At 40.8% G+C, this 61,264-nt stretch overlaps 2 protein-coding genes and 1 pseudogene across 2 annotated transcripts in view; 2 read left to right on the forward strand and 1 right to left on the reverse strand.

Moving 5' to 3' along the window:
* Positions 1-10,111, reverse strand: part of LOC133652475 (epigen-like) — a 25,441-nt gene extending 15,330 nt beyond the window's left edge. Inside the window, exons 1-2 of the mRNA XM_062051263.1 lie at positions 9,851-10,111; positions 9,057-9,188 (exon numbers count right to left, since the gene is read on the reverse strand). Coding sequence (XP_061907247.1) covers positions 9,057-9,188; positions 9,851-9,890 — 172 coding nt within the window. The 5' untranslated portion in view covers positions 9,891-10,111. The remainder of the gene's footprint in view (positions 1-9,056; positions 9,189-9,850) is intronic.
* A 5,141-nt stretch (positions 10,112-15,252) lies between these two features.
* On the forward strand, positions 15,253-18,189 carry LOC133665331 (uncharacterized; annotated as a pseudogene).
* A 4,240-nt stretch (positions 18,190-22,429) lies between these two features.
* LOC133652510 (solute carrier family 2, facilitated glucose transporter member 11-like) lies at positions 22,430-59,263 on the forward strand. Its single transcript, XM_062051337.1, has 13 exons — positions 22,430-22,559; positions 38,679-38,832; positions 39,115-39,213; positions 46,289-46,449; positions 46,667-46,791; positions 50,297-50,426; positions 50,492-50,640; positions 53,887-54,074; positions 55,567-55,677; positions 56,587-56,688; positions 56,778-56,853; positions 56,958-57,085; positions 58,943-59,263. The coding sequence occupies exons 2-13, from the start codon at positions 38,809-38,811 to the stop codon at positions 59,153-59,155; spliced, it is 1,506 nt and encodes a 501-aa protein (XP_061907321.1). The 5' UTR covers positions 22,430-22,559; positions 38,679-38,808; the 3' UTR covers positions 59,156-59,263.
* The last annotated feature ends 2,001 nt before the right edge of the window (positions 59,264-61,264 follow it).

Genomic DNA, 61,264 nt, shown 5'->3' on the forward strand with positions numbered 1-61,264 from the left:
TCTGGAGACGTCGTGGGCTTCAATCAACGAAACGTCGATGAAGCAGGGTGCCCACCCGAAGACCCCAATGACATACTTACCCTCCCTTTCACCACTCCACACCGACTGCTACCGTCAGGATTGTTCCTACTTACCAAGGGATTGAAACATCTAGTTCTATTTGCTTTACTTAATTGCGTTACATCCTTAGCGTTTATCTTACAGGCTAGAACATGGAGATGCTTATTTCCCTTGACATTTAAGGCATCATGTGGTCCAACCTGTGGTGCTTCGTCATGTTGTCATGTCTTTTTTTTTGTCCTGTCCAGCCACTCAGACAAATCATATTGTTAATGTAAATACCCATATTTGCTGTACAGATTTATTTTACAAAAGAGAAGTGTGGGATACTTCTCTTGTTGCCTTATTTTTATTTGACTTTATTAAATTGATTTATATTAATGTTTGGCGCAACCGGACTGGAGCAGGAGGGGCTAAAAAGAGAAAAAAAGAAGACAGGGGGAAATTGCGAGGACTGGAGGGGGATAAGACAGAGAAACAACAACAGAACAGCATCAGCAAATATGGTATGTACAATTATTATATGAAAAGTGATAGCAAAGAAACAGTTAGTGAACTAAATATTAATAACACAGAAATGGCAATGAACATTATTGCACTACAAATGGAGCAATAAAAATACCAATAGAAATAGCACTATTGATAATGAATAATAACAATAATTACCTCTATTATCAACAATACTACTGTTTCAAATGTAACAATACATAGAAAGTTGTGGTCAAAATTGACATACTGTAAGCTTGTAAAGAACATAATGTCATGGCTGTCTTGAGTTTCCAATAAATTCTACAACTCTTATTTTTTTGTGATAGAGTGATTGGAGCACATACTTGTTGGTCACAAAAAACATTCATGAAGTTTGGTTCTTTTATGAATTTATTATGGGTCTACTGAAAATGTGACCAAATCTGCTGGGTCAAAAGTATACATACAGCAATGTTAATATTTGGTTACATGTCCCTTGGCAAGTTTCACTGCAATAAGGCACTTTTGGTAGCCATCCACAAGCTTCTGGCAAGCTTCTGGTTTAATTTTTGACCACTCCTCTTGACAAAATTGGTGCAGTTCAGCTAAATGTGTTGGTTTTCTGACATGGACTTGTTTCTTCAGCATTGTCCACATGTTTAAGTCAGGACTTTGGGAAGGCCATTCTAAAACCTTAATTCTAGCCTGATTTAGCCATTCCTTTACCACTTTTGACATGTGTTTGGGGTCATTGTTCTGTTGAAACACCCAACTGCGCCCAAGACCTAACCTCCGGGCTGATGATTTTAGGTTGTCCTGATGAATTTGGAGGTAATCCTCCTTTTTCATTGTCCCATTTACTCTCTGTAAAGCATCAGTTCCATAGGCAGCAAAACAGGCCCAGAGCATAATCCTACCACCATCATGCTTGACGGTAGGATTAGTGTTCCTGGGATTAAAGGCCTCACCTTTTCTCCTCCAAACATATTACTGGGTATTTTGGCCAAACAGCTCAATTTATTGTTTCATCTGACCGCAGAACTTTCCTCCAGAAGGTCTTATCTTTGTCCATGTGATGTCAGATCAAACAAAACATTTCTATTTTGTTCACATCTGCTTTGCGTGTGTTATCAAGTTTGCACATGTTTTATTACACGCAAACTTTTAATAGATCTTAGTCTGTTAGATGTTCTAGATGATGACTTTCAATGACATGCACTAAGGATGTAACAGTATCAAAATCTCATGGTACGATGTTATCATGGTATTAGGGCTACGCTACGATATTATTGTTGTAAATGTTTAAAAAAAGAAGACTTCAAAATAATACAGTGTGTAAAATGAAGTTGCAGGAATGTTTAGGGTAAACACACTTACTGTAATTGAACACAAACATAGTGCTAAAAATGTTCAAATCATATTGATTACTACAAATATTTATTTTTGAGTGCAAATAATTGTGCAGGAACATTACTGTGTCAAGCACATATGTAAACATCCAGTGTAAAACAATAATGTTCACTTTAGTGCCTTTCAACTTTTACTTTCTGAGAAGCAGTGTCCTCCCCAGTGGACATGTTTATATCATTTTGGAATATGCTGTTTCTCAGAAAATGTACCGAACAATTTATCGTTTTAATAATGTAAATACCTTACAAACTGATGTTTAGCTTTGCTGGCTTCAAATATATTTTCTGGGTGACAGTTTATGAGGTGGCAACTTGTCCAGGGTGTATCCTGCCTTCCGCCCGAGTGCAGCTGGACAGGCTCAAGCCCCCCCCCCGTGACATCGAGAGAGACAGGCAGTGGAAAAATGAATGGATGGATTGAGGATTCATTAAATAGTTTTTCAGTTTACTCCTATTTCCCGCGTTGAACATTTTTTTTGGTGACTTCCCTTTGTGCAGTAATACGGGACCGGCCGGCTTTGTGTCACCTTTAAAACGCTCGAGATGAAAGTGGTGCCCTGTGCTTAGCAGAACGCAGACTTTCTTACCTCTACCAAAGAGGTAATATTTTTGCAAGGGTTCGTGTGTTTGTTAGCAACATATCTCAAACCTTTATGGATAGATTTTGATGACATTTTTTAGGAAATGTCCCAAAAAACTAATCGACTACGAACACTTCTCTACCTGCTTATAGCGTTTCACGCCCCCACCTTGTCGCCCTTCACTGCGCAAAGGATTCTGGGAGATGCAGTTTATTTTCAGACCCGGCCAACGCTAAAGCGCCAGAAAAACACTAGACACCAAGTTTGTCTGATACCGTCCGTCACGCGTCACGGAATTATTATGAGGACTTTAAAACCGAAATACCACATTATCTACAATCATACTTGCCAACCTTGAGACCTCCAATATCGGGAGGTGGGGGGGAGGGGGGCTTGGTCGGGGGTGGGGGGCGTGGTTGGGGCGGGGGGCGTGGTTAAGAGGAGAGTATATTTACAGCTAGAATTCACCAACTCAAGTATTTCATATATATATATATATATATATATATATATATATATATATATATATATATATATATATATATATATATATATATATATATATATGTGTGTGTGTGTGGGAAAAAATCACAAGACTATTTCATCTCTACAGGCCTGTTTCATGAGGGTTTTCTCAATCATCAGGAGATTTCCTGATGATTGAGGAAACCCTCATGAAACAGGCCTGTAGAGATGAAATAGTCTTGTGATTTTTTCCCCAAACACACATATTACGCTCTACCACGGTATCGAGCACTATTTTTTTTTTTGGATAATCTAATTAAGACATTTATATATATATATATATATATATATATATATATATATATATATATATATATATATATATATATATATATATATATATATATATATATATATATATATATTTTTTTTTTTTTTATTTTATTATATATATAAATAAAAGAAATACTTGAATTTTAGTGTTCATTTATTTACACATATACACACACACAACACTCATCTACTCATTGTTGTACTTGAAAGTACAATGCTTTGTTAAGGGTTGAATTGTCCATCCTCTTTCTATTCTCTGTCACTATTTTTCTAACCATGCTGAACACCCTCTCTGAAGATGCATTGCTGTGTGGCACGCACAAAAGTGCTTTCATCAAATGCACGAGAGTGTGGAATCTTCCATCTCTCCCTAGCATGGCCCAAAACCGGTCAATCCTTGCTTCCTGGGGAAGATCTTCCCTGGCAAGCAATTGGTACTCCAGTACTTGTACCCGGAGGCTGGTCAGGGCCAATCGCAGCTGCGGCAGACTTTTTTTTTTTTGGGCGTGGCCTCCAGCTCCGGCTGAATACCGGGAGTTTGTCGGGAGAAAATCTCTGTCGGGAGGTTGTCGGGAGAGGCGCTGAATATCGGGATTCTCTCGCTAAAAACGGGAGGGTTGGCAAGTATGTCTACAATCCAGTTACACCTCTAAAATCCACACATTGGCTGACATTGTAGTTATTCATTAGAACATTTAGTCTTCTAATGTATCCGGTTATGCAAAAGGTAAATTTTCCTTGATTTTCCCTTAATAATCCGTTCCAAAAGGTCCCTACGAAAACCAAAGCCATTTTTCCCATAACAAATAATAAAAATCCAATTAATCCAATCCAGACACCCGAAGACATTCACATTTTGTAGAGAATAATTACAGTTTGACATGCATAAAACAATGTGCAATACATAAATATTGTGAATAATATGTATAAACAAGCGGTAGGAAATGGATGGACGGATGGATGGAATTAACATTTAATACCACTTCTACTTAGCAGGGTGCTAAGTACTTTGCTACGAGTTTGTTATTGAATTCAATAGTCATTCTCACCTTCTTCTTATTTTGCACTACTTCATAAAAAATACAGAGACTAAAGGCTGGAATGTACTCTTGCGTCACGTAGCTCAGTGGTCCCCAACCACCGGGCCGCGGCCCGGTACCGGTCCGTGGACCGATTGGTACCGGGCGGCGGCCGCACAAGAAATTTTTTTTTTTTTTTTTTAAATTAAATCAACATAAAAAAACACAATATATACATTATATATCAATATAAACCAATACAGTCTGCAGGGATACAGTCCGTAAGCACACATGATTGTATTTCTTTATGACAAAAAAAAAAAAAAAAAAAAAAAAATTTTTTTTTTTACTACAAAGCGCACCAAGATGTATAACACAATATCCATTTTCACACAAAAGTTTAATCACTGTTGCTTTATTGCATACAATAATGTGTGTGTTTCAAACAAAGTAAGCTCTCCTGTGCTCGGGGACCTTCCTCTTCAAAAGCTGACCAATCACAATTCTGCAGTCTGCGTTGCAACTGACGCAAAGCTAAGATTTTTGGGAGGTGCACACAAGGCTTGCGGGAAGGTACGGAGGGGGAGGGGGCAAGACGGCGTTGCTTAGCGCAAGTTACATGACTGGAGAGTATACACCAGGCTTCAGTCACCAACGCATGGATTCTTTGTTTGGGCATTTCATTCCACGAAATGATACGCTAGCAAACAGACTAATTTTTTATGTGCAATGTTTGGCCGCACCATAACCAAGAAGATGTAGGAAAACTAGTGCATATTTTGGCGAAAGTTTTTGGTTAAAAACCAAATCATATGAAAACTAAGCCTGTTTATGAGCACCAAAAATGAGAAAAATGTATCATCTACCTCACGTTTGTTCCACTTTGAGTGAAGAAAACTTCCCTCCTCTAACCCTTTGCTAGATTAACTTGCCCCATTAATTAAAAAAAAAGAAGCAGGCTTCGCTACACGTCTTGAAATAAAGCTCTCCATCAGTCGTCTGCAGATGTGGGAGATCGTGTTGTTTCGCTTCAACGAATATGCTAACCCAGCATGATGTTAAAACGTAATGACTTGACTTGACTTTATTTATTCATGCTTGCAGTGGAGCCAAGGCCCCACTGAAAAAACAGCTGAACTTTACAATGAATATTAAACAAACAAAGATTAAAAAAAATTAAAAGAACAGACAGTATTTTATATAAAAAAAACATTTTCATTTTCAGGGCAACAGCAGCATGGAAACTATTAGCATTCTGGTAATTGACTGTATTACTTATTTAATTAGATAGTATTATTATACAGTTTAATTGCAGTATGCAGGGTAGAGTTTTTAAGTCTCTTTGTCTTGGCTTTGGGCTCGGGTTCAGCCAGCTTATGTTGGTTCCTCAATGTCCTGGCAGTGCGGCTGCCTCGTGTTGGAGGTAGCAGGTCATGCAGAGGGTGTTGCTCATCATGCATATCCCTGACCAGCTTCACTGCAGCCTCCTCTCTCCTGGTCTGGAGTGATGGTAGGGGTTGTGAGATGTTTCCAGCTCTCCTCGTAATGATTTTACAGGCACGTTTCTGGACTCGCTCTAGCTCTGCCTGTTGTTTTTTGGAGCAGCCCACTAAGAGCACTGAGCTATATTCCAGACACGGCCTGATGAGAGTGGTGTAGATGGTAACAAGGTCGTCTGCAGGTAGTCCATGTCTCGCCATGACTGTGAGGTAGTGCAGCCGCTTGGAGGCGGTTTTTATTGCCTTCTCCATGTGCACATCTCCAGTCAGGTTTTGATCGAGGTGGTAACCCAGGTACTTTGTTGTTTCCACGACAGGGACCTCCTGTCCCCCCAACATCAGTGCAGGAGGTTGTGATGGATTTCGGGCAAAACATATCCGGAGTTCTACCGACTTCTTCCCGTTGAGTATCATTTTCTTATTTGCTGCCCATTCATCCAGCCTTTGTGCCTCCTGGCACATCGTTGTGTCTGACATGATGTTGGATATGGGGATCGCTCTCGATAGCCCGATGTCATCTGCATATCCGACATCAAGGGTGTCCTCAAAAACAGCATCCCGGGTGGCCATGTAAAGGAGGAAGACATATGGGGAGACAACACCCCCTTGTGGCACCCCAGATGTAACTTCAATCCAGGGGCTGTGAGCTCCATTTGCCACCACTCTCTGTCTCCTTCCTGAGATGTAACTATGTAGCCAGGCTGTCAGATATGGGCACAGTCCTAGGTCCAGTATGTTTTGCATCAGGATCCCATGGTCAATTACATCAAAAGCTCTCGACATATCTGCCAACAGTACTCTCACCATCGTTGGTTTGGAATCGGTTTCGGTAAGCCAGGTGTGCATTGCCCTGACTAGAGCCATTGTAGTACTGTGCTTAGGCAGATATGCATATTGATTTTTACATATGTCAAGCACTGTTGGCATAAGCTTTTTCAACACAAAACGTTCTATTGTTTTCCCCACACAAGAAGTTAGTGAGATAGGACGCCAGTTTGAGATTGAGCCAGGGTCTTGGCCTTTGGGTATGGGACAGACATTGGACTCCTTCCATACATCGGGGACACACCCCTGTTGGAAAGAGCAGTTGGCCAGATGTGTGATGACCGGTGCCAGGTCCTCTGCATGTTCTTTCAGCAGCCAGGTGGGAATGCCATCCGGCCCACTTGCCTTCTGGGGGTCCAGCCGAGTGAGGGCTAGCTTCATCTCACCTATGCTACAGATGTCACTTGGTGTAGCTCTTGGTAGGGGATAGACACAATAGGGCGTTGCTTTAGTCCACGACTCCGCAAAGAAGTTGTTCAGGGCTTCTGCAGTTTTGTCCTCTTCAACTTCTTGTATTTTGATTATTCCATCAGTTGATGATTTAGCGCGTCCTAGTCCTTTATTTATATAGTCCCACCACTCTTTGGGGTTCTTTTTCTTTAGGTTTTGCATTTCATTTTTATAATATCTAGTTTTTGCCTTGCGTATAAGTCTTTGGACGAAGTTTCTGATTTCTCTCCATTTTCCCACTTTACCCCATTTATTGTGGTCTTTTTGTCTTTTCTTTATAGCCTGTTTTATTTTCTCTGTCATCCATGGTTTGTCCGCATTTGTAATTTTTTTCAGTCGCACAGGCATGCATATGTCCATTGCTGTCTGGATATAGTTGTTAAAACTTGCTGCTTTGGCAGTGACGTCCACAGCCTCATAGACAGCAGACCAGTCAGTCATAGCAATGCATGTTGACAGAGCCTCTTTTCTTTCTGTGGTCACTAATCGAGCCCTCCTCCTCTTCACCTGTTGTTTCTGCCCTGTTGTATTCACTGGGCTCAGCACCAAGCACTTGTGGTCGCTTGCACCTAGGGGGGCAAGGGTGGTTGGGGGGCTGTAGAAGTTAGCCATGTTTGTAAAAATCAGATCTAGGGTGGCTTGCCCACGTGTATGACGTTTAACTATCTGCCGAATATCGGGGTGGGAGGAGGTCAGCATTTTTGTGGGCAATTTATTGAAATCCCCACATAAATATAGCCCCATATGGGGGGAAGACACTTTAATTGTGTCTATGGTGGTTATTAAATACTCCAGGACTTGGTCCTGGCACGATTTTTTATCTGCCCATGGTGGGTGATATAGGTTTCCCACAAATATGGTTGAGACACTGCTGGGGGTCCGGCGCGGTTGTATTTGAACCCATGCGCATTCAAAGTCATCACTCTCCAGGTCCCCTCTTCTTTTTGCCTGCAGTCTCTCATGACAGTACACAGCCACGCCCCCTCCACTTTTTCCATTTCTATCTCTCCTAAATAGTTGGTAGTCCTTGATTGACAACGATTCATCCGGAATATTATTGTGCGCCCACGTCTCAGTAACGCACCCAATGTCTGCATCTAAAGTTTTCAACAACAGTTCATATTCATCAGTTTTGTTTATCAATGACCTGGCGTTGCAGAGAGTTAACTTCGGCATGCGCGGCTTCTCTCGGTCAGGTTTAACACAGCGTATTTCAGCCAGGACACTCACCCTTTTCCTTTTTTGCATGGGGCTCGGTCTGTGTCCTTCTGTAACTGTTATTTTCTGCCGCCGGTTTTTTCCGGCTTTAGATCCTCGCGCGCGGCTTCTTTTGCGGGCTATTCCAGTGCTTCTCAGCGTCTGTTTTATGTTTCCAATCAGCTGGGCTGCGTGTCTTTTCAAGCTCATTAGGAAGTGTGGAGGGTATTTACGATTATTTAGTCCTTCCATCTCGTTTGAATCCTACCGATGGCCACACACTGATGCATGAAACCGTTCCCAGCGCGTTGCCCTGAAATTGTTATGATTAAAAAAATACAGGGACAGCTTAAAAACACATTTAAAAATCGAGGGCACATGCCGACGACAAACACTGCGGCTGCCTTGAAGCGCCACCTGCTGAATGTACGCATGTAGCTCGCACGGCTATGCTAGTGTTGCTAACGTTTGTGTCCTCCTGACCCGCTCTTCATGTTATATGTGTTATATTGCCTGGAGAAGTCTACAATTACTGTAAACAATGTAATTTGTACAAAGGACAAACACAGCTCATTAGCATTAAAGCTAAAGACACACAAAAATGACATGTTCCCAGTAGGACTTAACTAAAAGTCTAAATTCTAGCACCAAGACTAAGACACTTCCATTACACTATAGTGGGGCCTCTGAGACTTTTGATGTTAATGCAGAGGTTTTTTTCTTAACTCTCCAGGTTGTTGCCAGACTTACTTGCAATGGAGGAGGCGGCCGCACGACGGCTCGCCGAGGCGTTAAAAGCTGCGCCAGCGTCATCATGGACGGTGATATTGCCTTCGAAACTTGTCAAGTTGCTTTGTCCTGCTCCGATTGTAAACAGCGAACCTTTAGGGAAGAAAAGCCCCAATGTGAAACACTATACTGTTATCACAACAAAAAGTGCAATCAAAACTTACCATTAAGGATCACTGATAGAATATAAAAAGGCTGTATTACTGTATTGTGCTGTTTATGAACCTGTGAGCTGGTATTTGTGTGTGATATTATGCTTTATTTAGGATCCTAACAATATGACAAACAAGGTCAAGAATCCACTAAAAGGATGAGAGCAAAGTACTAAAAATACTTGAGTGCCTGACACGCCATCACAGTTAAACCATCACATGGGGACAACAATTTGACCCATAACAAAAAATACATTGTTATTATTTCTAAGCTTTAATACAGTTCTATTTTGATTGGCACTTTCAGAGAGGTATTATTTAATTATTTGTATAATTTATGAGAGGTGTTTGTTAATATTTTTATTACATTAAATGACAAATAAAACATTTTCAGTGTGATTGACAAAGGTCAACAACCACAGTGATAGATATACATTTTTAATACAAAAGCTCAAATGTGTATGGCAAAAGTTGACAGGGGATGTTTAATTAATAATCAAAGTCCAAAGCGTTTCACATTACTTTTTAAAGTACGTGGTAAAATTTTGGACCTCAAAAAAACGACATTAAAACCAAAGCCACAAAGCAAAATAGCACACTCACCGCTAATGAGGAAAATGGCATCCCATAATATCCGAATCATTGTGACCACTTAGTGGCGTCAACTGAAGCAATTGGTCGGCCACTTTGAAAGGCAAAGGTGTTTAGAAGGTGCACGTAGTCGTAAGCTGCCGCGAGTCAACATTTAAACCTGCTGGCGACATACACTTCATATAGTAAGTTTGTCCAGCGGGACGTTTCTTTAAGAGTGTGGGCAACACTGGACAGCAAGGAAATGCTCTCAGAGGATGACCAATTAGAGGAGAGGATATTGGGAGGGGCGGGACTTCACTGGGACTTCTTTAAGTCACCTTGTTGTACAGGCGGAGTTATCCAAGCCCCGCCCATCTTAACCAGCAATAAAAGATCATTACTCTTTGTTCCTATTGTCTAATATATACTGTCAAGCCTATTTACATTATTCATACAACTTTCTTTTTTTTACTCAAAGTTACTTTTATTCAACCTGCAAATTGTGTCTTGATTGGAATCAACAGAGGCATCTCCAAAGATTAGATAAGATAATAAGACGTTAAAGACATCATTTTGGGAAAAGATGCTCAACTTTTTTACCACTATTCAAAGATCCTCTATATGAGAGGAACGCACTGCTGTTTTTAAGGACCTACTATGAACACGCTTGTCAAAGATCGTCTATTAAACAGGACTGTGCTGTTTTTTTAAGGACCAACAGCAAAAAATGATTGTTAAAGATCCTCTATATCAGTGGTTCTCAACCTTTTTTCAGTGATGTACCCCCTGTGAACATTTTTTTAATTCAAGTACCCCCTAATCAGAGCAAAGCATTTTTGGTTGAAAAAAAAGAGACAAAAAAGTAAAATACAGCACTATGTCATCAGTTTCTGATTTATTAAATTGTATAACAGTGCAAAATATTGCTCATTTGTTGTGGTCTTTCTTGAACTATTTGGAAAAAAAGATATAAAAATAACTAAAAACTTGTTAAAAAAAATAAACAAGTGATTCAATTATAAATAAAGATTTCTACACAGAAGTAATCATAAACTTAAAGTGCCTCTTTGGGGATTGTAATAGAGATCCATCTGGATTCATGAACTTAATTCTAAACAGTGTTTCCCACACATTCATTTATTTGTGGCGGCCCGCCACGAAAGAATTAAGGCCGCCACAAAAAAAAAAAAAATTTAAAATTTTTTTTTTTTTTTTTTTTGAATTTTTTTTTTTTTTTTTGAATTTTTTTTGTGTGTGTCCTGTCAAGCTTCTCAGGCAAATCATATAGTTGATGTAGATGCCCATATCGGCTGTTCAGATTTACTTTACAAAAGAGAAATGTAGGATCAAGATTTTTGGAGCTCTTTGTTCAGTGGATCAGATGTTTGATGAAGCTTTGTGTCTATCTACCACCACTACTGTTTTCTGTTTATTTGTTACTGACTGTGGCAGGACACCTCTGCCTCTGTTTCACTTTATGTTGCTGGTAAATAATATGGTTGTAGTAGTAGGCTAATGTTAAATTATTTAGTATGCACTAATTAAAGGGGCAGAGCTTTAAGAGACATTTTAGCTTTTATATTTTTATAAGATATATTTTTGTAAGAACCACAATTAATAAATATATTTCAGTGAATAACTTATTGTTCAAATCTGTATATAAATATGTACATAGTGTTGTAATTATATTGTAAAATGGATGGATGGATGGATGGATGGATGGATGGATGGATGGACGTTTAAAACAAAACTGTTATTATTAATTAGTAAGTATACATTTTTTGAGCCTTTTTAGAGAAAATCATATCATTGTAGTATATTATGCAAATTACTCGATGATGTCATGGTGACCACGCCCATAGCCACGCCCCCACCGCCACAGGTATCTTGGCAATTTATGGGAAACACTGCTAAACATTTCTTCACAAAAAAAGAAATCTTTAACATCAATATTTATGGAACATGTCCACAAAAAAACTAGCTGTCAACACTGAATATTGCATTGTTGCATTTCTTTTCACAGTTCTTTTTGACAGACATTTAAAAAAAATCTCACGTACCCCTTGGCATACCTTCAAGTACCCCCAGGGGTACGCGTACCCCCATTTGAGAACCACTGCTCTATATGACAGGAGCGTTCTGCTGTTTTTAAAAACCTAGAGATTTTTTTATTTTTTATTTATTTATTTATTTTTGTCATAAAGAAATACAATCATGTGTGCTTACGGACTGTATCCCTGCAGACTGTATTGATCTATATTGATGTATAATGTATATATTGTGTTTTTTATGTTGATTTAAAAAAAAAAAAAAGTTTTTTTTTTTTTTTATTTCTTGTGCGGCCCGGTACCAATCGGTCCACGGCCCGGTGGTTGGGGACCACTGCTCTAGGGGACCTCTGCTGTTTTTAAGAACTTACTTCCGCCCCAATGCAGCTGGGATAGGCTCCAGCCACCCCTGCGACACCGAGAGGGACAAGCGGTAGAAGATGGATGGAGGGATGGATGGACTGTAAACACTTGTCAAAGATCCTCTATATCAGTGGTTCTTAACAAGAGGGCCATTGTTGGACCACACGCCCCACTTTAGCCGAAAAATATTTTTTACTCACCTGTGGTCTGGATGGTCCGCAGTGGTACTCACTAATACACTTTTCCACCCTGGTGGCAGTAATGACAATATCAAACTGGAGCTTAAGTCATAAAGAGGTTAAAGTGCAAAAATTATGATTAAAGTGGTAAAACTGTATTTTCATTTGCACTTACATTTTATTGACAGTTTAGTTCAGAAACATTGATTATTAATTTAGTTTATTCATTTTAGCACAGAATAATTGTATGTAAATGTTTATCTTTTTGTCACTCATTTATAAGTCCCTTCTTATGCAGTATATTTGTTTAGTACTAAGCCTAAAGTTTAGGTGTTATAGAAAGAAAGAAAAAATATGTTATTAACAGATGCTTTCATATCCTTTGAGAAAGTTGTAAATTGTACGTAGGCTAGATATACAAATAGATTTTATTTTAAGTGTAGTAATTCAGTATTAATATTTGAGTGGGCCCCGGGCCCCTGTATAGTACAAAAGTTGGGCCCCGAGGTCAAAAATGTTAAGAACCCCTAATCTATATGACAAGAGCGTTCTTCAGTTTATAAAAACCTACTGTAAAAACGCTTGTCAAAGATCCTCAAGGAGAGCTGTGCTGTTTTGAAGAACTTACAGTCAAAAATGAGTCAAATATTCTCTATATGACAGTAGTGTTATGTTGTTTTAAGAACCTACTGTAAAAACGCTATTCAAATATGTTGTGTAAAGGAAATTTCCTATCTCTATGAAGCTCATCTTGTATTTGAGATTGTTTATAGGGTTAGGCCAGGGGTCGGCAACCCGCGGCTCCGGAGCCGCATGCGGCTCTTTGACCACTCTGATGCGGCTCAGCTGCATACTTGCCGACCCTCCCGATTTTCCCAGGAGACTTACGGATCTCAGTGCCTCTCTTGGAAATCTCCCGGGGAAATATTCTCCAGTTTTCACCCTTACAACTAAATTAAAATATCCCGAGGCAAATATTCTCCAATTTACACCCTAACAATTTAATCAAGGGCATGCCATGATAGTACTGCATTTTCTGATCCTCTATAGCCTGTACAAACACTGTGCCAGCCCGTCCACATGGTGTATGTAGCTTTTACTTGCGCACTAGGGATGTGCGTATCGATCCTGTGGTATCGATATATCGATACTCACACGCTACTCATTTGGCATCACTTTTCTGAAAAAAGTATCGATATAAACCAAAAAACGGCGTGTGGGGGGTGCAAGCATCACTTTCAGATGTTTTTGATTACTTACTTAACTTACTATGTGCTGGGACACCCCTGTACCTGGCAGAGTATAGAGCTGGCCCAGTCACGTGACAGGAGACAGCGAATGAGCGTCGTCAACGTGCAACACACACACAGCCAGCCGACAGCGATGCAGCCAGGCATATCCAGTGTTGTCCAATTGTTGACTTAAAACAGGCATTGTTTTTTTTTTTTTTAGTAATGTTTACTGAATGTTTTTGTTTAAATGATTATCCTAAATTCAAATAATTTCCACACAGGGGAATTTACTGTTAGTTGAAAATTGCTTGAGTATTTAAAACAAGAGAGAGACAGAGATACAATTTGGAGATTCTTCATCTTTGCATTACAGTTTTATTTTTTTCCAAGAAAATCTTGAATATATGATTGAATGTGATTTTGGTTTTAATCTGTAACATGATTTCTTACATTTCGAAAACATTAGCCTATTTCATATTTCATTAATTGCTAATTATATCACAAACTTTAAAAAATAACTGCAGCTTCTTGCAATTCGGATTTGACTGTTAATTGGAAAGCCCTAATATTTAATTATTATTATATATAATATATAGTTATTATTATATATAATATTTAATTTATTTTTCATATTTATGTTATTTATTTTAATTTTACTTTTATTATATATTGACCATAATAAATGTGGTATAAATGGTCTGTATTTGTCTTGTGATTTGTCTTAAATAATAACAATAGTAATAATATTTTTGACTGACCAAAAATTGCCAATAAGAAATTATTGGTATCGGTATCGATGAAAATGCAAGAAAAAGTATCGGTATCGTATCGAATCCTAAAAGTGTGGTATCGCCCATCCCTAGTATCGGTATCGGTATCGATGAAAATGCAAGAAAAAGTATCGGTATCGTATTGAATCGAATCCTAAAAGTGTGGTATCGCCCATCCCTATTGCACACATAGAAGACAGCAATGCATACTTAGTCAACAGCCACACAGCTTACACTGACGGTGGCTGTATAAAACAACTTTAACACAATTTTAACACTGTTACGTTACAAATATGCGCCACACTGTGAACCCACACCAAAAAAGAATGACAAACACATTTCTTGAGAACATCCGCACCGTTAAACAACATAAATACAACAGAACGAATACCCAGAATCCCATGAAGATACCTTCAGGGGTGCCCGAGAGGGGGGGAGGATGAGCACCCCAAACTGACGGATCTTTTGGTACCAGACATACGCGACGGATTATCGACAACGACAGCAACTTGTTTTTGTGGCAAGGTCTGTAAGAACCTGAGAGGCCTGAGGATCCACCAGACCAGGATGGGCTGCATAAGGAGAAAGCAAGCTGAGCAACGCACAGAGGCAGTGCCTAGTACTGACCCTGGTGAGACGGAGGAGGAGCAAGAACCGGAGTCACCCCACAGTGTCCAGAACCTCCAAGCTCAGCATGCTGTACCCGGCAAACCATCTGAACAGCGCCGGGTCTTATGGCCTGCTGCAAACAAGGAATCTGAATGGCGACAGTTTGACGAGGATGTTGATGCTACCCTTGATGCAGCATGCAGAGGGGAAGTTGATCGGCGACTGCAGCTGATGAGCACACTGATCATTAGCATGGGTGCTGAGAGATTTGGCATCAAACAACCCAAGGCTCAGAACATCGCCAGACCAAACCGACGGGAGACCAAGATCGCCCAGCTGAGGAAAGAACTGAAGGCCTTAAAACATCAGTATAAGAGGGCAAGTGAGGAGGAAAGACCAGCCCTGTCAGAGCTCAGGGACATCCTGAAGCAGAAGCTCATCTCTCTCCGACGTGCTGAGGGACATAGGAGAAGGGGCAGAGAGAGGGCGCGCAAGCGCACTGCCTTCATAGCAAACCCTTTTGGATTTACGAAACAGCTGCTGGGGTAGAAGCGGAGCGGGACCCTTGTCTGCTCTGAAGAGGAGATCAATCAGCACCTCAGTAACACATACAGCGACAGTAGGAGAGAAGAAGATCTTCCCCCCTGCAGAGGGCTACCCACACCATCAGAACCCTCCTTCCAGTTTAACATCAAGGAGCCCACCTTGGCAGAAGTCAGGGACACCGTCCGAGCCGCAAGGACCAGCGCAGCCCCAGGCCCGAGTGGAGTGCCATACAAAGTCTACAAGCATTGCCCGAGACTCCTGGAGAGGCTGTGGAGACTCATCAGGGTAGTATGGCGGAGGGGGAAGGCAGCCAAGCAGTGGCGCCATGCAGAGGGTGTCTGGATACCAAAGGAGGAGAATGCAAGTGACATCACGCAGTTCCGCACCATCTCCCTGCTCAGTGTGGAAGGCAAGATCTTCTTCAAGATTCTTGACAACAGGTTGACAGAGTACCTCCTGAGGAATTCCTATATCGACACCACAGTGCAGAAGGGAGGAGTCCCAGGCATGCCAGGCTGCTTGGAACACACAGGAGTGGTTACCCAGCTGATCCTGGAGGCAAGGGGAAATCAAGGAGACCTGGCTGTCCTTTGGCTTGACCTTGCCAATGCCTATGGATCCATTCCACACAAGCTCGTGACAACAGCCTTGACGACACATCATGTTCCAGAGAAGATCACTGAACTCATACGGGACTACTACAGTAGTTTCAGTCTGAGATTCACCTCTGGAGCAATAACATCTGCATGGCACCGCCTGGAGAAGGGCATCATCACGGGGTGCACCATATCAGTGGCACTGTTCGCCCTAGCGATGAACATGCTGGTCAAGGCAGCAGAAGTGGAATGCAGGGGTCCGAAGTCCAGTTCCGGCATTCGCCAACCTCCGATCCGAGCCTTCATGGATGATCTGACTGTCACAACAACATCAGTGACAGGGTGTCGGTGGCTCCTCCGCGGACTGGAAAGGATCATCACATGGGCGAGAATTATGTTCAAGCCAGCCAAGTCCAGGTCCCTGGTTTTGAGGAAGGGGAGAGTGGAGGACAAACACCGCTTCAGCCTGGATGGAGTCCCCATACCATCAGTGTCAGAGAAGCCTGTGAAGAGTCTGGGGAAGATTTTTGACAGCACCCTGAAGGACAAGGCAGCAGTGCAGTCAGCCCATGTGGAGCTGAAGACCTGGCTATCAGCAGTGGACAAGTCGGGCCTCCCCGGGAAGTTCAAGGCTTGGATATACCAGCATGGCATCCTGCCGAGAATCCTTTGGCCGCTGCTCATCTACGAAGTCCCAGTAACCATTGTGGAGGGCTTCGAACGCAACATCAGCCAGCACCTGCGTAGGTGGCTGGGCTTGCCGAAGAGCCTAAGCAGCATCGCCCTTTATGGGAACACCAACAAGCTGCAACTTCCCTTCACCGGATTGACTGAGGAGTTTAAAGTCACCAGAGCCAGGGAGGTGTTACTTTACAGAGACTCATCTGACACCAGAGTCTCCTCTGCTGGCATCAAGGTCAGAACTGGGAGGAAGTGGAAGGCACAGGAGGCCGTTGAACAGGCAGAAGCAAGGCTGAGACATGGCGTCTTAGTGGGTGCTGTGGCAGTCGGACGAGCTGGGCTGGGTAGCCATACAAGACCACGCTACGACAAAGCCCAGGGTCGAGAGAGACGGCTGATGGTGCAGGGAGAGATCCGTGCAGAGGTTGAGGAGGAACGCCGGAGCAAGACAGTGGCCATGCGCCAGCAAGGAGCCTGGACAAATTGGGACCACGCATCTACCCGGAAGATCACCTGGACAGAACTTTGGAAGTCAGAACCAGCAAGACTCAAGTTCCTGATCCAGTCAGTGTATGATGTCCTCCCAAGTCCATCTAATCTTCATTGCTGGGGGCTAGTAGAAACACCTGAATGTCCACTGTGCAAGGCACGGGGTTCCCTGGAGCACATCCTGAGCTGCTGCCCTAAAGCCCTGGGAGAGGGGAGATACACATGGCGCCACGACCAGGTACTGAAGGCAGTAGCAGACACCATTGGCACTGGAATCCAGCAGAGCAAACACCAGCTCCCAGTCAGGCATAACATCTCCTTCGTAAAGGCAGGGGACAAACCACATGCTGGACGTAAGGCCCCAACCGGACTGCTAGCCACAGCCCGTGACTGGCAGCTTCAGGTGGATCTCGGCAGACAGCTGAAGTTTCCAGAGCGCATAGCAAGGACATCGCTGAGGCCAGACCTTGTCGCAACTTCTGACTCAACGAAGCAGGTTGTGCTGCTGGAACTTACAGTCCCCTGGGAAGATCGGATGGAGGAGGCCCATGAGCGAAAGAAGGCCAAATACCTTGAGCTGGTCGAGACATGCAGAGAGAGCGGCTGGAGGACCCGCTGTGAGCCTATAGAAGTGGGCTGCAGGGGCTTTCTAGGGCAATCTGTGCATCAAGCATTCAGACTTCTTGGAATCAGAGGGTTGCTGGAGAGAAAAGCCACCAGAAATATCAGTGAGGCTGCTGAGAAAGCCTCAAGGTGGTTGTGGATCAAGAGGGGAGACGGATGGAGTAGTTCGCTGCTTGGACACAAGCCGGGGCCTGATCATCCCCGGTTGGGTCGCCCAGGCGAGGGTGTATAGAGATCAAAGACCCGAAACACCCAATGAACCTCGGTTCTTTACTGATGATGTGTTCAAGCTGCACCGCAAGGTGTTTCTCAAATCTATTTAATTTATTTTTCATATTTATGTTATTTATTTTAATTTTACTTTTATTATATATTGACCATAATAAATGTGGTATAAATGGTCTGTATTTGTCTTGTGATTTGTCTTAAATAATAACAATAGTAATAATATTTTTTGACTGACAAAAAATTGCCAATAAGAAATTATTGGTATCGGTTAGGGATGTGCGTATCGATCCTGGGAATTACAGTTTGTTATTTATGTAGATTGATCATTTCCCCGACTGATGTACTAACATCATGTGGTTTATTTTGTACATATGTAGGATCATCTACAACAGTGTTTCTTAACCTTGTAGGAGGTACCGAACCCCACCAGTTCCATATGCACATTCATCGAACCCTTCTTTAGTGAAAAATATATATATATTTTTTTCAAATTCAAGACAGTTTTTGGTAACACTTTAGTATGGGGAACATATTCTAAGTAACAAAGACTTAAATTACAGTTTTTTGGACACTAGGGGAACATATTCTAAGTAACAACGACTTAATTTAGAGTTATTTGGTTAGGGTTAGGGCCAGGGTTAGAGGGTTAGGGTTATAATAAGGCCATGCCAAATAAGGCATTAATAAGTACTTAATAATGACTAGTTAAGAGCCAATATGTTATTAATTTGAATGTTAATAAGCAACTAATTAATGGTGAATATGTTCCCCATACTAAAGTGTTAACATGTTTTTTTACTGGTGCACAAAATGAACCGTGCATGAACATCACCTTGTTCAAAGAACAAAACCAACACACTGCATAAACTCACAACAAATTACACACCTGCAAATCAGTGTGACTTCTGCTGTTGCTGTATCCGTAATACACCGATAGGGAGAAGTTTTTATTTACACGATGAGTCGGGTGTGTCTTGACCTCCGCTGAACCCCTGAGCATGACTCACCGAACCCTTAGGGTTCGATCGAACCCGAGTTAAGAACCACTGATCTACAAAGATACAAAGAATTGCTATTGCGACATCCAGTGGACACATTTAGAACAGCTGTTTCTTTCATTCAAAAATGGCAAATTGACACCCCTGATGTAAAGTCAGTAATAAAGGTAGAATGCACAGTTTGTACTATTTATAAAATTGTAAATAAAGTGGAAATCATTCTAGTATTTTAGTCTATATTTTTTAATGTCAACACGTGTATGTCATTTATTAGCTGAGATTGCATATAGAATGCATTATTGTCGTCAACCATGAGATATCCTTAATGCAAGGAACCGAATGGAATAACTTTATTGTCATTGTTTTAAACACAACAAAATTATTAGTACAACTTCACAAGGTGCTTAAAATGTTAACAAAACAGGACATACATCATTTAAAAAGTAAACATAAGCACAGGACATAAAAACACAAAAGTGTAAAAAAAATAAAATAAAAGTACGCCCCCAGTAGCAGAAAACTATCATCATTGCTTTTAAAGATCAGACAGAAGTCCCAGTTTGTTAAAGTTAAAGTCCAACGATTGTCACACGCACACACTAAGTGTGGTGAAATTTGTCCTCTGCATCTGACCCATCCCCATATTCACCCCCTGGGAGGTGAGGGGAGCAGTGAGCAGCAGCGTGCGCTGTGCTCAGGAATCATTTGGTGATTTAACCCCCAATTCCAACCCTTGATGCTGAGTGCCAAGCAGGGAGGCAATGGGTTCCATTTTTTGTAGTCTTTGGTATGATTTGGCCGGGGTTTGAACTCACGACATCCCAGTCCCAGGGCGGACACTCTATCCACAAGGCCACTGAGCTGGTTAAACAGGTGAATACCAAGCACACATATTATTTCATGCAAAATAGGATCTCACAGTCTTTTGACCTTTTTGGGCTCCAACGGTAGATTATTTGGTGTATACACACACAATCAGCATACACGTTACAATGTGTATAGCAGTCACCTAGGCCTTCAGTGATGTCCTACTTTGTCCGACTTCACCTTTCAAAATACCGTAATTGATGTCACCCCATGGACACAGCTGGAGATACTATACTGAAACACACTTGCACGCTACTGTGCATTAAATCCCCTCAACAGTATACAAAACAGTCTATTTTTCGGCGCATTAAAAATTCTATAAACCCGCTTCAGCAATTAAAACATATCTTCCGTGGTACTGTCACAGTTAAAATGATAAATGAGTTATACTTGTATAGTGCTTTTCTACCTTCAAGGTACTCAAAGCGCTTTGACAGTATTTCCACATTCACCCATTCACACACTGATGGCGGGAGCTGCCATGCAAGGCGCTAACCAGCACCCATCAGGAGCAAGGGTGAAGTGTCTTGCCCAAGGACACAACGGACGTGACTAGGATGGTAGAAGGTGGGGATTGAACCCCAGTAACCAGCAACCCTCCAATTGCTGGCACGGCCACTCTACCAACTTCGCCACGTCGCCCCAAGAATTGTATAAAACAAATGAAACATGAAAAAATTAAGAAATAAAATATTTGAACTCACAATTTGTAGCACCCATCCGACGCCGTATAAGCCTGTGGTACCGCTCGTAGTCGGTTGATTCCTGTGAAAGTGGCGGGCAAACCATTTCACCGCCGGGATAGCTTCCGGTGTCGGACGACCTCGTCTCACAAGATGTAGTTTCTCTTAAGTATCGTTCTTGAAAATGGCCTTGCAAATAAGTATCTGCCACCTAATCAACATTTTGCTCTACTTCTTTGTGAGTACCGGTGAGTTTTCTGTGGCTCGTATGACTCCGGTGCCGCTTCCTGTTTTCGCAACTTGTGATTGGATACTCACTTGTGACTCCCAAGTGAGTATCCAATCACAGGACGCGTGAATGTCACATTGAACGTGAGGCCAGCTAGAAGGCCTTACTGACAACAACTTGTGATCTGATTAGCTATCGCAATTGTCTATCAACTGTTTGTGTCCGTTCACTTACAGTGCACAGACGCCTGCATTGTTGATTCTGAAGGCCCCGGGCAGATTTGGTACAGCATGGCAACATAAGCTAGCTGAATTCTGATTGGATAAAAACTCTAACCTAAAAACAACAGCACTGGAAGGAGCGTAATATGACATGAGGAGAATGTGAATACTTTTAGATATTTAAGGAAAGTAAATTAAAAATTACTTTTATCTTTAATTATGATCATGATTTCTGGTTATGTTAGGCCAGCAGAGAAGGCCTTGCTGGTAAACCTCCTATTGATGATCCTTCAACTCGTTTTTCATACCATTGTCTTCTCTTCCTTTTGTCTTTCTTTGCTGCGCCCAGGTGAACGATGAGAAGATCTCCAGAATGTAATTTTGAAGAGTCATCGTATTGGGATGAGACAATAAAGTGACAGAGCAAGTAGGAAAATAACTAACAAAGTCATCCACTCTGATTGCCACACTGACATCGCTGTGTTGCTTGTGGCCACCAGGGGGCACATTTTCACGCTTCATATACCACGTTTTCCTCCATGTGGATCTGAAGCATTGTTATTACACAACACCTGGCAAAAATGATGTAATCAACAAACTTGCAGGTTGTTTATTCAGTTGTTTAATTTTGTACGAAAAAGCAGCGAGGAGACATGACACAAAATTGTAGTAGTTTTAAATGACAACTTTGGGGCTTTAAGAAACACTATAATAAATCAGGGATATAAATTGTGGCAGTCAATAAAGGTTTCTATTTTAAGACGGTTCTATAGGCAGGCATATATGAGGGGGCAGTCAGAAATGAGAAGGGGACATCATGTGTACACCAGAGGTGTGGACTCGAGTCACATGACTTGGACTCGAGTCAGACTCGAGTCATGAATTTGATGACTTTAGACTCGACTTGACAAAATGTAAAGAGACTTGCAACTCGACTTAGACTTTAACATCAATGACTTGTGACTTCACTTGGACTTGAGCCTTTTGACTTGACATGACTTGCTACTTTCCCCAAAACCCAAAGCTTAAAAAGTTATTTGGGAGCGCTCCGTAGCTTTCATTTTGTACGTGTCTGTCTATGAGCGTGTGTGCTGCGTGTCAGCGTGTGTGCTCTCAGTACAACAGCCAATCAAATTAGATCTACATTGTTTTCATCACACAGCATTGATCCAATCAAATTGCAGGACAACCAATGAACAAGAGTTGTCAAACAACGCGCCAGTGAGAAAGATTTATACCAAAGTTGGTTTCGTTCGGATATAAAAACTACGACTTGGTCAACGAATTGCCGTATGCAAATCACGCAGTTGGAATATTACAGACGGAGACGCAACAACTTCCAACTTCGTTCGACATTTGAAGTTGCACAAAGAAGGGTAAGTTTTGAATGTAAGATAACGTTTATTGGCTAAGTAACATGACTTTTATTTGATGTGTAGTTAAATCAGTGAGGCTGTAAACTCACTGCTAACGTCATAACCATAGACATCTTATAAGGGTACACAGCATCGAGCGCTACTGCCTACTGGCGCAGACGAGACGCGGGGCCGCCATCTTGGAGTGGTGATCCGCTCCACTCAGTGCAATTCATTTGGCAGGAGCAATGAACTGTCAGCGCATTTAATTCATTTTACCTCACTGAATACCACTCATTTTCACACGCTTTTTTGTCATACGTGTAGCTATGATAACGGACACATGTTTTATTATTCATAGTTTGCTTAACAGTAATAAAATATTCTTATACGCTATAAGTGACCAGACGTCCGAGATTAAAACTGGGAATATAATCCCAGAGAAGGGGGGGAAAAAACGGTCAGCTATTTTTAAATTGAAGAAACAATATGATTACGTTATATATACATGCTACATAAACAATGTATGAATACATTAGATATCTATATATCTTATAGACCGTATCTCTGTTGCTGCAGCAGCAGAGAGTTTATTCTGTCGTGACACTTTGTATTGATATTTTGTATTACATTCTTCCCTTAAATGATCATGTTTACAGTGATTGTTATATATGTATTTTTTATGTATGTCGCTTTGGATAAAAGCGTCTGCCAAATACTTAAACATATATAAACACCTGAAAGTCTTTATATCAGCTAAAACCACCAATCTGTTTCACTGGATTCAGAATAAAACCAAATTCTGTTTTACCCAACAATGTTAGTATTTGAATATTGTTACTTGAAGACTTATTCCTGGTTACAATTATACTGTTAAGAAAGTATTGTCTTATATTTTGCCTAAAATGAGAATGCATCATAATCAGTGGCGGCTGGTGAATTTTGTTTTAGGTGGGGCAGAAAGTTTGTAAACCAAACCCCTGTAGGGGCGTCATCCTCCCCCAGAAGATTTATTTGTGATTTTCACATACAAATATTGAAGATCTTTGCTCCTTCTCAACTCTGTGGTAATGTTATTTTCATAAAATACAACCAATAGTACATTAATGTTAAATCTTACTTGTGAAAAGTAATCCCCCGATTCCTATTTTCAACAGTCCGCTCATTTGAGCAGGAAAACGCTGAACACCAGCCCGGCATCTTTGTTTTCTACCTGTCAACTGTCAGTTTAGGCTGCTCGCCGGCTCCTCATCACCACTTCAAGATGCAAATTGCTCGCGTCACAGCAACCAATACTGCGTCTACTTATAAGATGTTTATGGTTATAATGTCATTTCAAACACGGCAATATGTTGCGTCCACTGCAGTTTGCTACCTTATTCATACTTTTTGTCAAGTGATTTTTTAAGCAGGGTTGCATGAGGTACCTATACTTAACGTTACGTTAGTCAATGTATCACACACAGTAACATAACGTTAGACGGCGGTCAGCAGCACCGCATATTTTAGCCACCTACAAAAAGACAAACATAGTCAAATAAAGGTCAGTTAAAATATATACTATATTAAGAATATGTGTACATATTGCATAGGGCCCTGACATCTAAAAAGTACAACTCTGTTCATTGTTATGTTCATGTATTTGTTATGTTTTTCAACACACATACAGTATGAGATGAGATCAATGAGATAAGGTAAGAACAGAATAGAAACTGCTGTGGAACTAGTTACAATGCAATATGCCATGGAAATACAATGTTACACTTTTGTACAAATAAGTACAGTTGCACTTGTTTTTGCAAATGTGTTTATTCTGTAAAGGAATGAGTTAAATGTTTAAAATTGTTTAAACTATTAAAATGACTGGTTAATAGTGCTATTATGAATTGCAATGTCAGTACTATTTTCTTTCCTGCTATTTCAAATGCACTTGTTTTAATAAATAAACACAGCGGTTTAAAAGCATACACAATCTGTGTAAAAATATTAGTCTGTGGTCAAAAGGACTTGAAAGGACTCGAAACTCAAAATGCAGGACTTGTGACTTGACTTGAGACTTTCCAGTCTTGACTTTGGACTTGACTCGGGACTTGCCTGTCTTGACTCGGGACTTGACTCGAGACTTGAGGGCAAAGACTTGAGACTTACTTGTGACTTGCAAAGCAATGACTTGGTCCCACCTCTGGTGTACACGCTGCTCCATCATGCTACAGCACTTTTTTTCTGTGCTCATACAGTAGTAACATTGTCTTCTTCATAGAATTTGGTCATTATCTCCAATATGGGCCTGATTTACTAAGACCCAAATACCACGCACTAAACGGAGTGAGCAATCTATAAAATAGCGTGTACTATTAGTGGGCGTGTTGCGTGTGATTTACTAAGACTGGGTGTACAATTGTAAAGTGTTGCAGACCGCCTTATTTAACCCTTGTGTGGTGTTCATATTGTTGTTACTCAGCCAGTGTTCGTGGGTCTGATGGACCCGTTGCATTTTGTGGCTTTTAATGCCTCACAATCAAACACTTTTATGTTAAAATACTGACTTATCCCAAAAAACATCTGTAATGAAGTGCTTTGAGAGGCTGGTAAAGGAATACATTGTCTCCAGACTTCCCCCCACATTCGACCCATACCAGTTTGCTTATCGCCCTAACCGCTCCACAGAGGACGCCATCTCCTCTGCACTCCACCTGAGCTTAGCACATCTGGAAGGAAAGGACACACACGTGCGGATGTTGTTTCTGGACTTCAACTCGGCATTCAACACCATCATCCCGCAGCACTTGGTGAGCAAACTGGCCCCCCTTGGATTCAGTACCCCCCTATGCAACTGGCTGCTTGACTTCCTCACAGACAGACCCCAAGTCTGTGAGAGTGGGCAACGACACCTCCAGTGCCATCTCCCTGAGCACCGGCTCCCCACAAGGCTGCGTCCTGAGTCCGCTGCTGTTCACGTTGATGACCCATGACTGCTGCGCCAGGTCCACTACTAACCACATTGTGAAGTATGCGAACGACACGACAGTAGTGGGCCTCATCCGTGACAACAACGACATGGACTACAGAGAGGAGGTGAAACATCTGGTTGACTGGTGCAGAATCAACAACCTGGTCCTGAACGTCGACAAGACCAAGGAGATCATTGTCGACTTCAGGAAGCACCAGTCCAGCCACGCTCCACTCTTCAGCAACGGCACAGCGGTGGAGATGGTAAGCAGCACCAAGTTCCTGGGGGTGCAGATAACTGACAATATGACCTGGTCCCTACACACGCTCTTGTAAAAAGAGCTCAGCAGCGCATGCACTTTTTGCGTGGGATGAAAAGAGCACTGCTCCCTCCCCCCATTCTCAGCACATTCTACAGAGGCACCATAGAGAGCCTGCTGATCAACAGCATCTCTGTCTGGACTGGAGCCTGCAGTGCCTCAGACTGGAAGTCTCTCCAGAGAGTGGTGAGGACGGCGGAAAAGATCATCAGGACTCCTCTTCCTCCTATCCAGGAGATCGCAAAAAGCTGCTGCCTGACCAGGGCTCAGAAAATCTGCAGAGACTCCTCCCACCCCACCAAGGACTGTTTTCACTGCTGGACTCTAGAAAGAGGTCCGCAGCCTCCGTAGCAGAACCTCCAGGTTCTGTAACAGCTTCTTCCCTCAGGCCGTAAGACTCTTGAACGCATCATAATAATCCCCTCAATTCCCTCCAAAAATGGATGAACTCGCTGGAATATAAAGACAATATAACATACATCCATAAACGTAGATGCATATGCAAAAGTGCAATATATTTATCTTTACATTAATCTATTTATTTATATCTGCACCTTATTGCTTTTTTATCCTGCACTGTCAACCAGCTAATGCAACAAAATTTCGTTCCTATCTGTACTGTAAAGTTCAAATTTGAACGACAATAAAAAGTAAGTCTAAGTCTAAGACCCACAAACACTGGCTGAGTAAAAACAACACGAACATTGCATTGAAATTTCTCTGCCGGTTTCTGCATCCCACAGGGATTCTTCTTTTGTGTTTCTGCACCTGCGGTTCCCACACAAGGTTGCAACATTGTTTGTTAACACTGTCTGCGCTCATTTTGTCGCACATTTGATCCTCTGATGTTCTGTGTACCTGTTAGAATAATTATGTATATATTATCACAGTAACTTTAGTATGCTTAAAGTCCGTTGCTTTAGTTATTTAGCTATTGTGCTCAAGTTGGACTTTTTCTAATGTGAGCAAGGACAAATACTTCTTGTCTGAGGGGTGGCCTCAGCCGTAGATGTTATCTTTGTTTGAGCCCGCTAACAGCCAAGGACTTCAACCGACCTCAGCGAAGATGGGATGACGGCACGCGGACGAGGCAGAGACTTCAAGGACCTCAACAAGATAAGATTCCAACACGCAGACGAAGCGGTGACGGGGCGAAATCACAAGGCCCCCAGAACATTCCGTCACGTATCGCGCGTCCTGGACCTGCTTTGCATAAAATATGTGACCACTCCTTTTAGAGCGGCCTTAGTATTGTTGACTGTGGAACTCCTGAATAAAAAGAGGGACGCAAGAGCTGGACCTTAGAGCGTAGGGCGAGACTGTGACTAAGGGTCCAGCTCCATGCGTTCTCCTCATGAGCTAGATTGAACTCTGTCTCTGATTGATTCCTTGCTTCTTGTCTGATTAATAGATGTCATCAGTGTTTGAACCTGACAGTACCTACACTCTGTCCTCCTCCTGTCTAGGCCTGCTGTGTGTGTGTGTGTGTGTGTGTGTGTGTGTGTGTGTGTGTGTGTGTGTGTGTGTGTGTGTGTGTGTGTGTGTGTGTGTGTGTGTGTGTGTGTGTGTGTGTGTGTGTGTGTGTGTGTGTGTGTGTGTGTGTGTGTGTGTGTGTGTGTGTGTGTGTGTGTGTGTGTGTGTGTGTGTGTGTGTGGTACACAGAACATACATTTCCACACTTCTATTAGCCCTAGGTCCAGTGGACCCCGGACATCTTGTATGTAATACAAATGTGTAGGGGGGGTGTATGGTGTGTCTTCATTAAATATGTATTCTGATATATGTTCTTCACAGAAAATGAGCCAAAGCCAGTGAGTCTCAGTTTGAAAAATTAATTAATTGTATCATTTTTCTTTTAATAAAAATCGAAAACGGGTCCCACAGACCCGAACACCACACAAGGGTTAAATGAGGATTTTGCATGTACTAAACGGTGCATCACTACGGAGACGCTCTCATTTAATGCACAATTACCTGTGGTGTTTTGCGATGTTGTCAAACATGCAGGAGATATTGACCACTTTTTATGGGCATTTTAGAAGCAGTTGTGCAGTGCATCTACATTGACACCATTCTTGTTTTCTTTCTTTCTTTTTTTTACTGCTTAAGGTGTATGGGAGGGAGGCTGCACATACTCCACTCAATACACAAAAATGCATACTTCAAGAATATTTTTTTCATATAAGAAAGTATTTTAATAATATATATTCTATGTGGAAAAAAAATTAGCATCATTTAAAAAAAATACTAAAGGACACCAAAACATATCAATTGAATTTGTTTTAATCAGTCCTCTAACGGCTATAAAATACGTTGCTGAATAAACGAAATTTCTGAACATCCAAAAACGATGATACACACACAAGTATGACAGAGGATTCTCGTCTGTCCATCGTGTGTCTGTGCAGTGCGAGCACTGAACCTGAAGCGTGTGCTTAACTGTCACTTTGCACAATTAACTAAATAAAACACACGATTGTGCTCACAAATGTCGATAAATCACATTGCATATAAATAATTATATTTACATGTTCTCCTCCCAGTGTTGTGGGCGTTTTGATGATCAGCGTATGTTTTGCATTTTAGGAAAGACAGAGACGCAAAGAGGATTGCACACCTTATCTGCTCACCTAAGAGACATGATCCACTTGGCACACGTTTAAAATATCAGCTTTGTGTGTGCTATCAAGTTTGCATGTGTTTTAGTAAATGGTAAATGGGTTATACTTGTATAGCACTTTTCTACCGTCAAGGTACTCAAAGCGCTTTGACACTATTTTCACATTCACCCATTCATACACACGTTCACACACTGATGGCAAGAGCTACCATGCAAGATTAACCACGACTCCTCAGGAGCAAGGGTGAAGTGCCTTGCCCAAGGACACAACAGACGTGACTAGGATGGCAGAAGCTAGCATCAAACCTGGAACCCTCAAGTTGCTGGCACAGCCTCTCCACCACCAGAACTGCGCCGTCCCACGCAGACCTTTAGTAAATCAGGACCTACGTGTTCAACTCCAACCTGGAGAAGAGGATTAAACTTTGTCAGGCCTCTACCTTCACATCTGTTCAACTTGGGTGTCCCACCTGAAGACTAAGCTCCTGCTGGTACCTCTTAACCACAATAAGGTGGCAACCTTATTGTGAAACTAAAAAAACTATGAGAAAAATAAATAAAATAAAGTATACCTTATCCACATTTTATCCACCATCACAACATTTATCTTAACTTGATGGCCGAATTCTTAAACTGAATTTAACCTTAAGTAGGACTTGTCAATATTTACAAAACTAAAAAGTACAGTAGTCTTATGAATAACACAAAAACATTCTTCTTAAACTAGTTTATCATCAAGTCAGCTGCATCATGCCTCAGAGTTTCTGCATTCTCCACTCATTTACACAGAGGAACTTAACAGCACTGCCTACACTCTATACATAGTAATGTTTTTTCCAAGTTGTGTTTTATTGTACCAACTAATCAGGAGTCATCAATCAATCAATAAATCAAAGTTTATTTATATAGCCCTTAATCACAAATGTCTCAAAGGGCTGAACAAACCTCAAAGACATCCTCGGCTCAGATCCCACATCGGGTCAAGAAAAACTCAACCCAGTGGGAACAACGAGAAACCCTGGAAGGGACCGCAGATGTGGGGATCCCTCCTTGGGTGACCGGTGCAATGGATGCTGAGTGGATACAGTTAATAATGTGAGAGTTCAGTCCACAGTGAGGCCAGCAGGGGATCCTCTTGCATGTAGACAAGTCAGAAGCGCAGAGACGTCACCAACTGATGCACTGATCCGTGTCTACCTGATAACCTCTTCCCGAAGGAGAGGGGGGAGCGCAGAAAAGAGACAGCAGATCAACTGGTCTAAAAGGGGGTCTATTTAAAGGCTAGAGTATACAAATGAGTTTTAAATTGGAACTAAAATGCTTCTACTGAGGTAGCATCTCTAACTGTTACCGGTAGGGCATTCCATAGTACTTGAGCCCGAATAGAAAACGCCCTTTAGCCCGCAGACTTTTTTTGGGCCCTGGGAATCACTAATAAGCCGGAGTTCTTCGAACACAGATTTCTTGCCGGGACATATGGTACAATACAATCAGCAAAACAGGATGGAGGTAGACCGCGTAGTATTTTATATGTAAATAGTAAAACCTTAAAGTCACATCTTAAGTGCACAGGAAGCCAGTGCAGGTGAGCCAGTATAGGCGTAATATGATCAAACTTTCTTGTTCTTGTCAAAAGTCTAGCAGCCGCGTTTTGTACCAACTGTAATCTTTTAATGCTAGACATAGGGAGACCCGAAAATAATACGTTACAGTAAATGAGACGAGATGTAACGAATGCATGAATATTGATCTCAGTGTCTGTGGTGGACAAAATGACATTTTAGCGATATTGCGGAGATGAAAGAAGGCTGTTTTAGTAATACTCTTAATGTGTGACTCAAATGACAGAGTTGGTTCGAAGATAATATTCCGATTCTTTACTGAGTCGCTTTGTGTAATTTTTTGTTTGTCAAATGTTAAGGTGGTATTATTAAATAGGTGCCGGTGTCTAGCAGGACCGACAATCAACATTTTCGTTTTCTTAACGTTAAGTTGCAAAAAGTGGCTGGACATCCATTGTTTAATTTCATTAAGACACGCCTCCAGCTGACTACAATCTGGCGTGTTGATCAGCTTTAGGGGCATGTAGAGTTGAGTGTCATTATTATAACAGTGAAAGCTAACACAGTATTTGTGTATGATGTCACCTACCGGCAGCATGTAGATGCTGAAGAGTGCAGGGCCAAGAACCGAACCCTGTGGAACTCTGCACGTTACCTTAACATACTCCAAGGTCACATTGTTATGGGAGACGCACTGCATCCTGTCAGTAAGATAGGAATTAAACAAAAGAAAAGGCTAAGTCTGACATACCAATACGTGTTATGATACGTTCTAATAAAATGTTATGATTGACGGTATCGAAAGCAGCGCTAAGATCAAGTAGCAGCAACATGGATGACGCATCAGCATCCATAGTAGCAATAGATCATTAGTCGCTATTGCGAGGGCTGTTTCAGTAGAGTTATATGCCCTAAAACCGGACTGAAAGGGTTCAGAGAGATTGTTGGACTCTAAGTGTTCATTTAGCTGCTGTGCAGCAGTTTTATCGAGGATTTTCGAGGTAGGAGGAAGGTGGAACACCAGCCGGTAGTTTAACATGAGGTCAGGATCGAGGTTAGGTCTTTTGAGCGGAGGATGAATAACCACTTTTTTGAATGGTAGGGGAACAGTACCAGAGGAAAATGATAAGTTAATAATATTTAGCACTGAAGGTCCTAATATTACTAACAGCTCCTTGATAAGTTTCCCAGTAATTAGTTAAAGTAAACTTTGTTTGTTTTGTCCCATTAACAAGTCGCAGGAGTTCCTCTAATGTTGTTTCTTCAAAAAGAGAGACATTATTTGTTTGCAAACGCGGACCTGTGATGAGGTGGCGACTTGTCCAGGGTGTACCCCGGTACCCCGCCTTCCGCCTGAATGCTGCTGAGATAGGCTCATTTTTGTTATTCACCAAATGAAGGGTTTGTAACACGGTTAGTGAATGAAGCGTACTTTTGTAATTATTTCCCCATATTTCTACATAATAACTCAGACATGGTAACACAAGCAAGCACAATAAAACATGGAGAGATTTTTGGTCAACAACATAATATTTAGCTTTATTAATTGTAAAAAAAATGGTTGTTCACTACTTCCCCAGCATTAATACTGCTTGTAAGTACATATCACAAATGGATGTTGAGTTGCTAACGTTAGCATGGGCTTAGTTTCCAGCTTTGCCAGACCACTTAAATACATCAGAAACATTGCATGCTGTCACAAAAAAATCTTTAATTTTGAACATTTGTCATACGATGATTTTGGCGTTTTCCCAGTCCATGATGTGGTTTTCATTTTGCAATGATCGGTTTCGACTTATTTTAAGATTTCCTGTTCGGATTTTTGTTTTCTTGTAAACCTTCCAGTTGTCTCTTTTTCACATTCTTTCTGATGTTCTTTCTTCCTTGTGTTGAATGTCCTCCTTGTCTCTCCGATGTATGATCTTTTTGCATGATTGGATTTCGTAAATTACATTGCATTTCTTGTCTTGTTATATTTTGTCATTTGGATGTACAAGTAACTGTTGTGTTTATTTTGTGTTATTTCACGACACGCTGTGTTGGTTCTGTAATTCCCCTAATGTATAGTAAGGTTATGACCTCTTCATTCTTAATTTCAGGTTTTTCTTTGGGTTTCTTTTTTGTATGGGTGCTGTGTTTTAGCGTTAGTCTCCAGGTCTTCCATGAAGAAACTGCTCATTATTGCTGATGAGGGGTCTCCCATTGCAAAGCCCTATTTTTGTTTGTATTTTAATCCTTCGTATTGCAAGTATGTGGATTTTGCAACAAAATTGAGTAATATGTGTATGTCTTCAGGTGTGAGATTTGTTTTTGCTTTTAGAGTCCTGTCTTTTGAGATGCGTTGTTGTTTATTGACAATGTCCTGGGTGACACATATTGGGGTTTTCGTGAACAATGAAATGAGGTCATGTGAGATAGACATTTCATCTAGTTTATTATTGTGTTGAGATCTTGTGTGAGTTGTTTTGCAGTGGTATTCTGTGAGGTCAAAGAGGGATTTTGATAAATTATATGCAAAGGAACCTATGCTGTCTACTATTGGGCATAGTGGGGTACTGTATAGTCTTGGGGTGATATTTGCCGTGGGTATTAAAAATTCATGTTTTTTTGCTTTCGACTAATGATTTGAGGAGAGTCTTGAGCATTTATTTATCTGCTGTCCTTTGGTCATGGCGAATTCTTGTTTGTAGATGAGTTTAAGATGTTTTTCTATTAACTTATTTGTATCGGTATCATGTTCAATCTGGAAGTTTTGCTTGAAGTTGTCAATTTCCGCGTCCGTTAGCTCTGTGATACTGTCAATCTTGTTCACTTTGAGCCATATCCTTTCCTTCATTAGTTATTTTCGTGCTTTGGTAATTTTTTTTTTTGCTTTGTTGGTTCTCATTAAGTTTTTTATGTTTAGGCCTGTAGGCGTAATCTCCTCGTCTCTACATCGGAGGTTGAATCGTAGATGTTTTTTGTAGCGTGCTCGTTTTTTCTCAAGTCTCTCCAAGCAGCGAAGGTGTTTAAAACATTCGTATCCAAGTCTTTCTTTAAGTGGCTCAAAAAGGTTCATTATGTCTTGTTATTCATATACTTTTCGAATTGTCTTGTAATCAGACAATATTTTCGGTGTATTAGATGGAATTTTTACCTAACATATTTCGACTGTCATCTGCAGTCTTCTACAGAAGGGTCACCTGACAAAAATCCGAACAGGAAATCTTAAAATCAGCCATATCCAGTGTTGGGACTATTATAAATGGGTTATACTTGTATAGCGCTTTTCTACCTTCAAGGTACTCAAAGCGCTTTGACAGTATTTCCACATTCACCCATTCACACACACATTCACACACTGATGGCGGGAGCTGCCATGCAAGGCGCTAACCGGCAGCCATCAGGAGCAAGGGTGAAGTGTCTTGCCCAAGGACACAACAGACGTGACTAGGATGGTAGAAGGTGGGGATTGAACCCCAGTAACCAGCAACTCTCCGATTGCTGGCACGGCCACTCTACCAACTTCGCTACGCCGCCCTAGAACAACATTACTATTAAACCATGAACATGTAAATACACGGTTAATGCTTTCCAGCTTGGCGAAGCTTAAGAATGCTGTTGCTAACGACGCCATTGAGGCTAACTTGGTAACGGGACCTCACAGAGCTATGATAAAAACATTAGCGCTCCACCTACGCCAGCCAGCCCTCATCTGCTCATCAACACCCGTGCTCACCTGCGTTCCAGCGATCGACGGAAGGATGAAGGACTTCACCATGATCATCCGTGCGGTCGGTGGCTAGCATCGGCTAGCGCGTCTGCTATCCGAGTCAAAGTCTTCCTGGTTGTGTTGCTGTAGTCCGCCGCTAATACACCGATCCCACCTACAACTTTCTTCTTTGCAGTCTTCATTGTTCATTAAACAAATTGCAAAAGATTCACCAACACAGATGTCCAGAATACTGTGGAATTATGAGATGAAAACAGAGCTATTTTGTATTGTATTCAATGGGGTACCGATACTTCTGTTTCACTGGTTACGTCACGCGCATACGTCATCATCCAAAGACGTTTTCAACCGGAAGTTTAGCGGGAAATTTAAAATTGCACTTTATAAGTTAACCCGGCCGTATTGGCCTGTATTGCAATGTTAAGATTCCATCATTGATATATAAACTATCAGACTGCGTGGTCGGTAGTAGTGGGTTTCAGTAGGCCTTTAAATGTGTCTATGTTGATTTGAAGGAGTTGGATTTCCTTTTACCTACTCCTCTTGTAATACAAGTGGCAGGAGGAGAGAGAGCGATAGAATGTGGAGAGACGGGACAGTGGATGGAGGAACGGAAAGAGAACAGGGTGAAGGCAGAATGTTGACCCGTCAAATCCCGTTTAAGGCCCTGTTTGCAGGTCGTGATATTGACCTCATGTATCTTTCTTCAAAGGAACATTGTTTTTACAGTTTTTGCTCTCTATGGCAAGATGCATTATCATCTTGAAAAATTATGTCATCATCCCCAAACATATTTTCCATTGATGGAATAGGAGATGTGTCCAAAATGTCAATATAAACTTGTGCATTCATTGAAGATGTAATGACAGCCATCTTTCCAGTACCATTACCTGACATGCAGCCCCATATCATCTTCAGGCAGTCGTCTTCATAAGTCTCACTGGAACTGCACCAAACAAAAGTTCCAGCATCATCACCTTTCCCAATGCAGATTCACAATTAATCATTCATTCATATGACTTTAATCCAGTTATCCATAGTGTACGATTGCTTTTTTTCCCCTGCGCCCATCGGAACCTTGTTTTTTTTATGTTTAGATGTTGATGACGGTTTTCGTTTGGCGTTTCGGTATTTAAATCCAATTTCCTTTTGGCACTTTCTTGCAGTTCCCCCCTTTTGTTCTTCATTTGTTTTGCAGTACATTCCAAATTTTCCTCAGATTTAAGTGTTTCCATATTTTTAACTCTGTTTGATCTAAAAATTAAACTGTTACTGATTACCACAATCTTTTTTATTCATTGTAGTGTTTCTTGAAGCCAGAAAGTTGCCATTTGAAATGACTATTGTTTTGTGTCCTGTCTTTTAGCTGCTTTTGTTCTGCAAAATGAAATAGAATTGAATGAACATCCTCCAAGTCTGGTGATTGCATATTTTTTCAGGGGTTGTGCCAGTGAAGGTCCTCACTGCTAGTTAGTTATTCACCATGTTGTTGTAAACGTGTGAAGGCCGAAAGGGTCAACCATTCACACCAACAGCAACAAAACGGTCACATTTTAACAGAACAAAACGGATGTGACTCTTTTATTTATTGCATAAATACATATCATAATCATAATATTTAATCTGATGAATGTACTTTCATTTACAAATTAATTTACCAATGAAAATATTACAAAAATAACAACGCATGTGCGTTTAATATATTTGATGGTTAAAATATCCAGAGTCAAAGCTAAGCAAGGGAAGGGACTCATAATGCTGATTAAAAATGAATTTGCATCCAATTTTCAAAATAAAGGAATTCTAACTAAATTAATGAATAATAATAGTAATAATATATATGTTTCTGTTCATTCTGTCTTGACGCCTTTATGTTTTCCTTGGTCTACCAGTATGATTGATTACTGTATATACATAGAGAGAGAGAGAGAGAGAGAGAGAGAGAGAGAGAGAGAGAGACAGAGAGAGAGAGAGAGACAGAGAGAGAGAAAGAGAGAGAGGAGAGAGAGAGAAGAGAGAGAGAGAGAGAGAGAGAGAGAGAGAGAGAGAGAGAGAGAGAGAGAGAGAGAGAGAGAGCAGAGAGAGAGAGAGATATTTGTTGTTTAAACACACAAGCTCATTTACCTTCCCAGACATATACAGTATATGTACATGTGTATATATCATCCATCCATTTTCTACCGCTTGTCCCTTTCAGATATATATGTATATATCTTTTCACTATTATGGCCCCCGTCTATAGAACAGCTTGCCCGAGGACCTCAGGGCTGAGGAGAACGTTCATGTTTTTAAGAGCAGCTTTTTGATTTGGCTTTTACCTAATATTTATAAAATGTATTGCAGTCCTTCGTACTTTACTTTTTATCTTATTAGTTATGCAAGATTTTATTTAGTTGTATTTATTTATTATATATTTACTGTAATTAATTTTATCTTCATATGTCTTGCTTGTATTTTATCCTTTATTTGTAATCATGGTTCTTAATATTTTACAGGTTTTATTATTTTTACTTTTCAGCGTTCCTCAGAGGGAGCCATCTGCAACAGGGGTTATCGGCCGTGGTGTGGGGCGCTTTGTGGCAGCGTCCTGGTGGCCATGGTCTGATGACCTCCTGGTGCAATTGGCTCCTGTGATAGTGTTTAATCACATGTCTCCTCTGTACTCAGCCATGCAATCATTTGTTCATATACTGTATGTACATGTGCGTGTTTGGTATTTCGTGTGTGTGCAATAATAGGGAATCTGGGTCATCGGTGTATTGTTTTCAAGTATATAAAGCATTTTGTGTTGCATTCATTTTATGTATGAAAAGCGCTTTATAAATAAAGTTTGATTTAATTTGATTTAATACGTACCCCGCCTTCCGCCCGAATGCAGCTGAGATAGGCTCCAGCACCCCATGTGACCCCAAAAAGGGACAAGCGGTAGAAAATGGATGGATGGATGGACATACATATATACATACATCCATACATATACAAACCCCCGTTTCCATATGATTTGGGAAATTGTGTTAGATGTAAATATAAATGGAATACAATGATTTGCAAATCATTTTTAACCCATATTCAGTTGAATATGCTACAAAGACAACATATTTGATGTTCAAACTGATAAAAAAACATTTTTTTTGCAAATAATCATTAACTTTAGAATTTGATGCCAGCAACACATGACAAAGAAGTTGGGAAAGGTGGCAATAAATACTGATAAAGTTGAGGAATGCTCATCAAACCCTTATTTGGAACATCCCACAGGTGTGCAGGCTAATTGGGAACAGGTGGGTGCCATGATTGGGTATAAAAACAGCTTCCCAAAAAATGCTCAGTCTTTCACAAGAAAGGATGGGGTGAGGTACACCCCTTTGTCCACAACTACGTGAGCAAATAGTCAAACAGTTTAAGAACAACGTTTCTCAAAGTGCAATTGCAAGAAATTTAGGGATTTCAACATCTACGGTCCATAATATCATCAAAAGGTTCAGAGAATCTGGAGAAATCACTCCACGTAAGCGGCATGGCCGGAAACCAACATTGAATGACCGTGACCTTCGATCCCTCAGACGGCACCGTATCAAAAACCGACATCAATCTCTAAAGGATATCACCACATGGGCTCAGGAACACTTCAGAAAACCACTGTCACTAAATACAGTTTGTCGCTACATCTGTAAGTGTAAGTTAAAGCTCTACTATGCAAAGCGAAAGCCATTTATCAACAACATCCAGAAACGCCGCCGGCTTCTCTGGGCCCGAGATCATCTAAGATGGACTCATGCAAAGTGGAAAAGTGTTCTGTGGTCTGACGAGTCCACATTTAAAATTGTTTTTGGAAATATTCGACATCGTGTCATCCGGACCAAAGGGGAAGCGAACAATCCAGACTGTTATCGACGCAAAGTTCAAAAGCCAGCATCTGTGATGGTATGGGGGTGCATTAGTGCCCAAGGCATGGGTAACTTACACATCTGTGAAGGCACCATTAATGCTGAAAGGTACATACAGGTTTTGGAACAACATATGCTGCCATCTAAGCGCCGTCTTTTTCATGGACGCCCCTGCTTATTTCAGCAAGACAATGCCAAGCCACATTCAGCACGTGTTACAACAGCGTGGCTTCGTAAAAAAAGAGTGCGGGTACTTTCCTGGCCCGCCTGCAGTCCAGACCTGTCTCCCATCGAAAATGTGTGGCTCATTATGAAGTGTAAAATACGACAGCGGAGACCCCGGACTGTTGAACGACTGAAGCTCTACATAAAACAAGAATGGGAAAGAATTCCACTTTCAAAGCTTCAACAATTAGTTTCCTCAGTTCCCAATCATTTATTGAGTGTTGTTAAAAGAAAAGGTGATGTAACACAGTGGTGAACATGCCCTTTCCCAACTACTTTGGCACGTGTTGCAGCCATGAAATTCTAAGTTAATTATTATTTGCAAAAAAAAAATAAAAAATTTATGAGTTTGAACATCAAATATGTTGTCTTTGTAGTGCATTCAATTGAATATAGGTTGAAAAGGATTTGCAAATCATTGTATTCCGTTTATATTTACATCTAATACAATTTCCCAACTCATATGGAAACGGGGTTTGTATATTTTTTTAAATAATCTGTCAGTAAAATTAGAGTGCAAATTAAAATACAGCTTTACCACTTTAGTTATAATATTTGCGCTTAAGAAATTTCTCTATGACTTTAGCTTCAAACTTTTTTTGTTTGTTTGAGATTGTCATTACTGCCACTAGTGGTGGAAAAGTGTATTATAATAGAGTACCACTGTGGCTCATACGGACCACAGCTGAGATAGATATTTTTGTCGGCCCCGACCCTATGGTTAAAAAACAATGGTTTAAAGTACTAAGTCCATCAGCCATCGTTAAAGCATAGTATATTTATTTTCATGCCTTCAAAAGTGCAGTTTTCATATGTTTATTTTTCTTGGTGGTGATTTATTAATGGATCTCTCTTTAACCGGCAGCAAGTGAAGCAGGACGTCTGCCGTCGCAGCAGCCAATCAGGTATGAGAGAGTTGCTTCAGGACCCGTGGGTCTGCAAGTGGACCTGTCAGAAGCGCTCCAACTCACTGGCAGGGAAAAGATAACTTGAAGATGTCACACGCCGGGCCACAAAAGGTAAGTCCAATAAAGCTTGTCTATTATTTTTGCTTGCTGTGGCTTTCAATAAAACGAACAAAGGATAATCAGTATAAAAGTTACATCATCACAGGAATAGTTGCCTACTTATTAGAGGATTTAAACAGCATGAACCTTTGGACAAGCTCAACATATGATTTATTGTGGGACTAATTCAGTCATGCAGCTTATATTTAAAGAATGTGACAATGTCCAAGAATGTATGCTGGACTTCCACACAATTCACAAATGCATTAATAGATATTAAATTAATATTCACAGAGTAGCTCTTTGATGCTGGTGCTGATGGTTGCTTCAGCTGCCATTGGAGGCACACTTCAGTACGGATACAACCTGGCCATCATGAATGCTCCAACGACTGTGAGTTGCTACATTTGTTTGCGTTTTAATTATTTATTTACACACATTTATTTACATAGTGATGTATTTTGCCTTAGTTATGTCAGCGGATATCTTCATAAATGGTAGAGGTTTACCCAAGAGCAATGCGAGGCACCATTTTTATTCTGTTGTAGTCAATAATTTCTTATTTTTCTCTATCCTCTTGTTGTGGGGCAGACTGGCTCGTACATGCACTAGGGTTGTACGGTATACCGGTATTAGTATCGTGCCACGATACTAATGAATCATATTCGGTACTATACCGCCTCTGAAAAATACCGGTCCCCCACCACCCGCGCCCCCGTCGTCGTCACGTCGTGACATTGCTGGTTTACGAGCAGACGAGCATGTTCGGCAGCGCACAATCACGGAGTACTTACAAGCAGACACAGTGTGTAGACAGAAAAGGGAGAACGGACGCATTTTGGCTTGAAAACTAAAGATAAAGGTGAAGTTATAACACTGAAACGCCCTCAGGAAGAGGTGCTTTAAGACATGGCTAGCTAGCTAGTGGCTAAAGTCCAGCTGCAGTCGGCAGTGTTTTCGCTACTTCTAAATCACTAATCCTCGCCTCCATGGCGACAAATAAAGTACGTTTCTTACAAGTATCATCCCTGCAGGACGAGGAATAGCTAAACATGCTTCACTACACACCGTAGCTCACCGGCGTCACAATGTAAACAAACACCATTGGTGGATCTACACCTGACATCCACTGTAATGATACTAAGTACAGGCGCGTATCTAGTCAATACTACTATGATTACGTCAATATTTTTTGGCATCACAACATCTTGCGTTTTAAAAAAAATGTATATTATGTTTATAAACTCCGGAAATATGTCCCTGGACACATGAGGACTTTGAATATGACCAATGTATGATCCTGTAACGACTTGGTATCGGATTGATACCTACATTTGTGGTATCATCCAAAACTAATGTAAAGTATCCAAACAACAGAAGAATAAATGATTATTACATTTTAACAGAAGTGTAGATAGAACATGTTAAAACAGAAAGTAAGCAGATATTAACAGTAAATGAACAAGTAGATTAATAATTCATTTTCTACCACTTGTCTTTAGTAATGTTGACAAAATAATAGAATGGAAAATGACACAATATGTTACTCCATATGTCAGCAGACTAAATTAGGAGCCTTTGTTTGCTTACTTACTACTAAAAGACAAGTTGTCTTCTATGTTCACTATTTTATTTAAGGACAAACTTGCAATAAGAAACATATGTTTAATGTACCCTAATTGTGGCTTGACTAGCGGCCACAATAGTTAATTAAGTTAAAGTTCATGAAGCAGTAAGGTGGATGATGCGGACACAATTCCTACTGAATACTTGCTAATACGCTTCTGTCTGGTAGACTTTCCTAACTGTTTTAGTTAATCTTTATTTAACCAGGAATTCCATTGAGATTATAAACCTCTTTTCAAGGGAGTCCTAGCCAATAGGCTGTCATGATCCGTTGTCCGGATCATGTTTTGTTTAGTTTGAGATTCCTTTAACTGGTGATTTAGTTCTGTTTCAGCACACTGGTTTGTTTTCTTTGTTTCCATGGGTGCTGATTGTCGTCACCTTCCTCTGATCAGTGGTCGGGACGCTTACCTGCTCCCGGTCAGTAATTGTAGAGCTATTTATTCCTGCCTCGCGCCACAATAACTGTGTTATTGGCAGTGTTGGGTTAGTTACTGAAAACCAGTAACTCGTTATAGTTACTAGTTACTTCATTTCAAAAGTAACTCAATTACTAACTCAGTTACTTACACCAAAAAGTAATGCGTTACTTTGAAAAGTAACTACATACAACGCACAAACACAAAGATATGTTACAAAGGCCAATTTGTTTCTGGCCAGAACATATTGACAAAACTATTTTAAATAGCTGCAACATAACATACACAAGTAACAAACAGCATAATAACAACGTAGCTGTAAAGCAAGAAAGGCAGACAATACATACACAAAGCCTAACCAGGCATTTTTTCCTCAAAGAATTCTGACACAAAATCATGTCTGAAGCTCAGAACACTCTACACATTTCCCCAGTTTTAGTTTAGAGATAAGGAAAGATTGGCCTGGCCCACTAGGATCCCTCTTTATGTTTGTGAACTTTATAGTCTATACATTTAGAGTGATGTGATAATCAAACACTCCAGAAGTCTAGGATGAAAGAGTATACAAGAGAATTGACAGCAACGTTCCCTCTAAGGTGTGCGCCTGTGCAATTGCGCACTGCTCAAGCGTCCTCTGCGCACGGCAAATCTATGCCACGCACAAAATCAAATAAAAAAATAAGCGCATAACAATTTTCGACACGACACGGACACGACAGAGAAAACAGTTTTCGTCATCATTGTTCAAATATTGTAACGTCTGTCGAGACGCTTTGAGGACATGAATTCCATCCATCACTTTACTGAGCAAAACTCTTTATTGTCGGCCATAAACACATCACCAAAACATTAGTAAAAAAAATGATATCTAGCAAAAGTGGTCATTTTCTGCAGTACAAACCAGACCAAAAGCAACTTTGTTATATCAACAGCAGCCGTTCGCTCTTTCTCACTTGCGCCAACACATGCACATATGGCACTTAGCCAGTGATGCGTTAACAGCCACACAAAAAGTCGGACAACTCAAACACCACACATAAAGTGTCATTCCAGGTCGTTACACTATGATTTACCAATCAAATGTGTGCTTATTCTAGTGTCATTTATTAGGAATCTTAATTTATAAATATTAATCATGAAATGCTATTAGTATATTAAATAAATACTCATAAAAATATATTTTTTACAAACAGGAAGTTGCAGGAATGCACACATGATCCCCTGCTTACATCTCATTGTGCAACATGTGAATGTTTTAATGGGAACTAAATGCAATGTCTGAAAGGGGTACAAACTATTTCCAAAGCAGGACCTCCACCCATTGATTGATTGATTGATTGAGACTTTTATTAGTAGGTTGCACAGTGAAGTACATATTCCGTACAATTGACCACTAAATGGTAACACCCGAATAAGTTTTTCAACTTGTTTAAGTCGGGGTCCACTTAAATTGATTCATGATACAGATATATACTATCATCATAATACAGTCATCACACAAGATAATCACATTGAATTATTTACATTATTTACAATCAGGGGTGTGGAGGGGGGGGGGGGTAGGATATGGACAGCAAGTAGTGGACATAGAGAGAGAGAGAGAGAGAGAGAGAGAGAGAGAGAGAGAGAGAGAGAGAGAGAGAGAGAGAGAGAGAGAGAGAGAGAGAGAGATCAGAAGGCATAGGAAAAAGTACCTGCATTTGATTGTTTACATTTGATTATTAGCATTTGATTATTAGCAATCCGGGGAGGGTGTTAGTTAGGGTTGTAGCTGCCTGGAGGTGAACTTTTATTGCGGTTTTGAAGGACGATAGAGATGCCCTTTCTTTTATACCTGTTGGGAGCGCATTCCACATTGATGTGGCATAGAAAGAGAATTAGTTAAGACCTTTGTTAGTTCGGAATCTGGGTTTAACGTGGTTAGTGGAGCTCCCCCTGGTGTTGGGGTTATGGCGGTCATTTACGTTAAGGAAGTAGTTTGACATGTACTTCAGACAAACAATACAAGTACACAGTTCATGAAAAACAATATTTGTTGTTATTGTCATTGTAAGTGGGCCTAAACACTTATATTAGAAATGGAAATGACTACTGTCATTTGATTATAATAATAAGAGAATGTTGTCTGTCTATCTGTGTTGGCCCTGCAATGAGGTGGGGACTTGTCCAGGGTGTACCCCGCCTTCCGCCCGAATGCAGCTGAGATAGGCTCCAGCGACCCCGAAAGGGACAAGCGGTAAAAAATGGATGGATGGATGGAGATTGAAGTTGTTATTTAGTCAGGTTTGGGACAGGTGTGCTGCTGGTGTAGCCACAGTGTGCACGTCTGATGTTGCTCACATGGGCTCCACTGAATGCTCAGGGAGATTTTGCGTTTGCTCACACACATGAACAATTAGAGGGAACATTGATTGACAGACTGTGTACCTTCAGTGCTGAATGATGAGCAGAGGCAGAGTTAATCCTTAAGTGGTGGAGGGAAAGTGGCATCGGAGTCTCTGTCTCTCTTTACTAGCTACGTCGAAGCATGTTGCTTATGTAGCTTGTTTCAGCAGATTTGAATTGCTGTTTTGGGCAGTAGATGGGATCTTTGATCCAAAGCACAATTTACATTTAACTAAAATGTTATTTTCTTTGTGCTCGACAAAAGAAAAGTAGTGAAAATTAGAAATTATCTCCATGTTAACAAACTCGACTGCAGCTCCGCCATGATCAGACACGCCCCCGCCCCCTTCCTCTCTCTCCCCCCACACTCAGACACACACACAGAGCGCAGGTCTCTCTTCTCCGGTTTGTGACACAAGAAGAATCAGAACTACGACACTAACACACTTTATACTACATTAAAAGTAACGTAAAATAACGCAGTAATGCATCATGTAGTAACGGTAACTGAGTTACTGAATATAAAAAATAACACGTTAGATTACTAGTTACCGCCGAAACTAACAGCGTTACAGTAACGTGTTACTTTGTAACGCGTTAGTCCCAACACTGATGCATATTATTGTCAGGAATGTGCTTCTCAGTGGAGGTCCTGACCTCAAAAGACAGAAGACAATTCAGCTTAGCTACATGTAGCTTGTCACTGCCCATCACTGGATACATTCCAATACTTGTTTACTCTATAAGTTTGCTACTGGTCCTCAAATTGATCATATTTTGCCTGGCAAAGTCTGAGTGCAGACAGCCCAACCCATTCCACCGATCATGACGGGCAGCTTCTGGGTATCTTGAATGGCTACCCTTGTCTTCCGAATTTGTTGATACACCAGAGCAACACTTAATACAATCAGCAGATGCCCTGTTATCATAGTTACGAATAATAATAATAATAAAACCTTAATATCTTAAACAGAAAGAATTTCCAGGCACAGGACCCTCAACTTATCCCATGCGTCCATCATGTATCCAGCAACGAACGTTCCGTCAGGACAGACAGGTTCCTCCGAATCAGAGCTTCTCGTCAAGGAAATCTTTTGTCAAATGCGTTGAGAAGCCAGTCGATCAATTCCTTGTCTGACTTTAAAGAAGAGTATCGAGAGAGGCTCCCAGAAAGTTGAGACGAGACGAGACAAAGGAGCTTTAGCAGGGAAAGATAACGGGAAGGGAAGGGAAGGGAAGTGTCCGCCTTTAGTGAGAGTTATTATAAAAACAAAACCGTGAAGAATGAATAATATTCAGATTCAATCTTTTTAACATCCATCCATCCATTTTCTGCCGCTTATCTCTTTCGGGGAAGCGGAGGGGGGCTGGAGCCTATCTCAGCTACATTCGGGTGGAAGGCGGTGTACACCCTGGACAAGTCACCACCTCATCACAGGGCCAACACATATATACAACATTCAAACACTAGGGGCCATTTAGTGTTGCCAATCAACCTATCCCCAGGTGCATGTCTTTGGAGGTGGAAGGGGCCTATCCCCAGGTGCATGTCTTTGGAGGTAGGAGGGGCCTATCCCCAGGTGCATGTCTTTGGAGGTAAGAGGGGCCTATCCCCAGGTGCATGTCTTTGGAGGTAGGAGGGGCCTATCCCCAGGTGCATGTCTTTGGAGGTGGGAGGGGCCTATCCCCAGGTGCATGTCTTTGGAGGTGGGAGGGGCCTATCCCCAGGTCCATGTCTTTGGAGGTGGGAGGGGCCTATCCCCAGGTGCATGTCTTTGGAGTTAGGAGGGGCCTATCCCCAGGTGCATGTCTTTGGAAGTGGGAGGGGCCTATCCCCAAGTGCATGTCTTTGGAGGTGCATATCAGATGCATTTATTTCTCAAATGCCTAAAAAGGGACCAATCAGGAGCAGAACCAGATTTCCTCGCCCTCGCCCATGCAATATTCCATCCATCCATCCATCCATCCATCCATCTTCTTCCGCTTATCCGAGGTCGGGTTGTGGGGGCAGCAGCCTAAGAAGGGAAGCCAAGACTTTCCTCTCCCCAGCCACTTTGTCCAGCTCTTCCCGGGGGATCCCGAGGCGTTCCCAGGCCAGTCGGGAGACATAGTCTACCCAACGTGTCCTGGGTCTTCCCTGTGGCCTCCTACCGGTCGGACGTGCCCTAAACACCTCCCTAGGGAGGCGTTCGGGTGGCATCCTGACCAGATGCCCGAGCCACCTCATCTGGCTCCTCTCGATGTGGAGGAGCAGCGGCTGTACTTTGAGCTCCCCCCGGATGGCAGAGCTTCTCACCCTATCTCAAAGGGAGAGCCCCGCCACCCGGCAGAGGAAACTGATTTTGGCCGCTTGTACCCGTGATCTTTTCCTTTCGGTCATAACCCAAAGCTCATGATCATAGGTGAGGATGGGAACGTAGATCGATGGGTAAATTGAGAGCTTTGCCTTCCGGCTCAGCTCCTTCTTCACCACAATGGATCGATACAGCGTCCGCATTACTGAAGACGCCACACCGATCCGCCCGTCGATCTCACCATCCACTCTTCCCTCACTCGTGAACAAGACTCCAAGGTACTTGAACTGCTCCACTTGGGTGCAGGGTCTCCTCCCCAACCCGGAGATGGCACTCCACCCTTTTCCGGGCGAGAACCATGGACTCTGACTTGGAGGTGCTGATTCTCATCCCAGTCGCTTCACACTCGGCTGCGAACCGATCCAGTGAGAGCTGAAGACCCTGGCCAGATGAAGCCATCAGGACCACATCATCTGCAAAAAGCAGAGACCTAATCCTGCAGCCACCAAATCAGATCCCCTCAACGCTTGACTGCGCCTAGAAATTATGTCAATAAAAGTTATGAAGAGAATCGGTGACAAAGGGCAGCCTTAAAAAAAGTGATCCAATAATTAAATTATTACATGACAGAATTAGGATATTTTTTTTAAACAGTATTTAAGGCGACTGCTACAAACAACAACCTTTACAGTGTGCACAAAGAGGAAACTAACTGTGATGTTTTGTGATGGCGTCCTCTTATAGTACATTCAGACCTTCATCAACGAGACCTTTGTGGAGCGCTGGGCCATCCAGCTGCAGGACTACCAGGTGACTCTGATCTGGACCATTATCGTCTCCATCTTCTCGTTAGGCGGCTTAGTGGGGGCTCTCATTGCCGGACCCATGTCCATTCGCTTTGGGAGGTACTGTAGATGAGGCATGTTCGAGAATGATGTAGACTAGAGTTTAATGTGTTTGGACTTTGGCATAGACAAATGGACTACATTATGGTAATTAAATGAACAATGGTTAAGTTTTCTCTGACTGACAGCACTGGGACACTCTACATGTGGTTTTGAAAATTTGAAATACAACAAGTGCAATTTATGAAAAAAATATGCCACAAATCTTCTATTGTAGGAAAAAATGCCTGCTGCTCAACAATATCTTCCTCCTAAGTGGCGCTCTATTGGCTTTGACAAGTCGTGCCGCCGGGTCGTTTGAAATGATCATCCTATCACGTGTCCTTATTGGAATAAATGCAGGTAGGTTTGTTTTGCTTATATGCGATGCTATGCTATGCTATGCTATGCTATGCTATGCTATGTTATCTATGCTCTAGGTCTAAGCTATGCTATGCTATGCTATGCTATGCTATGCTATGCTATGCTATACGATGTTATGTTATCTATGCTCTACTTCTATGCTCTGCTATGCCATGCTATGCAATGCTATGCTTTGCTATGCTTTGCTTGCTATGCTATGCTATGCTATGCTATGCTATGCTATGCTATCTTATGATGTACTATATCAGGGGTGTTCAAACTTTTTCCACTGAGGGCAGCACACTGAAAAATCAAAGCATGTGGGGGCCATTTTTATAATTATTTAATTTCAAAACCAATACAATGCATAGATTTGTCTTTTTTTTTACTTTTACGGTTTGGTCAAGTTTGGTCCCGGGGGTCCAAAAGGGTCTTAGTCATAATATTTTTTTTAAATGTCATATTTAAATTTTTCCAAAAAAAAAAATATATATATATTTCTCTAAATCTCTAAATCAATTTTAGGTCTGTATATATATATATATATATATATATATATATATATATATATATATATATATATATATATATATATATATATATATATATATATATATATATATATATATATATATATTATGGCAAAAAAACAAATGTGTAGTATTTCCCCCCAAAAAAAGTTTTTAACATGTTTTTGTTTGTTTGTTTAAAGCCCTTTTGTCAAAGAAAACTTAGTTTTTCATATGGCAAATATGCAACATTTTCCCTAAAAAATATTTCAAAGTGGAATAATTGATGTGAATTAATTGGAGCCTTGAAAAGGTCAATAATTCATAAAATTGATTTTAATTCATTGTCATTATTACCGGTATTATTTTTGAGCAATGACTGTTTTAAAGAAAAAACAGCTTGCGTAGCAGCTTTATGTCATTATTAGTAGAGATATACTTTGTGACGGACGATTCGATACGCATCTCAATACATGGGTTACGATGTGATTTAAAAACAATTTATTTATAAAACAGAAAGATTTGATGAGAGTCGATTTAGTGTATGAACAATTCAATATAATTTGATTTAGTGTATGAACGATTCAATAAGATTCAATACGATGTATGAACGATTCGAGTCTAGGGTTAACATTTGTTGATTGACCCATTCTTTTTTACACCACAAAATAACATATGCATTAATTCCTGTACATACCATTCTCCTCATGGTAGACGATAAATAGTTAGGACCTTGGCACCAAGTGCTCAGACGAGATCCGTCCAAGCTAAGTCAATGAGCATGAACTGATGAAAACTACTCGGATAAGAGGCCAAACGTCTTCTAATAAAACTGATCAGTTGAATGCCATGAGAATAACAATAACCTGATGAAAGAGAACACCCTAGAGGCAAATTCATCTTCAAATATAAAAAAAAAACATTCTATAAATGTGACATGCTTCCAGTATTTTCACATTTTAAAACACAACATATGGTGTATATCCCTAAAGATGTTAAATGAAGTAAAAAGGCAAACACATGTCAATTATAGTTATTTTCCATGAGTCAAGTCAAATCAGTGTCATCTGGGGGGCAGGACTTCCGGGACAAGGATGGGAAGTAATGTGTGTTATGGAGTTGAAAAAGGAAAGTAAAGTTGCCGGAACAGAGAGCAAGACACGGAGATTGAGCCCGTTGTACGAGAATGTTGCATTTTGTGAAATAAAGAAAGACAAACTGGGAATCTGTCTGTTCCGCCATTACTTGGGATGTTACAAACGTACAATATTGACGGGCGGCACAGCACGGAGGCGGTCCGCAATGTTGACGTTACGTATCCTGCAGGTAATTATTTGGCGGGAAGCCATTATATTTTCTTTGTTTTAAAGATAAACTGTCTACTGATTGCGAGTCTCGCACGACACCTGGTCCAAGTACCTACGTCATTTCTCGTCTCCGGTTACGTAAGTAACGAAACACGAAAACGTGATTCTTTCCACGGACAACCCTGGTTCTCGTGTTGTTGTAAAAACAAAAACCGTCAACCGATTTCTAGTTCGGCATAATAACCGGTTTATGTGTCTACCCTGGATTAACCTAAGGATGCACAACTGAATCGTATTGATTGAGGGAGCTATATCCGGTGTAGCCAAACCGACCGCTTCATAAACCGAATTTTCGGTCGCATCAGTTTGTTGTTAACAACCGGAGTTATTAAAGTCAACATTGCAACTTTTTCTTGTTAAATTTTACCCGTTTGCTCTTTTACTTCACTTTAATGTTTTGTTTTTTGGACACTTTGGACAGCTATGTGCTATATGCTATCATATGCTATTGTATGCTATCCTATGCTATGTTATGTTAAGCTACATTAAGTTACGCTGTGTTGCGCTACGCTATGCTTCAGTACACTACGTTTAAGACAGGGGTCGGCAACCCAAAACGTTGAAAGAGCCATATTGGACCAAAAATACAAAAAAACAATCTGTCTGGAGCGGCAAAAAATGAAAAGTCGTATATAAGTCTTATAATGAAGACAACAAATGACGCAAGTGTCTATATTAGCTACAATAGCCTACTATCAAAATTACTTTAAAAGTCTTATATAAGTGTTATAATGAAGACAACACATTATATAAGTGTCTATATTAGCTATAATAGCCTACTATCAAAATGACTATGTGTCGCAGGCCGAAGCAAATCTTCGTTGACAGAAATGTTGAAATGTAATATTTATTCAACACATTTATACAACATTAGAAACCATTAGTAAATCAGAAGGTGAGATAACTCCTGGAAATGACTGGCTTTTAATAGATAGACAGATAGATAGTACTTTATTGATTCCTTCAGGAGAGTTCCCTCAGGAAAATTAAATGGCGAAAGGTATAGATGTGTGTGTCCAAGTTCAAGGAAACAGCAGGCTGTCTTCTTCTAATAGATTTATTACAATTTTGGCAAGCTAGGTAATGTTTGCTGTGGTCTGGAACAACATGGCACACAAACAACTATCTGAAATGCAGCCAATATTACATACAGATAATGTGTCATGAGACATGCAAAACTAAATTATATACAAAGAGGATAAAAGTAAAGGATATTAAATGAGCTCAAATATACCTACAAATGAGGGATAATAATGCAATATGTACATACAGCTATCCTAAATAGCATGTTAGCATTGATTAGCTTGCAGTCATGCAATGACCAAATATGCCTTATTAGCTCTCCAACGAGTCAATAACATCAAGAAAGCTCACCGTTGTGCATTCAGGCACAGCATAAAACTTTTGGTGGACAAAATGAGACAAAGAAGGAGTGGAAGATTTCACATGTAAACAAACTGTTGCAGTTGTTTGTGTTTTCCCTACGTCTTTCTCCATTTTCAATCCTTTTTTAAAAATGCTCCAGGGAGCCACTAGGACGGCACTAAAGAGCCGCATGCGGCTCGAGAGCCGCGGGTTGCTGACACCCGGTGTAAAGAACTATGATTCTCTCATCTGTTTGTCTTGCAGGAATCAGCATGAACGTGCAGCCGATGTATTTTGGGGAGAGTGCACCAAAGCACTTGAGAGGGGCTGTGGCTTTGTCCTCTGCGGTTTTCACAGCCTTTGGTGTGGTGCTTGGACAAGTGGTGGGACTCAGGTGAGGATGATGTTCTGATAATGATCATGAAAAAGCACAACAACTGTACAATCTTATGCTTGTAGAGAGATTCTGGGCAACGAGTCATGTTGGCAGTATCTTCTTGCCAGTAACGCCCTTCCTGGCTTGATTCAGCTCCTGACCCTGCCGTGGTTCCCAGAAAGCCCCAGATACTTACTCATAGACCAGGGGGACAAGGAGGCTTGCATCAAGGGTGGGTACCTCAATAGAAAGCAAACACTATATTTTTGTGAAATCAGATCTTATATTGGATCTCATTAGCTCGTGCGTGTGGTCCAATTGTGTCCTTAAAGGCCTACTGAAACCCACTACTACCGACCATGCAGTCTGATAGTTTATATATCAATGATGAAATCTTAACATTATAACACATGCCAATACGGCCGGGTTAACTTATAAAGTGACATTTTAAATTTGCCGCTAAACTTCCGGTTCGAAACGCCTCTGAGGATGACGTATGCGCGTGACGTAGCCCGGGGAACACGGGTATGCCTTCCACATTGAAGCCAATACGAAAAAGCTCTGTTTTCATTTCATAATTCCACAGTATTCTGGACATCTGTGTTCGTGAATCTGTTGCAATCATGTTCATTGCATTATGGAGAAAGAAGCTGAGCAAGCAAAGAAGAAAGTTGTCGGTGCGAAATGGACGTATTTTTCGAACGTAGTCAGCAACAACAGTACACAGCCGGCGCTTCTTTGTTTACATTCCCGAAAGATGCAGTCAAGATGGAAGAACTCGGATAACAGAGACTCTAACCAGGATTACTTTGATTTGGATGACAAAGACGCAGACGTGCTACTGTGAGTATGCAGCTTTGGCTTCTAAACATTTGATCGCTCGACCGTATGTGCGCAACTTTTTTTTGCGTATGTACGTAACTTTTTTAAAATATTTAAGCTTTATGAACCTTGGGTTAGGTGAACGGTCTTTTGGGCTGAGTGATTGTGTGTGTTGATCAGGTGTTTGAATTGTATTGGCGTGTTCTATGGAGCTAGGAGCTAGCATAGGAGCTAGGAGTTAGCATAACAAAGACGTAGGTGTTTTTATGCAGGATTAATTTGTGTCATATTAAATATAAGCCTGGTTGTGTTGTGGCTAATAGAGTAAATATATGTCTTGTGTTTATTTACTGTTTTAGTCATCCCCAGCTGAATACCAGGTACCGTGAGTATGCAGCCTTGGCTGCTAAACATTTGATAGCTTGACCGTACGTGCGCGTCACGTACGTAACTTTTTAAAAATATATGAGCTTTATGAACCTTGGGTTAGGTGAACGGTCTTTTGGGCTGAGTGATTGTGTGTGTTGATCAGGTGTTTGAATTGTATTGGCGTGTTCTATGGAGCTAGGAGCTAGCATAGGAGCTAGGAGCTAGCATAACAAACACGCAGGTGTTTTTATGCAGGATTAATTTGTGTCATATTAAATATAAGCCTGGTTGTGTTGTGGCTAATAGAGTATATATATGTCTTGTGTTTATTTACTGTTGTAGTCATTCCCAGCTGAATATCAGGTACCGTGAGTATGCAGCCTTGGCTGCTAAACATTTGATAGCTTGACCGTATGTGCGCGTTACGTACGTAACTTTTTAAAAATATATAAGCTTTATGAACCTTGGGTTAGGTGAACGGTCTTTTGGGCTGAGTGATTGTGTGTGTTGATCAGGTGTTTGAATTGTATTGGCGTGTTCTATGGAGCTAGGAGCTAGCAGAGGAGCTAGAAGCTAGCATAACAAACACGTAGGTGTTTTTATGCAGGATTAATTTGTGGCATATTAAATATAAGCCTGGTTGTGTTGTGGCTAATAGAGTATATATATGTCTTGTGTTTATTTACTGTTGTAGTCATTCCCAGCTGAATATCAGGTCACCCCCGGCTCTCACAGCATCTTCCCCATCTGAATAGCTTCAACTCCCCACTAGTCCTTCACTTGCACTTTACTCATCCACAAATCTTTCATCCTCGCTCAAATTAATGGGGAAATTGTCGCTTTCTCGGTCCGAATCTCTCTCACTTCATGCGGCCATCATTGTAAACAATAGGGAACTTTGCGTATATGTTCAACTGACTACGTCACGCTACTTCCGGTAGGGGCAAGCCTTTTTTTTATCAGATACCAAAAGTTGCAATCTTTATCGTCGTCGTTCTATACTAAATCCTTTCAGCAAAAATATGGCAATATCGCGAAATGATCAAGTATGACACATAGAATAGATCTGCTATCCCCGTTTAAATAAAAAAAATTCATTTCAGTAGGCCTTTAATTCAAAGCCATTTAAAAATCTTATGAACGACTTATGTCCTGTGCTCAGAGAGTATGGGGTATCGGACTGTCTGATTGTGGCGGTCCGCTCCCTGTATGATCAGTGTCAGAGCTTGGTCCGCATTTCCGGCAGTGAGTCGGACCCGTTTCCAGTGAGGGTTGGACTCCGCCAAGGGCGCCCTTTGTCACCGATTCTGTTCATAACTTTTATGGCCAGAATTTGTAGGAGCAGTCAGGGCGTTGAGGGGATCTGGTTTGGTGGCTGCAGGATTAGGTCTCTGCTTTTTGTAGATGATGTGGTCCTGATGGCTTCATCTGGCCAGGATCTTCAGCTCTCACTGGATCGGTTCGCAGCCAAGTGTGAAGCGACTGGGATGAGGATCAGCACCTCCAAGTCCGAGTCCATTGTTCTCGCCCGGGAAAGGGTGGAGTGCCATCTCCGAGTTGCCCCATGTGGAGGAGTTCAAGTACCTCGGAGTCTTGTTCACGAGTGAGGGAAGAGTGGACCGTGAGATGGACAGGCGGATCGGTGTGGCGTCTTCAGTAATGCGGACGCTGTATCAATCCATCGTGGTGAAGGAGCTGAGCCGGAAGGCAAAGCTTTCAATTTACCAGTCGATCTACGTTCCCATCCTCACCTATGGTCATGAGCTTTGGGTTATGACCAAAAGGAAAAGATCACGGGTACAAGCGGCCGAAATGAGTTTCCTCCGCCGGGTGGCGGGGCTCTCCCTTTGAGATAGGGTGAGAAGCTCTGCCATCCGGGGGGGAGCTCAAAGTAAAGCCGCTTCTCCTCCACATCGAGAGGAGCCAGATGAGGTGGTTCGGGCATCTGGTCAGGATGCCACCCGAACGTCTCCCTCGGGAGGTGTTTAGGGCACGTCCGACCGGCAGGAGGCCACGGGGAAGACCCAGGACACGTTGGGAAGACTATGTCTCCCGGCTGGCCTGGGAACGCCTCGGGATCCCCCAGGAGGAGCTGGACGAAGTGACTGGGGAGAGGGAAGTCTGGGCTTCTCTGCTTAGGCTGCTGCCCCCGGAAGAAAATGGAAGGATGGATGGACTTATGTCACAATGCTGACATTTCAAAAATTAATTGAACCTTCATCAGTAACTTTTAGCCAGCTGCTAAGCAAAAAGCGACACATTGAGCTCATTGAGGTTGTGTCCTCAGCTCTGCGGCGACTGCGTGGCTGCGAAGTCCAGAGCAGCGAGCTGGCCGAGATCCTGCAAGAACAGGCCGAAACCAAGGGCCTGAGGCCCAGTCGTCCCTGGGAGCTCTTCGGTGACCGCGCGGTGCGCTGGCAGCTCATCACCGTCATGGTCGTCAGCAGCGCTATGCAGCTGTGCGGCAATGACTCGGTGTGTAGTATGTTGCACGATGTCATTGACACCGCACGCGCAGGATTGGATGTTGCAGCTTGAATGGACATTGGAGAAGGTTACTGCTGGTCGCATAAAAAATGAATGCTGTGATTGGCAGTTTAAACTCTTATTGGACACTTCATTAGGGACATTTGCTCTTCTTAAATGTCCTCCTTTTCCTGTATTCTAGTCAAGTCATTTACAAAACGTAAACATAGTAGGCTATCGGCTATTAGAAGCTAACAGCTACACAACAGCTCAGCACACAATAGCACACAAGAAAGACATACGTAATAAGTGTCCTTCATTGAACAATATTTCAGTGTAAAACAGCGCATTTGTCAATATAAACAAATATCAAATCATTATAGTTGCATATTACTTACACATACAAATTCTCCAAGGCAAATATGTATTAGAAAGTATCCAGTAATAAATGTGTCCACATCATTCAACTTACTTAACTATTATTGAGACCACTTAGTTTCGCAAAAAACTAATTACCACCTCGCTTCAATTTAAAAACAGCATCATTCAGTCACAAGGTTGGTGTTTTTCATAAATATCATCGTTTCTGACTAATTTCACTTGATTTTCCGACGTTCCACACTACAAAATAATTAAAGTATGTATGATTCCTGATGATATTGTATCGGCTTAACATCGGTATCGGCCAATACTCAAGGCTTCATTGTATTTGAAGTGAAGAGGTTGTAACAGAACTTTTTTAAAGTGAATTAACAGCTCCAAAGTTTAGCGTTGTGTTCGGAAAGTGAAAGTAAAATTAAAAGAAGACAATCAAATTGGGCCTCCAGATCAGGGGTCCCCAAACTATGGCCTGCGGCCCGGATCCGGCCAAAATCCGTCCCGCGGGAAGTCCCAAGTTAAAAAAAATTTTTAAAGTGTTTTTTTTTATTATTTTTTTTTTAATCTGTCCTTTCTAATCAATTTTCTACCGCTTGTTACTCTCTGTGTCTCCTAGCCGCTCAGACAAATCATATTGTCTAAAAATGCATTTTCCCATTGATAACGTGACATCATTGTGCTCGGACAATATATATATATATATATATATATATATATATATATATATATATATATATATATATATATATATATATATATATATATATATATATATATATATATATATATATATACACAGTCCGGCCCTGGTCAAAAATTTTTAACCCAAAGCGGCCCCCGAATCTAAAAGTTTGGGGACCCCTGCTCCAGATGTTTGTTGGCGTCAGTAGTGCTGCCCAATACAGAATAACAAACCTATTGTTTCGTGAATAATTCTCTAACAACGTCAAGCAAAAGTCAGCGTTATTATTAAGTGTACTGTACCTAATAATGTGTCCTGTGCGACTGTTTACAAATTTTTAGTTTAAGCTTGTCGGATTTACAAAGCATTAACTGAGTTACTGAAACTGTGTGTGCGTGTCAAGGAACTTCAGCGCGTAAAAGACTCCCTGTTGTCTTGCAGATCTACTTCTATGCGTCGTACGTCTTTAAAGAGGCAGGAATATCTGATGACCAAATCCAGTATATCACAATCGGCACGGGCATGTGTGAATTCACAGCCTGCATCATGTGTGTAAGTCGCTTACGTAACACCTAGTCTACGCACACACACATGAACACACACACATGCACACGCACGCACACACACACACACGCACACACACACACAAACACACACACACACACACACACACTGGGTAGGCTACTGTATGTCTAAATCCTCCTCACTTAGGCATGTAATAATACAGTCTAAAGTTGAATACATTTAAATAAAGTCAATTGAATGTGTTAAAATTACTAAAATACATTAATATTTTATATTTATATTATTCTTGCATTCTATATGAACTTTTGATTGCCATTTGGTCTGTTTTGTGTGGGTTTTTTTTTAAAGTTCCAAATAAGTGTTTGATGAGCATTCCTCAACTTTCTCAGTCTTTTTTGCCAATTGTGCTAGCTTTTTTGAAACATGTTGCAGGCATCAAATTCCAAATGAGCTAATATTTGCAAAAAATAACAAAGTTTACCAGTTCGTACGTTAAGTATCTTGTCTTTGCAGTCTATTCAATTGAATATAGGTTGAAAATTATTTGCAAATCATTGTATTCTGTTTTTGTTTACACAATGTCTCAGCTTCACTGGTTTTGGGGTTTGTACGTTTGTACATAAAGTTAAATAAAATAATATGAAAAAAAAACATTTTTACATGATAAAATAATAAATTATTTCATTGACTCCCAAACACAAGGTGCTGAAAAAAACAGTGAAACTTAATTTTCAAAATGTTCGATTTTGAGAATTGTTATGAATCAATGATGTAAAGTGTATACTAACGGGCCTAAATATGAAGTATGCCTAGAAGAGTTTTATGAAACACTTTGCCTTAAAAAGAAGATGCGTTTATTATTATGCACTGCGTCGTGCTGAGATTTGTGTCTAAAAGTTAGCCACATTAGAAGTTGATATCTTGACATGTTTTCAGAACCTGCTGATCGAGTGCAAAGGTCGCCGGTTCCTGCTGATGGGAGGCTTCATCCTCATGACCGTGTGGGCGATTGTCTTCACCATCGCGCTGTCTTTCGAGGTATTTCCACCAGATGGATGCTATGAACGTGCGGTGTGTTGTTATGTTGTTTTGTGTTACCGTGTTACGTTGTGATGTGACGAGCGCAGCACCTGGTATCCTGGATGCCTTACCTGAGCATGGCCTGCATCTTCACTTACATCCTCAGCTTTGGCATGGGTCCAGGTCAGTGTGGCACCATCGTCTTCATAAAGACTCACACACGCATGGCAGGATAGAGTATTACACTTCATTATTCTTATTAGCATTCTTCAATGTTCTTCTTCCAGCGGGTGTGACAGGACTTCTTCCCACTGAAGTGTTCAATCAAACGGCTCGGCCGGCGGCGTACATGATCGCTGGCTCCATGATGTGGATCAACCTCTTCATTGTTGGAATGATCTTTCCGTTTCTCGTGGTTTGTACATATACTTTATGTCCACACATAATGTTCATAACATAACATAATTGGAACCTTGAGTATTGGCCGATACCCATATTAATCTGATACGATATTAGCATGGATCACACATTTCTTTATGATTTTGTAGTGTGGAATATTAGAAAAGGTTTGATAAAGTGAAATTAATCAAACAGAGAACAATGGTAGCTATGAAAAACACTAACCTATTTAATTATTATCTGTCTGGAATTGACTTACGCTGCCTTTAGGTAAAGTGGCGTTGTAATTGTTTCAAAAAATTAATTAAGTTAAGATCATGATGCAGTAAGTTGAGTGATGCGGACACATTTGTTACTGGATACTTTTTAATACACTTCTGCCTTGTAGCCTTTGTATGTGTAAGTAATATGCAACTATATTTATTTGATTATATTTATATTAACAAATGTGCTGTTTTAGACCTCACTATTGTTCAATGGAGGACACTTATTACGTATGTCTAGCTTGTGTGCTATTGTGTGCTTAACTGTTGTGTAGCTGCTAGCTTCGAGTAGCCTATAGCCTACCATGTTTACCTTTTGTAAATGACTTGACAAAAATAGACGAAAAGACCAACCTTGTGTGCTTAATGTAGGGCATTTAGATATTAACTGGCTGTCCAGCTTTGCACAAGTAAACACGCTGCAGGATTGCATGTAACGGACATTTTATTTGCAAGTGATATCATCTGTTTTTTTCTGATTTTGGACCGATATCAGTTTCAGATTGCGAAAGCCCTACTAGCATTAATCTCGTTCTTTCTTTCTTTCTTTCTTTCTTTCTTTCTTTCTTTCTTTCTTTCTTTCTTTCTTTCTTTCTTTCTTTCTTTCTTTCTTTAAAAGAAATGGTTTTGTTCTTTCCACTTAGTTTTTTTCACAATCATTAGCTTTCAAAATTGTGTGATTTTGTTGTAGTTTCAGTCTCTTTTTAATCAATCCACCAATTAAGTGATTTTGTTTCTTTTAAAACAATTTCAACATCAATTTTAACAATCCAATCGTTCAAGTTATGTGATTTATTTTTTAATGGTTTAATTTCCAAGTCTATCTTCTGCTTCCTTCAACGAATTAAATGTATTTCTATTCAGCCAAGAAATTTAAATATTGGTTTATTTTAAATACTGTCATTAAATTTTGCACTATTTTCACTCCCTCTTTATTCAAACCTTAATTTTCATTTTTGAACAATTTCATTAATCAGAAATATGTGATTTATCTTTTATTATTTTAGATTCTTTGTTTTCTTTGTTTTTTTTCATAATTTTATTTTTTTTTTATAGTCAATTATACTTCAATTTGGTTAATTTGAAGTATTCCATTTGCAGTTATTGATTAATTTCTTAAAATAATTAAAACATTTTCTCTCAAGTTAACTTAATTTTTTTTAAACTAAATTGTTTGATAATTATTTGTTGTGTCTTTTTATTGATTTATTTTATGCAGTCCACCCATTTTATTTTTAAATAATTTACTCAATTTTAATTATTTGTCAATTGCCAGTATGTGACTTATTTTTAATATTTGAATTTTGTATTGTATTCAACTGTTATACCATAAATGTGTTTTTTTGTTTGTATTGATTTAATTTGGTCCATCAAATTATTAGATTTTTTTTCAATACTCTTATTTTTCTATAGTTTCAGTTTCCTTTTATTCATAACATTGTGTATTTAAATATGTTTCAGTATTTTTTAGATTCAAGTGATTTTCTTAAAATAATTGTTTTGTTTAAACAATGTCATTTTATTTTACAACGCTTTCAGTCTATCACTATCAATATCACTATGGCGCCCTCTGGCGGCCACCATGTTAAACTCCTCGTTGTCTTTGGCAGAGTGAGATGCGCCAGTATTGTTTCGTGCCTTTCGCCGCCGTGTGCCTGCTCTCCGCGCTGTACGTCGGCCTGGTTCTGCCGGAGACCAAGGGCAAGTCTTTGTCGGCCATCACCGCTGAGTTCCACAAGCTCAACTTCAAGAACCAGGAAAGGAAGGGTCATGGTCAAAGTCAGTATCAGGCGGGCCAAGTGTGTGCGTCCACGGCCTTGTAGACACCTTCCATCTTATTTGACAACACAAGATGATATAATGTAGCAATCATATATTAGAGTCAATCTGCGCATGCGTTCGAGTGTGCGTGTGAATGAGAACACACGTGTATGAGAGTTAAATATTTGTAGGTATTCATTGTTATCCAATAAATATTCTATTGTATATGTTTATTTCCCTTTTTTATTAATTCTTCTTTTTAACTAAATACAAATAAAGCTTTTACTATAGTCCACAACATAAAGGGTTTTTGGTACAATTTGTTATTCAATCAAATCCAAAGCTTGCGAGGTGGCTCATTTCGAGTGTGACCTGCAAGCCTAACAGCAGGAGGCGACACTGCGTAGTTTGACGCGGGGGAAAAACAAAACAGAAATAAGATAATATCATAGTAAATGTTTTCAATGGAAACATATTTTAGAACATGACACTGTTTAAAATAAAATAAATAAATAAAATATAAAACAGTTGTATTATAATTGGTAACACGATTGATTTAAAAAAAGAAAAACAAAGGAAGGAGGCCGATAGATCTGAATAGGAACTGCAGTATTCAAGTTTAACAGCAGAGGGCGGCAGTGCGTCGTTTTTCAGAAAAACGCGAAAAAGAGATCAACAAATACAATTTCAACACACAGTATATATTTTTACGATTGTAAGAACTGAAAAAACGAATTATATTCTACTTAAATAAAAAAAAAACGTTAATTAGATTTTTAAAAACGTGTGAATAGTTTTGTGGAATTTATTTTTTTAAAAAGAGGCAAGTAGCTTTAGATTGCATTGGATCGACTTTATTTGTGTTTTGGGTCTAGAGGCTAGGGAAGCACTGTGTAACTTTTTTGGGGGAAAAAAGAAAGCAAAATGAGAAATAATATATATATTAATATATTATTCATAATTTCAAAAGCCAACTATAAAATATGGAAATTAAAAACGAAGTTTTAAATAAAGAAATGTAAGTGCATTATATATCCATCCATCCATCCATCTTCTTCCGCTTATCCGAGGTCGGGTCGCGGGGGCAGCAGCCTAAGCAGGGAAGCCCAGACTTTCCTCTCCCCAGCCACTTCGTCCAGCTCCTCCCGGGGGATCCCGAGGCGTTCCCAGGCCAGCCGGGAGACATAGTCTTCCCAACGTGTCCTGGGTCTTCCCCGTGGCCTCCTACCGGTTGGACGTGCCCTAAACACCTCCCGAGGGAGGCGTTCGGGTGGCATCCTGACCAGATGCCCGAACCACCTCATCTGGCTCCTCTCGATGCGAAGGAGCAGTGGCTTTACTTTGAGCTCCCCCCGGATGGCAGAGCTTCTCACCCTATCTCTAAGGGAGAGCCCCGCCACCCGGCGGAGGAAACTCATTTCGGCCGCCTGTACCCGTGATCTTGTCCTTTCGATCATGACCCAAAGCTCATGACCATAGGTGAGGATGGGAACGTAGATTGACCGGTAAATTGAGAGCTTTGCCTTCCGGCTCAGCTCCTTCTTCACCACAACGGACCGATACAGCGTCCGCATTACTGAAGCCTGTCGATCTCACGATCCACTTTTCCCTCACTCGTGAACAAGACTCCTAGGTACTTGAACTCCTCCACTTGGGGCAGGGTCTCCTCCCCAACCCGGAGATGGCACTCCACTCTTTTCCAGGCAAGAACCATGGACTCGGATTTGGAGCTGCTGATTCTCCTCCCAGTCGCTTCACACTCGGCTGCGAACCAATCCAGTGAGAGCTGAAGACTCTGGCCAGATGAAGCCATCAGGACCACATCATCTGCTTTATATATATATATATATATATATATATATATATATATATATATATATATATATATATATATATATATATATATATATATATATATACGCCAAAGTTATTGGAAATGGTTACATGTTTCTTAATTACATTAATGAATTAGTTTACATTGTTTAAGATAATAACTATGTATTTTTAAGAAATCAAAAATATTAATTTCATATGGACATATGGTTGTGTGATATACAAATGTAATGTTTATTTCAGTGATTGTAATGCCATCCATCCATTTTCTACCGCTTGTCCTTTTCGGGGTCGCGGGGGGTGCCGGAGCCTCGGGCGGAAGGCTGGGTACACCCTGG

Source organism: Entelurus aequoreus, linkage group LG01 (assembly GCF_033978785.1).
Source record: "Entelurus aequoreus isolate RoL-2023_Sb linkage group LG01, RoL_Eaeq_v1.1, whole genome shotgun sequence".
NCBI classification, from domain to species: Eukaryota; Metazoa; Chordata; class Actinopteri; order Syngnathiformes; family Syngnathidae; genus Entelurus; species Entelurus aequoreus.

Bases quoted from the DNA above. Each gene is read 5' to 3' on its own strand.
- LOC133652510 (XM_062051337.1), top strand. From the start codon at position 38,809: ATGTCACACGCCGGGCCACAAAAG. The intron at 46,792-50,296 runs GTAGGTTTGTTT...TTTGTCTTGCAG, and splicing joins CCTTATTGGAATAAATGCAG to GAATCAGCATGAACGTGCAG. The intron at 50,427-50,491 runs GTGAGGATGATG...TTATGCTTGTAG, and splicing joins GGACAAGTGGTGGGACTCAG to AGAGATTCTGGGCAACGAGT.